This window comes from Periplaneta americana, chromosome 16, assembly GCF_040183065.1.
Source record: "Periplaneta americana isolate PAMFEO1 chromosome 16, P.americana_PAMFEO1_priV1, whole genome shotgun sequence".
Taxonomy (NCBI): Eukaryota; Metazoa; Arthropoda; class Insecta; order Blattodea; family Blattidae; genus Periplaneta; species Periplaneta americana.
The window spans coordinates 138091410-138163498 of NC_091132.1; the positions used below are offsets into that span (position 1 = coordinate 138091410).

Sequence of the window (72089 nt, forward strand, 5' to 3'; positions counted from 1 at the left end):
AAGTAAACAGAAATACTAAAACAATTGTCTTTAGAGACAATTAATATTAGGTACCCTCCACAAAACTGGCTTCATTTATACACTGACGGATCCAGAGAACAAGGTGCCGGTGCAGGTGTTACGTGCTGTCTCTTCTCACTTTATAGATCTCTTGGGTATCGAACAACAAGTTTTGATGGAGAAATCATTGCAATAAGTGAAAGTCTCAGGAATTTTCTATGTCACATCAATAAATTTAAAAATGCAGTTATATTGTCAGACTTCAAAGCAGCTATTCTATCAATAGTCTCTAAACACACACCTTCATCTCAAACAGCAGAAATAACTAAAATGCTCTCTCAATTAATATCACTCAATAAAAGAATTGTATTCCAATGGATATCCGAAAATGCGAGCTCTTATCTGTATTAAGGATTTACAAGCACATAGCAAAAAATATCTACAACACACACAGACAATTTTGCCAACTTTTCACATCAGAATGTCACTTCTTATATCTATTTAGATAAAGAACTCATTTCAGATTTTTCTGTTTAATTCAAGTAATTTAGAAACTATGCTTGTATTTTGTTCAATGAGAAATTTTGAGTACCTCCAACCTTCAATACCTTTCCAGCATGCTATTTTTACTATTCATCCAATCTGTAACAGTTTTTAATAGATCTATTACGACAAAGAAAACAGTCTAAGTTGTTTTACTTTTTAATGCACAGTATCCCAAATGAATTTTTAAGCATTTTAATGCACTATATTTTACATTACAAAGTACTTTATTATCACAGAATTACATAATAGATGCGTATTATTATCATAACATTATTAGAAATTAAGAATTAGGTTTCTGGATGTTTAACACACGTCGAAAAGTGAGATTCAACCTAACACCACTGCAGCTCTTTCTCGGTGGTAGTGAGTGAAACCACAGTTTGTTAGTGGGTGGATTCATTAATAAAAGACTTCCGTGCTCCAGTAGCAATTTCACTGCAATCAGAAAAAAATAACAAGGTTTAAAAATATACAAAAATTAATGTATTTAATTAAAGGCAAGAGTTTGAGCTATTTGCTAAAGTACCCATAACAAATAGTTGGATTAAGAAGAAGCAAGGTCTTAGTAATTCTGAAAGGAGTGATATGATCAAAATGACAGAAATGGTCGCTCAGTACACAGTCTTCCTGGACGCTCCTCCGGCACAGCCCACTGTCATCACTGCAGTGTGTATGAAATGTTGCCCCATGTGTTCGGCTTAGAGTGTAAACCTGCTAACTAAGAAAAAGGAAATTTTACAGGGGAAACAAAAAACTGAGTATAAATTAACTCTGAAACTTCACCACCTGTACTTTGAATTTGGTTCTAAAGTTTCAGAGTTAATTTATACTCAGTTTTTCGTTTCCCCTGTAAAATTTCCTTTTTGTTGGTTAGTAGGTTTACACTCTAAGTCGACGAAATAATTTTTTCTTTGATTTCTTTAGTATTAATGCAATAACCATTACTACATATTTTACACTTACAACGAGCACAGAAATATTGTGGACCCACTATTAGAACCATGATGAAAGATATGATCAAAGTTTTGACATAGTGTAATATAGTCAAAATCTTACATTTGATTATATATATTTGAGTAGCTTAATATCAAAGACGGATATCTGTCGTCTCCATAGTTTTGATCTAGAGGCAATTTTTTAATTCACAGTGTTCTTTGTAATATTTAACACAATTTATTTTATAAATGTAGTGTAAGAGTTTGCATATGAAGAGTTCGCGGGAAAAACGATGAATGTCACATTTCTGTTAAGGATTCGATAATGATCTAATTGAGTCTATAACTGCAAGATGTAGTGCTGTTTCTATAGAAAATGAAGGAAAGGATTACTGTATTCGTGGTGATAATTGTCCTTTTACCATTTTTCATAAGAACAACATTATATTTCGCAGTGATCCATTGAATTAGATAATGACATCAACCTTAAGAAAACTGTGACATTCATCGTTTTTCCCGCGAACTCTTCATATGGTTTCACTATAACTGGAAAGAGCATGAAAAATTGTATAAAAAATCACAGCTATCTAAATTTCGATTGAGGTCAGATGTCCGTCTTTGATATTAAGCTACTCATTTGATCAAAAATTGTATCATATTATGTGACAGAGAAATTTGATAGTGTAATATAGGCCGAAGAGGAAAGCAGAGAAAAAGAGAAGATTGGAGAATGCTGACTTTGAAGTGAAGTATCTGTTCTTGGGCAGAAAACTATGAATGAATGACAAGTAACAAGACGTGAATTGAGTGTGTTTGTACAAATACTTCAGTTCAAGTCACTTTTAAATTATTTTGTGTATCACAGTTCTTTAATCTCATGTGACAAAACATAATTTCAATATAATTCCATTGGATGTGCACACAACAAAAGCACGTTAACTACATGCAGAGTTGGAAAGAACACAGAATGTGTGTTAAAAAGATAAATTATTACCACAGTTAAACATCCTAGAACAATACGAAATATACAAACATACAATAACACACCCACAACATATACTTAATACACAATTACAGTTCAATACCCACACATTATTTGATATCATGATACATAGCATGATATCTTTGCCTGCTATATCGAATTATACATGATTCCACGCCCAACTACCTTGCCTCTCAGTTTACTCTCCTAGCTTCACATCATAATCGAAATACACGTTCACAGCACAATCTGTTGCTATCAATACCACGTCATCAGACATCTCTGTACTCAAGTTCTTTCTCAATAGCCATGGCCTGCTCATGGAATTCGCTGCCGCTCGAAATCAGGAGTAGTCTTAGTCCTCAGTTGTTTAAAATTAGGCTGTTTAGATATATGTATTTTAAATGCAAAGAATTAGTTTTTTAGATATAATTTTTATTTATTTATTATTATTATTATTATTATTTTACACAGTCATTACTTTATTTTTCCATTAACACTTATATCTAGATAATTGTCATTGTCTCAAAGTAACACGTGCTGTGCTGATCACACTAATTCCACTATTCCTTTAGTTGTGAGATTATATTCATATGTATTAATTCTTTTTTTTTTAAAGTTAATATTGTATACTAGATGTATTTTCCTGTTTGAGATTATGTATTCAGTCTCTTTTTTTTTATTATATATATATATATTTTTTTTATTATTGTTATTTTAAAGTTAATACTGATTGAGTATATGTATTCAATCTCTCTTTTTTACTTAATTATGTTTATTATTATTTTTAAGTTAATATTTGTATACTGGTATGTATTTTTTTTGTATGTGATTTGATCCTGGTTGAGTGGAAGAGAAGGCCTGATGGCCTTAACTCTGCCAGGGAAAATAAAACTATTATTATAGCACACAAACAACCACCCCCCACCATAGGAGCAACACACCCCCACCCCTACAACTTACGAATGCAAATGGCAGTATGCAAGATCAACAGGAACATCAGTAGTTTGTAGGACACTGAAGATGATGCAGAACCGGTGTCGAAAAGGGCCGTCTGTCTAAGGTACATAACCTTTATAAAAATTTTAACACTTTTAATGTGTCGTTAAACAATTTTAAGTTTTTTAAATTATTACCAGTTCCCTTCAACATTCTCAACAGAGATATGTCTTTAATTTTGTTGCATGAAGATTTTATTTTTCTTAAGAATTTCACTTGGCATTCATTTACTGAATCACATAAGGAAAAGTTATGGCAAATATAGTAATTCATTTAATGAACTATGAGATAAAAAAAATATTTTTTATATTATAAAATATCATAAAAGATGGGAATCTGTCTCAACCCAAAACGTCGCCAGATACCTAGAGAAAAATGCAGTTGCAATTTTTTAGACTGTTTATGGGCCATGACTGCTTGGCCAAGCATCTCCAGAGAATTGGAATATCTCCTTCACCAATCTGCTCCTTATGTGATCTTCAAGAGGAAATGGATCAAAATCATCTTCAGCACTGCCCAGCCACTATCAACTTGGAGTCCTTGAGTGAAAAATACTAGAGAGCGAGAGAATTAATGATTTCATTATCAGAAATTCAGCATTAGCCAACAACAACATATAATGAGTGTCAAAAAACAAAGAAACTGTGCTTCTATGAGGACATGGTGTTTTTTTTTCGTCACAATCGTAATTATTTAGGCTACACAGCTTGTTCTGGTTCATTAATTCATCACTTTCTTGATTCTCCCTAAACACCACGCTTCCATTAAGCTGAAGCTTTAATACTGACTTCTGAAAATAATGACGAGTTGTAAAAATGTTCTCATATCTTGCTATTTCTAAAAACTGCCCAATAATAAATACTGAACAAATGATATGAGTAAGAAGTGCAGTCAGTTTCCATTGTTGGAAGCAAAACAAACTAATGTGGCCTATTCTCAAGACTAATTGGGCGGACTTCTTCATGCTGATATACATAGCAGAGTTGTTAATATTATTTCCCTCCGGTCGCCACATCACCACCGAATGAATGAAACAGACTGAATCAAATTGCAATGAATGGGAGTGGCAAATATATTTGTAACAGAGAGATATTCCACTATTTACATTAACCATTCATTTATGGACCAACAAGAACAGGTTGCTCGAAGTGGTTCCTATACTCATTTGTAATAATCCGAAGTGGTCCCAAATAGCACATGGTAAACAACTCTGAAATATTCCAAGTGGTTCCCAACTTGTTTAATAAATGACATGTGCGATGTAAGTCTACCTTGACTAGTCTATTTTTAGACTACTTTTACTGTCATTCATTCATTCATTCATTCAAGAGTTCTGTTCAAGGGCAGGTCTTTCACTGCAAACCCAGCTTTCTCCAATCTTTCCTATTTTTCGTCTTCCTGTTTATCTCTGCAAATGATCCATTTACTGTCGTCAGATGAAATTCTAGACTACTTCACTGAATATCCTATGTAAAAAAAAAAACACATATACAATAATCAGATGAGTTTTTATGCTCGACCATGCCAAACTGTAGTAATTATACACCTGGTAGTAGCCCTTTAATGCACCTCATTAAAGTACACCTATTCATTATAATTTAGTTGTTCAGCCAATGAGAAATCACCATTGTACTGATTGTACCATTATAAAACCGCAAGTATCGATTATTCTCGGATATGCAATCGAAAGACAATTAGCAAAAAGTCACAGAGGCTGGAAATCCAATACTGTCGCAGAAGGTTATGTTCTGTTACTATAATAATTAGCGTTAATTGTAAATAATATTCAAATAAATTCAATTTGTCATCTCGTTTTTCAATTCTAAATCAATTTCCTGGTTATATCAAGCCTAATGTTCATGTTATTCTCTAGATTATATCAAGGTCAATGACATTCATGTTTCGGAAAAAATCAATACTTTCGCGTCTGCGCACATCTCACAATTCAGGTCAGTTCCGCTCCTCACTTACATAACCATAACATCAATACTTATGAATAATTTCAAGTTAGAAATATGGTCGAGCATAAAAAGTCGTATGAAACTTGCCTATAATGGTAATTAAGACGCTCGTATGAAAATTATGGCATAAACAAACATACTCGCGTCTTAATTACTGCCATTATAGGCTCGTTGCATAATGTACTATTTTATTATATTCTTGACAATTACGTAAAAAAAGATCGAAAATTTCCATCAACTATGTGGGTAGAGTTGAGCAGCAGCTAAAAAAAAAAAAAAAAAAAAAAAAAAAAAAAAATACAAACTGCTGTGAATCACTCCACAGTATTGAATTGAATTTAATGGAGGGGGGCACTATGACCCAGCACTGCGACCTGTTAAGATCTATTGCGTTAACCCTCTGGTGATGCATTCCCAAACCCACATTGGCTGACAAGGTTCTCTGTGTGCTCAGGCTTCGAGCAGGCAACCCTACTCGTCCCTAGGCCAGCAACCTCCATGCTTCATCAGCCAGCATTCGGGGAATGCTACAGAATAACGAAATAGAGAAATGGTGACAGAATGATGTAAATGCCTAATTTGGGGAAAAACGGGACAACTGCGACCTTGTCCGCCACAAGTGTCACTATGGATTTTTTCAATGAAAAAAGGGTTGCCTGTGTGACAGTCTGAAGGGCTGACCATTCAGCCACCACAGAGGGTTCACTCCACAGTAATTTCAATATCAACTTCCATGGCTCACATTCTAATGTGTCACTTCACAGAAGCATTAAAAAAAGGTACAGACAGGAACTTATGTCAAAATTAGAAGTTGCCCTAAATAGAAGACACAAAAATATCAGGTGAAACAACAGTTTGTACAAAAAGAAATGAATAAATTTACAAGTGGCACAATTTCGTGATTTACGTTCTTACGTCATATTTGCTACAAATTTCTGCCATCCTCGATAATGTGAGCTTGACCACAAGTGAATCTTCAGTCTGATACTGATGTCCATTATCGCAAGTCATTTTCTCCCTAGCTTCCTAGTGAAGAACTTCTAAGTTTCGAATATTTTGTTTATTTCCATTAAGCTTTCTATAATTTAGAATGTGTTCTTTATTTAAGATCATACCACTGTCATTACATAATGGGAAACTTCTGTCCTTTATCAAACTCATTTTTAACACATGTTCAGTTAGACAATCATGTTGTAAAATTAATCCGAACTGGGCTAATTCAACTTTTCTTTGTTTAGTCACTTTATGGCTTTGTACTTCTGCAGCTTTTCATATGGTTTACATTTCATGTGCTCCTTGTTCTTTATTTACTGACTTGTTTTCAATGAATTTGAGTTCTGATGGGAGTTCTAATTTGGAATCTGGTTTCATTTCAACATTTGAAGCCTATCTATCTGTGACTTCGCTATCTTCCATGCCTACATGTACAGGTATCTGCTGAAGAATTATGTCTGCATTTCTATTTTTTGCTGCTCTATATAATTTTCTTACATTCTGTACATCTGTAATGTCGTAATGTCTGTAGTTTTTTATTTTCTGTAGGGATGATTTTCAGAGAGTAACAATTTTCTAGTTTATCTCTGGTCTGTCTAGGACATTTTGTAGTGCAGATTTAATGGCTAAGATTTTCTCATCAAAGTTGTTCAAATCATGATCCACGAAAACACGAACATCACACTTACAATGAACAAATATCCATGTTACAGAAGGAGTTGAAAATCACTACCATGGCTTTCAATTAGTGTCTCGTTTCCCCAAAGATCCCTCTTCTGTAGGCAATAGCAGCATTGCAGCCTACTGATTTATTATTCCTGTTCAAGTTTATTTCAGCTAATTAAAAAAAATCATGTATTGTGTACAGAAAGTTACGGATCCTAATCTTTTAATTGCAATTTCTCAGGCCTAACTTCTCAAATTTGTAAATATGTTAGGCTATTTTCACTCTTTTCTGCATAATTTGCGATTCAGATTTCAGTCATACAAACTCATATTGTATAAGTGCTATTTCAAGGGTGTATACGTATTCTGTGAGAAGTTCTATTAGTTCTGTCATCCAATTTCCTGTTAAGTATTAAAGAATACATTTTTTTTTTTTTTTGGAGATGAATTTTTCCATATCTGTTTTCAGGGCTACTTTTCCAGTACATTATTTAATGTGCACTAATCCACTTTCTAATGGCCCTTCTTGCGTTACTGTTATCGTCTTTTCATTACATAAAGAATTAAGAAAGCTTTGCTACATCAATATATGGTACTGATGCTGTCCACTGGCTTATTATAAACAGCCACGTGCGCTTACAACAAAGAGCACGACAGTAGTGTATGTGTGGAGTAAAACGTGTGGTTGTAAGTTTCCTGCGTTGATGTGTTCGTCTTTAAACACTAAGCATAAAATTGCACAAGTCAGAAATTCTATTGCACAAAGATGTTTATGTAGCATTTATATAATATGTTAATAGAATCTGTCCTGAAATTAAAGGACAATGATAATACATTAAACCTTTAGTGTAATATTTTTAAGAAACTATTACTGCTGACTGGCACGTGATAATGATTTGGAACCCTTTCTGACGAGCTAAGAGAACTGTAATATTGCTTTTAACAAGAAGCTTTTGCCACAACACATACAACCAACATTTTCATCCATACAATTCATGAATTTCACGAGAATATGGTTATTAGTAGTGGTCTCCGAGATCTGTGACTGAAATATTCAGTTGTTATTCCTTTATTCAAAAAAGGGGATAGAACCTCACCCAGAAACTACAGGCCCATATATCTTCTACCAGTCTTTTCAAAGGTTTTCAAAAAAGTTATATATAAGAGTGTATAACATCATCTTGATAGGTACAACATTCTCATTCCAGAACAATTTGAATTCAGAAATAATAAATCAACTGAGCAAGCGACATTTAATTTAACTGATAAAATTCTGGAAGCAATTAATAAAAAATTACAAATAGGAAGGATATTCTGTGATCTCTCCAAAGCTTTCGATTGTATTAATTGTAAAATTCTACTACAAAAATTAGAATATTGTGACAGCGACGTGAGATTCGAACTCACGACAAGCGTCCCGCAAGAGAGAAGATCGCGCGGAGCACGGAGGGACGGCGCGCGGCGGAGAGAACAGAGGGTGTGTATTACGTCAACGCGACGAGAGTGCGCGCGCATCTGGTGCTGGTAGAGAGGAGAGGGCTCTGGATTTCTCTGGAGTGCAATCTCTGGAGACGTGTCGAACTTTCGAGGCTACATCGCTGTGATTATAAAAGAAGAAACGCCAGCGAACTCGAGCAGTTTTCAGTTATTCAGTCAGCGAGTAAGCCAGAGCAAGCAAGCCAGTCTTGTGTACCGGAGTTCGACTCGAGTGTGCGTCCGCAACTGTATCAGCATCCGAAGGCCTGAGTTCGAGTGCAGTGGACCGCATTTGGAGGGACCTGAGTTCGAGTGCAGTGGACCGCAATTGGAGGGACCTGAGTTCGAGTACAGTGGACTGTCTCTGAAGGTCTGTGGTTCGAGATACTGTGAACTCGAGTGACTGAGCTAGAAGAACTGTGAACTGAGAACTGATAGTTCTGATTTGTAAATAGTGCTTTCTAAATATTAGTTAAGATTAACAGTTCATTGTTGTTCATACTAGTCCAAGTAAATTGACATTGCCGTCAGTGGAGGCTATAACGAATACTGTGTTGAGTAAAAATCCTATTGTTGACGAGAGAATTTAAGGTGAATTGTAGAAAGGAATTATTGTTGTGACGAATAAATTACATTGTTGTTACAAAATAAAATTACAATATTATGGTATTAAAGGCATAACATACCAGTGGTTTGAGTCATATCTCCTAAACAGAAAACAAAAAGCTGAAATCAACGCAGTCAGCAATTTCTTTAAATCTACTTCAACATGGGGAAATGTTCATACAGGGGTCCTGCAAGGCTCTATATTAGAGCCTCTTCTTTTTCTAATTTTTATAAATGACCTTAGCTCCATAATAAAAGGAACAGATTATCCTAGACTATTTGCAGATGACACAAGTATCATAATTACAGACAACTACTTTGCCACATTCAAATATAAAACAGAAACAATTCTCCTTAAAATTTATGACTGGTTTACAACCAATAAACTAGCATTAAACATTAATAAAACTAACATAATTCAATTTAAAACCAATTCAAATTTAATCTCTGAAACATTAGACACAACTAACAACAATATACCCCTATTAGAAACATCAACAACAAAATTTCTTGGTTTGCATATTAATAATACCTACATTAAATTGAAAAAAATCATATTAAAGAAATAACCCCCAAACTTAGCTTAGCATGCTTCGCAATTAGGTCGTTACAACAATTTCTAAATAGCAGTATCTTAACAGGGGGAAAGGAAGCCCTAGTTGCCTTATAAGTGGTGCCTTCTTAGTATCATTTGTGAGGTTCAGACCTGTCTTCAAACAGTTGACTAAACAACAGTATCTTAAAGACAATATATTTTGCCTATTATGTCCTACAGAATAATATTTTGGGAAAATTCTGCAGATAGTAAAAACATATTCTTATTACAAAAAAAGAGCAATTAGAATACAGGGTTGTTTCCGATCTCTGATAACGAATTTGAATGACATCATGTGCATCAGGAATCACACCGACAGCTGAATTGCGGCGAGAGGTGACAGACCAGCAATGAGTGATTTCATAATCAGAGTGCACGGCGTATCACAGTAGCAATGCCCAAGAAAATCGAGCCTTTTTGGGACGGGTACATTAACAACTCTTTCCGATGCCAAGCACAGTTACGTGAAAATCATAGGAGCCTGCAGTCAGCAACTAGATTTCAAGCCGAGTGGATGTACTGTCGTGCAAGGAATTGCAGAATCAACATAGAGAGAGCAATGCTCTAAGCTAAAGTAAAAAGAGTCGTTGGGCAACAGGAACAGCAGTAGATGAAAGTAAAATGGGTGTGGATTTATATGTGCATAGATCAAGAATTGGAATGTTTAGCATAAGAAGAGTTAAAGAAGAGATAAGATGGGAGAGTGGGAAGAAGAAAGAACTAAAATGGGCGATTGGAGCAGCCATAGTGATGATATTAATAATGGGAGGAATTGAAGTGAATCCGGGGCCAAAGAGTGTGAAGAACGAAGAGTTGAGAGAGTTAATTAAAGAAGAAATGAAGTTAGGATTCATAAAAATTAATCAGGAAATAAAACTACAGCTACAGGATTTCAGTCAGACAATCACAAATTTGAAGACAAACATGGAGAATAACAACGAAAGAATTGAAGAGCTTCAACAGTTAAATAGCCAGTTGGAAAAGAAGATTAGTGATTTAGAAAATAGCCAGAGGAAGAAGAATTTGTTAATTTTCGGTATAAATGAGGACGAAATAGAGTATGGAGAGGAAACTTACACTGCAGTCCGGAGAGTATGTTGGGAGCTTTTCGAAGTAGATATAGATGGCTATATAGAAGAAGTTTATAGAGTGGGGAAGGGAAAATTTCGGCCAATTTTGCTGAAATTTCAAAATTTAAGGACAAAAGAAATGATTATGAACAGAGTGAAAAATGCGAGGGGAACAAAATTGCGCTTTGTAAATGATCTTAGTTACGAAGTAAGAAGAAGAAGAAAATTATTGTTACCATATCTGAAAACAGCGAGAAGTAAAGGACATTTTGCGATCATGATCAATGATAAATTGAAAATCAATGATAAAGTGTACGTTCTCGAATACTGTGAAAAGAATTGTGACAAACCAGAGTTCTGGACTGAAATCGAGCAAAGCCAGGTGAATCAAGGCGCAGTGAAAAGGAGGTTCAATGAACGTGAAAATATGCATATGTCAAGGCAGCACGCTAGGAAGAATGAAAAAATGCAAACGACACAAAACTTCAATATCAATGAAACGAGAGATGTACAATGTCGATATCTGACGCCTACTTCGAGTACGAAACAGCTGACCAGAATAAACCAAGGAGGAAAACAAAACGTGAGGCAGATACAAAATACTGCAGACGAAGGATTAGGGAAACAGCTGGAAGTGTCTGAGGTCAGGAGCATAGACAAGACTAATGGAGGAAATGCAAGAGAAGACATGACAAGAACGAGTGAAGGAATGAAGTGACTACCAGATATTAGTGATTGTGAGGACAGAATAGATAGGGCTTTGGAGAGGTTATTAGCAAAGAAGAAGAGTGCTAAAAAGTGAGTGCAAGAAAGTTAGGGGTGGCAAAAGTGTAAGAAAAGGAACAGAGAAAAAAGTGTTAAGTGTAAGAAGATAGTGTAAGAGTGTAATAAGCTAGACTATCAAACAATGAATACAAGAGAATTAAAGTGAAAAAAAAAAAAAAAAAAAAACATCTGAACAAATGTGAAGTGGAATGAGAGAGAAATTGCAAGTGTAATTAAGTGAATTAGATATTTGATGTTTTTCAATGTTATGGGTTGAGAGTAGTATAAGGGGTACTATAACTGTAGAAGTATTATAGAAATAAATATATGGAAAGAGGAATAAAATAGGAAATTTAGGAGTGAAGCGAAGAGAAAGGGATCAATATGTAAATAAACAGAGGGTAGGAAAAAAAAGTGATGTAAGTGTTGTAAAATAGAGTAAACGAAAAAGTCAGCAAGTAATGTAGGAGATAATAGCTGGAAAACAATGATTAAGAGTAGGTAGGATTTGAGAGTAGAGAAGAAAATAAATAAATAACGCAAATTATTAAGGAAAGAATATGCAATATTTAATAGGTGAGCGAGAAATGGAAGGGAGACAGTCTAGGTAGGAGGGAGAGAATAGAAGAGGATAGAGAGGGAAGGACATATAGCAATTCAGTCTTAACAGAACATTAGAAAGTAATCAAGAAATTCTCGGCAAAGAATACACTAATAGAAAAGAGTTGTATGTATTAAAGGGATGGTGGATCGAAAAACAAAAATGTGAAGGTCCACCATAACTGTGAATTGTAAAGTTGACTGACAAATAAATATCATATCATATCATATCATATCATATCATATCATATCATATCATAGGAGCCTGCAAAACACGTAGTTTCGTTATTTCCAAGAAAGGCATCTTGTGTGTACCTAATAAGACTGGCAAAGCTCGAATGGGATTAATTCCAGAGTGGAAAAAGCAAGCAAATCCACCCCCCTGTCACAAGTCACCACACCCCACGAGATGATACAAATTAATTCCATTCGAGCTTTACCAATCTTATTAAGTACACAGAAAATGCCTTTCTTGGAAATAACGAAACCTCGTTTATTGCAGGCTTCTTTTATTTTCACTTAACTGTATTTGGCACTGGAAAGGGTCGTAATGTACCCCTCCCAAAAAGGCTAGATTTTTTCCTTATGCTGTGAATCGCCGTGCACTCTGACTATGAGATCACTCACTACTGGTCTGTCACCTTACGCCACAGTTCAGCTGTTGTGTGACTCCTGAGACACATGACGTCATTCAAATTCGTTATCAGAGACTGGAAACAACCCTGTAGTTGGAGCAAAGGCTAGAGAATCGTGTTCAGTATTAAAAAAAAAAAAATTAGAGATTCTAATCCCAACAAATCAGTACATATACTCTTTAATAAATTTCCTCTTATGTAATAAAGAAAATTTTCCGACTAATTCAGCCATACATAGTATAAATACCCGCAGAAAGAATGATTTTCATAAACCATCATCAAATTTATCATGCTATCAAAGGGGAGTAAGTTACATGGCGATATAAAATTTTCAATAGTCTTCCTGAAGACATTAAGAATCATAACCAAAGCCCTGTATTATTTAAGGTAAAACTAAAAAATTACTTAATATCTCATACTTTCTATTCTGTAAATTAATTCTTGACATTTCACAGTACTGTGTAAATATTTTAAAACTATTAAATGGTAAACATATTGCATTCTATAATATGTTATTGTTATTAAGGTATTAATTCTGTACATATTTCATATTTGCATTTTTATATGTTAAACATAAGAATTGGACATATTCTTTATTCTATAAAGCAAATGTAAAAATATTATGCAATCTACCTACCTACTTACCTATCTAGCTAGCTAGCTATCTATCTACCTACCTATTTATCTATAAACTTGACTCCCTGTAACTTTTAATTACGGAGAACTTAAAATGGATAATAATATTTGTCTATTTCTTAAAGGGAGCTGTGATGAGTAATTTCACAAGTAGATGCCAAAAATGTTAGAAAAACAAAGACAGTTTCAAGATGATGATCTTGTTTACTTTGGTGAGAAAATGACATTCTTGTTGATTACATTTATTACATTTTTACAAGACCAGTTACTGCTCTGTTCAATTACCAATGCTCAGTTATGTGATGACGTGTTAACAGAAAATTTTCTGCGTAGTCACACAGCAAAGTTTCTTCATCCTGTACTATAATTATTAGCCTTTATGGTTGTAAAACATATTCAATTAATTTTATTGAAATATTATTTTTATCTAATTATGTATACTTTTTATCATATAATAACAAAGCAATCTGTGGTACAGAAGAGATATTAAAATAAGACCTTAGCACAATCTTTACTTTCTTATGGACGTCTAGAAAAAGAGATGAAGATATTAACATCTTGTTAAATAAAATGTGTAAGAATAACAGCAGCAGGATTTAAAATAAAATCAAGATACTTATTTACTTACTGGCTTTTAAGGAACCCGGAGGTTCATTGCAGCCCTCACATAAGCCTGCCATTGGTCCCTATCCTAGGTAAGATTAAGCCCGTATCTATCATCATATCCCACCTCCCTCAAATCCATTTTAATATTATCTTCCCATCTACGTCTCGGCCTCCCAACTAACACTCTATATGCATTTCTGGATTCGTCCATACATGCTACATGCCCTGCCCATCTCAAACGTCTGGATTTAATGTTCCTAATTATGTCAGGTGAAGAATACGTGCGTGCAGTTCTGTGTTGTGTAACCTCCATTCTCCTGTAACCTCATCCCTCTTAGCCCCAAATATTTTCCTAAGCACCTTATTCTCAAACACCCTTAACCCATGTTCCTCTCTCAAAGTGAGAGTCCAAGTTTCACAACTAGAAAGAACAACTGGTAATGTAACTGTTTTATAAATTCTAACTTTCAGACTTTTTGACAACAGACTGGATGATAAAAGCCTCTCAACTGAATAATAACAGGCATTTCCCATATTTAGTCTGTGTTTTATTTCCTCCCGAGTATCATTTATATTTGTTACTGTTGCTCCCAGGTATTTGAATTTTTCCACCTCTTCAAAAGTTAAATTTCCAATTTTTATATATCCATTTCGTACAATATTCTGGTCACGAGACATAATCATATAAAAGATATCATATCAAGATACTATGACAGAAAAAATGTTCAATCATGTTTCTCGTTATCAGCTAAATTGCAAACACCACCTTCAAAAAATGAGCTTCAGTACAGAATTCCTATAGTCATGCTGAATTATACTCCACAAGACAGAAGATCTATGAATCGTTCTTTGAATAGGTAAAATGGAAGTTCGTTGAGTTTGTAATAAGAACCAAGACATTATTACTTACAAGGCAAGAAGATTCAGTAATATGGTCATGGTACCTGGTGTAACTTCTCTCTTATTAGGTCCACGCTTTCTTGCATCACGATGCTTGAAAATAAAATCTCTTGCTTGACCGAGTGACAATGAAGCTATTGGAACCAAGGGATCAAGTTCTCTTTCATCATCTCGATGTTCTGCTATGTGATCCTTGCCATCACGATACCTAGAAAACAGATATCCTGTAAGAGCGAATTATTTTCTAATGGTTACAGTGAAGTATTGCATAACATAAGGTCCGTCCAAAAGGCCTATAGGTGAGAATAGCAGAGGAAGCAGGAAAAGAGTGAAGAGGAAAATAGCACGACAGCAACAAAGTGAACTTCGATATAATATTTTTACTATACTTTTTAAATTAATAGGTGTTTAGAAGACATATTTTCTATTAAAAATCTGTTTTCTGCAATAATCATGTAATGTACAATAGGGTATTCTTGTTTCAATCTGCAGAAATATTGATAAGAATCCTGATTTAACCTATGCCAGCATAGGGAAGGTCAGTTCCACTGTTGTGCAATTCCCGCACATGATATACGCAGAATCAAGAAAAAGGTTTTTTCAACAAAAAAGAAAGCTGAGCAAGATCGTTGCCTCTCTCTCTCATGATTCATATTTCACAATCTAAGAGGTGTCGTAGTAGGGTGAAGATCAAAAGAGTACCGACATCGATGGTAGTATCATACCAGGTACACTTCACTTTCAATATTCGAATTACGTATTCTTAAAGGTTATTAATCCCATATTGTTTATATTTATGGGGTTTCTTGAATTAAAAAATAATAATAATATTCGATGTTGTTGGCAGATGATTTTAAAAAATCCATAATAACTGTATGTCGAATATAAATAATGCATTACAAACACAATATTGACTCAGAGTTTAATTGAAACTAATTACTTTTATTTTAGATTCGTCATGGAAATGGAACAAATCCTGTTTGTGCAAAATTCTTTCAGAATGTTTTTCAAATTTCTCAAACTCACCTCAATATAATTGCAAAAGGAGTAAAATCTGAGGAAGGATGTACACAACACAGAGGTGGTAACCATACAGAAAAAAAATTTTAAGAGTGAGAGAAAAAATTTTAAGAGCGAAAGAAAAAGGCAATTAATTTTATTTCCAACTTGAAGGCTAAAGAGAGTCATTACTCTCGCAATAAAGTACAGCGCTTATACCTCCCTTCTGACTTCAGTATCAGAAAATTGCACCGCAAGTATTCCACAACAACTGAAAGCCAAGAAAAATTTCTCCTACAAAATTTAATATAGACTTTGGTACACCTGCGACTGACCAATGCAGTTTCTGCCTCCAGCTAAAACATAAAATTACGAATTAAAAAAATTACAAGGAAAAAATTAATTTTCTAACACAAGTTTAGAGCTAAAACCTTTCACGAAATTATGAAGGAAGAAAGGTGCAATACTGTTTCCTTTTGCTTTGATATGCAACAGGTTCAGGCTCTTCCAAAATTGACAATTGGAGAGTCATACCATTCAAGACAGATCGGTTGCTATTGTCTCTGCCTGACAGATATTCATAAGAAGGATCCCCATTTTCATTTATGGAATGAGAGTCAATCTGGAAGGGGAGCTGTTGAAGTAGCTTCAGTGTTGTGCAACTTTCTAAAAAAAATATGAGTTTCCAAGAAATATTTCAAATTTGAGGCTCTTTGCTGATGGCTGTGCTCGCCAAAACTGAAATATGCATGTAGTTCATGCAATGATTTTATTTTTATATCACAAAAAGCTCCAAAACCTTAAAGAAATGATATTCTATTTCCCTGTGAGGGGCCACTCCTACCTACCACCTGACAGGGTTTTCGGGATTGTAGAAAAACAGTTTCTGAAGAAAGAAGAGACACTGAAACCAGAACAGTACACTGAAATTTATAAGGCTGTTGGCTCTGTCCACTCTCTAAACAACAATTGGCAAATCAGAGATTATAAATCACTGCAAACATCTCTCAAAAAGTTAGATGGGTTCAGGGAGATGTAGCGTATCATGCTGAAGAAAGTAGTGAAAAATGAAAACCTTAATGTGATAATGAAAATGGAATCCACTTATCGCATAGATGATCCGTCCAAAAACTATATTTCAGTACTAAAGAAATGTAGAAGTCTCCTTGGTATTCCAAAACCAGAAGTGATCCCTCTGCAAAGTATAATTACGCAAGAAAAGAAAACTGATGCACTTATTTTAGAATGGCATTATCGACATGAGGCTCTGGTGTAATGGACGCATCTGACCTCAAGCCAAAATGTAGTATATTCGTGTCTGGCCATGATAGTCTTTTTTTAATCCCAATACATCTTATTGTATTGATGAGATATCTGAATTATCTATTTTCTGAACCACCAAAATATGTATTGTAATATGTATCTATTATGCTTTCGGCAAGAATATACTGTATAGTACTAGCTATTGTTTCATTATAGTTCACTTGAGATCAAGTCAGTTGCATTGAACTCTTATGGAGCTCAGTTAGGTATTTGTTAGAAATGTGCTAGCGTTTAGTTGCAAATGTGACAAGTGCATGACCTTTTTGTGTTCTGTATTATTATTTTAATGTAGGCCTACTTTTGTCCCACTTTAATGTTTAAGCTGTATTAAATTCGTTGTATGTAGTTTCTAATGGTTAAGCCACAATTACAATTAATAAACTTCAGAAAAAGTATTTGATTTATTGCAGAAAATACTGTATTTAAGACGGAGGTCATTACTTTGAACAATAAAATTCCTGTAACTTGTTTTTCAAATGACAATGAGTAGTGAAAGAATAATTTGTTTTCCTTTATTACAGTAAAAAGGTGAACTGTAAGTAACCTCATTAATTTCAAGGGATTATTCTTTGATATATCTAAAAAAGTTTAATATAATTTTGCTCGTTTTTGCTTGCTTTTCGAGATAAACACTGTATTATATGAAACATTAACATGGCGTGTTTCGGAAAAGCCATTGATTTAATTCCTAATATGCTAAGTCAATTTAAGAGAACAGTGTATTATGATAATAAATCACTGAAAAAATTTTAGTTTTGCCCTTTAAATGTGCAGAAATTTCATGTCTTTTCGTTCTGAAAAGGAATTTTGAAATGTTACATTTGTTTAGATCAAATTTCTGCACATTTAGAGGACAAAATTAAAATTATTTCAATCATGTATCATAACAGAATGTTCTCTTAAATGGACAGAGCATATTGGGAATTCAATCAATGGCTTTCCCAAAATAGGCTATAAAATGTTTCATACAAAACAATTTTTTTTTCTCGAAAAGGAAGCAAAAACGAGCAAAATTGTATTAAACTTTTTTGTTTGAAATATCTCAAAGAATAACTCTTCGAAATTAATGACATCACTTAAGGTTCATTCTGTATGTACATATTGTACGGTACAATAACTTCTGAATATTGCTTAATTCCTCCTCTAAGGAAGACAAAAAAGAAATTTCTTTCTTTTCTCATTTAACCATTTTGTTAAGATATTTTCTATTAAACAGAGTACTGGTATGCACAATTTATGTACACTACAAGTTAATTGATTAACATGCTCTTACTTGTCGTGAGTTATGGTTATGAATTTCTCAAACTATATTCCTTCTTTACCCTTCTAAACAATTATTGTCATTGTTACGTACATTACAAAATAACTAGAGCTGGCTTTTTAATGCTACATTAGTTTTAAGTTGCATACCTTAAGTTAAAAAAAGTGCTAAAGTTCAGATTTCCGACCTCATCCTCTGACAGAAACCATCTACAATGTTTACTAATTGTGTCACAGAGACACAAGTGGCTCAAAAAATATTTCATGCTATTATGTTGAAGTTTGAACCCTCAGACCCCTAGTTCCCTATTTCGAAATACTTATCTAGGACCTCTCTACAACCTCTTAAATTTCTTCGGTTGAATTCTGAAACATTCTGTATAACATTTTGCCGTAAGCAATCTATTTCATAGGCTTCTAGTACTAAAGCTTACCTATTAACAAGAACAAAGTTGAAGTCGTAACCAGTAAGTTCATTAAGTATTTTCCTTACATGAAGTAATGCAGGAGGCCAAGCCATTGCCGGTACTGTGTTGCCTGAGAACTTGTAGCTCAGTCCTGAATCTCCGAATGCAACCTGAACATCAAGATCAACACTTTTTGTAATTGATATAAGAAATGGAATTACATTTTTCAATAATCAAACAAGAATGGAGAACTCACAAAAATGGTAGTAGCCTATTCTACTTCACTCTCCGACTACAAAAATTGCAAATATAGTGAAGTGGTTTGTATGAAATATTATCTTAAAAAAACGGATTTAGGCCAGGGTTGCCAGATTTTAAATCTACGAAGGAGGGACATCCTTTTGCACCATATATAATACATTTTGTCTTAAAGAAAGAGTGATATGAATTTGGGCAGAGTTGACATTTTCATGACTATACAAAATAAATAAATAAAAAAAAAAATTAACCCTCAGCTAAAGAAAGTAATATGAATCTCAAAATTTCAATTTGAATAAAAGACATATAGATACAACTATCCAAGTACAAACAATATTTATCTGGCTGTAAGTTACATCACGTTTCTCTGGCATCTTTCTGAAGAGCTTGTGGCAATAACATTATGCCAAATTATTAACTTAATGACTTAATAATAGTTCTGTCTGGCATCATATGTGACAAAATATTTAAATTTCAATGTTTATTAATTGATAACAATGACAAAATTTATTTATACCTAAATTCATATTTAGTTTGTGCCTTAGCATATTACTGCTCCAAACCCATCATTTAACATTCAGTATACATTTTTAGAGCTTGTAACTGGACTTTAGCATTTTCAACAAGCTTCTGTCCATTCTCTGTGCCATGCATTTCTGATCAACGTCTTTTTTAAATGTTTAGAAATATATTCACTACCGGTACTGAATTCGCTGCTACAAACCTTACATTCGCCAAAATATTCGTTTCTTTCCAACGTGCAAACCTACATTGTTAAGAAAATTAACTGAAATTTAATCTAATTATTTAGGCCTAGAAGAAAATAGTTACTACGTAATGATAAAATTATTCAAGTGATGTTAATTCTCTAAAGGAGGGACTTTTTGCATCCTGCCTTGAATCGAAGCGGGACCCAGGACTTTTATATGAAAATCAGGACATGTCCCGCCAAATCGGGACATCTGGCAACCCTGATTTAGGCGTATGTTCGAGAGGAAAACATGTAAAATATAAAGTGACCCATTTAAAGCTGCAGTTGTTATAAGTCATCAAATAAGATTTCTGTGATTTTATACTCAAAACTTGCAAAATAATCGATTAAAAAAATAACTTATTTTTCTTTTAAAACGTATGGAAATTATCTATATTTCGTTTCTTACTTAGCAAGTCTCAATTTCGTACGGTACAGTAACTGTGGAGACATGAAGATGATACTTGATTTCCCTTAATCTTGCCATGTATGATAATATTATTGCACCAGTGATTCTCTCTTTTAGTTAATACAGGTTATGTATGGACTTCTTCTAAGTAAACAACTTTTTTATGTATCTTCACATGAAGAAATCCGTGTGTGAATGATAACACACAATCATGTATCAAACCACACCATACATTCACTTTCAGACCTAACATGTCGTCATGAATCTCACAAGATTGAAAATTCTGCAATTGTAATGATAAGGGCTTGGAAGTTGATGATCTAAAAATCACTGAAAAATGACCTATAAAATGACCCTAATTTCTGAAAATATGACATTGCAATTTAAAAACAAAAATGAAAATTCCATGAAAACACAATGAAAATCTGCATACTGTTATTTAACAGATAGTCAACAAATCTCAAATAACAATGTAATATGCTTGACATATTTATAATCAGTAATGTACAATATTAATTAATCAAACAATTTTACAATGTTCAATGCTTGATAATTGAATTACTCTTCATTTTATGGTACATTGGGGCGAACCTAGTGGCAGAAATTGTAGTGACACTCTGCAACCCAGCCATGCCCAGTTGTATAGGCCTATATTCCAGCTTATATCTTAATAGTGCAAGCAGTAATAAAATTACTACTTGACCATGACATGGTCTCATGAAACTATAGCTTACCTGTTGTCGAGGTATAGGATGCCATCTGCCATATACATACACTCTAGCTAAGTCACCACTAAAATACTTCACTTCAGATTCCAGATGACGTAGCAGACAAGTAGCAACAGACTGAGGAAGTAACACTGTATAGTCTAAGTCCAGATTTTCTGCAGTGATTTTTCTCCATTTCAGCTTATCTAGTTCCACTTTATTCAACTTTGTTTCTAGGGTCCTAAAATTAACACACTGGAATTAGTAAATCACGAAACATAATTATAATTTGAGTATTTAATCACTGCTTTAAAACATTAAAAATAAAAAGATGATAAGACGAATCCCTCTAATTGTGATGGAATGTGTAAGTGGTTAGTGGTTGTGTGGTTTAGGTAATTAACCATAATACGCCATTGAGTCATATGCCAGTTTTGTTCTCAACTTATATGTGTTTGCTGTCGAAGTTTTCCAAACGTGTGCGGTGTCTCCCCCCCTTCCCCGCTTTTAACGATGACTCTGTACACTGGATATGAATGACTTAAAATCCTTCACAAATTCCCTAAATAGTTCACGTGATGTTACAATGTTCATGAATTGCATCAATTTGTAGGGATTATTTAAATGACAGCTTTTATCAGTGGATTTTATAAGTAACATAAAATGTGACAATAATAATTTTATTATTTTGCAATATTACTTACTTAAAAATGGCTTTTAGAGAACCCGGAGGTTCACTGCCGCCCTCACATAAGCCTGCCATCAGTCCCTATACTAAGCAAGATTAATCCAGTCCCTACTATCATATCCCAACTCCCTCAAATCCATTTTAATATTATCCTCCCATCTAGTCTTGGCCTCCCCAAAGGTCTTTTTCCCTTCGACCTAACTAACACTCTATATGAATTTCTGGATTCACCTATACGTGCTACATGCCTTGACTATCTCTAACGTCTGCATTTAATGTTCCTAATTATGTCAGGTGAAGAATACAATACATGCAGTTCTGCATTGTGTAACTTTCTCCATTCTCTTGTAACTTCATCCCTCTTATCCCCAAATATTTTCCTAAGCACCTTATTCTCAAACATGCTTAACCTCTGTTCCTCTCTCAAAGTGAAAGTCGAAGTTTCACAAGCATACAGAACAACCGGTAATATGAATGACTGAATGAATGAATTGAGCCATTTTGTCCCTTAAAGGGCAAGGCCTCCTAAAAGAGGGGTAACTTATTGTTTCTCGCCTGATGAGCCATTCCAGGTAATATAACTGTTTTATAAATTCTAACTTACAGTTTTTTTGAGAGCAAACTGGATGACAAAAGCTTCTCAACCGAATAATAACAAGCATTTCCCATATTTATTCTGCATTTAATTTCCTCCTGAGTGTCATTTATATTTGTTACTGTTGCTTTAAGATATTTGAAATTTTTTCCACCTTTTCACCTTATTTTGCAATTTACATTTTTTTTTATTAAATCAATATATTAATTTGTTTATAAATTCAAATTTTACCTCTCACTAATTCATTCTGCTCCAATAACAATCTCACTGAAAATACAACTTGTTACGCCTGTGTATTTCATTGGTTTTAATGCTATTTATATCACAGCCCCAATCAAGGGATTAGGGGTTTCACTCTAAAACATTATTCAAACCTCCAACTCCTCACTTGTTTCATGGGTGATTAAGTCAGTAGAAATCAGACATAATATATAACATATAAAAAGAAAGGGAAATGCATAATAAAAGTGAACAGTAGGTCAAAATAAATAAGATATACAAAGTATAAAAAATAAGACAATACTAATATTGGTGGTGGTGGTGGTGGTGGTGGCAGTAGCAGCAGGAGCAGCAGCAGGAGCAGGAGCAGGAGCAGCAGCAGCAGCAGTAGTAGTAGTATAGGTCGTGCAAGAAACGATTACCGAAAAGCAATGGTGACGTTGCTATCTGTTTTGATGTGTGTATGTAGGCACACCAAGGGGACGGGAGGTGAGAGTCGATGGAAGTACTGTCTTTTCCAAGAAGATGAACAAATGAGGACATCACTGTGGAAATTAAGAACGTAGCAAGAGAAAAATTCAAAGCTAATTAAACGTGCAACATAGCCTATGTTTATGATTGAAATAATAATACCATGCGATATAAGACACGTATTCACATGCAATGGAACAAACTAAAGTCGTAATGTAACTATCACCACGCAAGACTGATTCTACCGATGTCATTTCTCTTCTGACTGTACTCTTGAATACCATTCAAGCTCTCTCGTGACCTTTTCTGTCACCTGCTCTTCCTTATCGCATTGTTTCATTCGCATTCCTTCTGTCGGTATTCCCTGTTTGCAAGACTTATAGTAATAAAATAGTGAAGTACAAAGCATACAATGAACACAGTATTTTTAGTTACACAGAGTAGGGAAAAATATGATTATATATATAGCTCAAGTTATCACATTATAGATATACCTTTATCGGGAAATATGAAAACAGAAAGATAAAATTAGTTAAATATCACTAGAATATGAAAAAAAGATGTGAATACGTGGAAACATGCAATACAACACTTGTCATAATAGTAAGTTAGTTTGCCAACTCGTCATAAAATAATTTTACAACTTGGATGTGAAAGATTTCAATGTTCGGCAGCCCTTGACTTCAGGCAGCAGGGAGTTTCAGTGAACAGAGGTAGCAACAGTGAAAGGTGAGGAATACAGAGATGATATGTGGAGTGGATTTCTAGCATGTTATCGCGTTGTGATCGAGTATTAATATTATGATAACAAGAGAGAGACTATGAAAATAAGTGAATAAAGAAGAGGGGGATGAAGTGTGCATAATTCGATATGAGAAAGAAAGCAAGTGCAGATTTCTCCTCTCATGTAACCTTAACCATGATAACTTCTCGAAAGAAGGTGAGATATTACAACAACAAACATAATTTAAAACTAGTAGAATCAGTGATCCAAATCATGCATTTGAAAATTTTTCTGCACACTTCGAAACTCTACCATAGCCATCTAAATGTTTCCTTAAACACGTATCAAAGTCACCCCTCGAGTTTAAAGTCACCCCAGTTGACCATAAAAGAAAAAAACGATCCAAAAGCTAATTATCTATAAGTACTGGTTTTGGTTTTTCATGAAATTAATGTTTTAAAATATTCTGATTATTATTCCTACTGTGGAAACACTTAGAAAAAGTAAGTGGAAAACAACAGTAGTCTAGATTTAACTTATTATATTTACGTACTTATGGATATCGGCCGATTGGAAGTGGTCAGCCATTGTGTGTTTGATATTTATAACAGGACAGGAACCGTTCGGCTCTGGTGCATATGCTGACATCTTATGCAGTGCTGGTGTGATCCTTACATGAATTTATTTTTGCGTGTACAGTCCAGATTAAATCAAGCAATTCTCTTCATGCTCTGGTTACACATCTTGCATATACGAACGTTAGGTTTTCATTAACCAAGTCCGCGCAAGATTCCGTCGCGAGCCGCACGCGTATAAATCGATGTTTGATGACGTCACATTAATTCGATTATTTTCATTTTGAGATTAGCTCAGGTTATGGAAGGAGCATGTACCAGTAGTTCTACATCTCGTGATGGTGGTTTGTGTGAGGTTGTATTTAGGGATGTCAGATATTTAGCAGAGTAATGTTAATGTTCAAGAGGGCATATCCCGATCGTGAATGCATGCATTTTTTTTTTCATGGATCCACGTCCTCATTAATGTGAGGTAAGTGATCGTAGTTTGTTATTTACTGAACTGTTTCGTCGTTGACTTAGGTTAGGTTAGACTATATTAATTTTAAAAGACATAATTTATATGACCCGATAAGCATAAATATTGCAAATGAATGTATCTATATTTGTTTACTTCCATCAAATTACTTATCTTTTATTATAAACCATCAAGACTATATTAGCTTAGGAATATTAAGTTGATCGTTATTATAAATTGAAATGTAACTTTGAAGTTATCTATATTTAAAGTGTTTTGTTTTTGGAAATTTTTTGTGTTTTGAATTTACTTGCGAATTTTGGGTGGGAAATCGCAATAAGCAGAACGTAGAAGCTCCGCCCACCACTCCTTCCACTTTTCCCCTACTAACTCGCCAGACATTCTACATTAGTAGTGTCAAGAGTTGTAAGCTCCAATACCGGTTGTGGAGCTAGATCCCAGCTTGAATTTGCTTATGTCTGTGGAAACACCGGAGCACGCAACCAGTCTAGTGGAGTGCGAGTGTTGTGTCGAATGCACATTTCATGTGGATGGGGATAACTTCCCCTACTGGCGTTCTCTTTATTGCGATTTATCCAATTTGGGAGTTTTTAGATTTTTTTTTTAAGTTATTTCAAATAAGTTATTAATGTTTTCCGCTCATTTTTCTTAGCATTTTCATGTTTGAGGCAAAAATCGGGTGTTTTTGGAATGTATTTTTCTCGAAAAGATAGAACCAGTTGATCTGCATATTTACCATACAAACTAATTGCAATTTCTTACGAAAGAGTAAAGTAAACCCACATTTTCACACATATGCCATTGAGTACAAAAGAGGCATATGTGAGGCAACGGTATATTACAGTTAATTACCATGATTTCAAATAATACTGTTCAGTTCTAATGCCTTCATCCCTTTGCGAGTAAGAATGATTAAGTAAAATGAAACAAGGATAAAAAGGTGGACGATACTACGATGGAAAGTTATGTCATGGAAGAGTGGGAGGACAACGTCTGATTTTAAGTTTATGGGTTAAATGAGGGGATAGCTAAGTAACATTAAGCCGAGGTATGTGACAAGGTTAGGTGAGGTGATTATTTGTAATATGAGGCCGAGGAATTGTATGACATCATACCTTTCCATCGTATCTTTAAAATTACCAATATTCGTAACTGGACAACATATGAGCCAAGAAGTTCATACTAAACTAGCGCTGAGATCGTTCCCTTTGTACTCAGCTTATATACCTTGCATGTACGAATCTCACAGGTTAGGTTTGGTTAGTTTAGGTTTTTGTTATGCCTTGCGTACATCGTCAACTGCATCTCCACAAAAATCCCTTATAAATTAGATTTTTTAAAATGTAACACCCGGAAAACTGATGATGTGCAGCATGATAAGATGATGAACCCGCTTGCATCCTACCGAAATAGACCGATGACTCCTACCTAACCTTCTCACTGACAGTAAGTTGTCACTAGGACTGTGGAAGATGAAACAAGGGATAACTCCAGAACACGGATTGCACCCTTCTGTTCGGTAATTTATATTTAAAGATTACAAAAATACATATTTAATTTTCAAATAATCACACGACACTTACCCCGAAACTGAACCTAACGTAGCATCCATTTATCTTTGCATAAATAAAACGCCCATTCCCAAACGAACCAAAACTTGCCGCATTACCGTCCGTTTTTTTAAAGAGCGTCAGTAAAGCGCTTCATGGCTTTGCTGCAGCTAGCCGTGCGTTTTTTTAAAGCGCTTCATGCCATTGCTGCAGCAAAATGAGGGTCGAAAAAAAACTTAAGTAGGTCAACTGACTGCAAAATGGTGGACAATTAATATTGGCTTCTATTTCTGCCGTAATAAATTTAACCCTAAAAGAACCGAACATGTTAAATAGTTTCGACTTCCATGATAATGACATGGAATTATTATTACTAGACGATTTTGACAATAATAAACGTTGCAAAAGACCAAAACACACATTCCGCCATGATGGATCGTGCTCGTAAAGCGAAGTTTTGATTTGCTGCACGCTTGCTACAGCGCTGCTGCAGCGACGATGAAGCAAATGTAATAAAAGAACGGTCTTGCTGCAGCGCTTTACGTCTTGCTTTAAAAAAAAAACCCACGGTTACTACTATAAAAACACCTGAGGAACGATGTACCCTTACCCTACAGAAAATTCTCTAACTGAAAGAAAAAGGAGGGAAGTTTTAAACAAAATTCCCTATGTTTAAAAGTGAAATTCCTACAAAGACGTTGTAGTTATATATCTAGACACACAATTGGCGCTGATGTCGTGTACAAATTTGAAACCTCTCGCGCAGGTTCGCGCGACGCCATGTCTGGGGAGTAGAAGCACTTTATCAAGCATCAACACATGGAGATTCACGTGTTCATTTGTGTTGTTTACTTTCAATAGTGTGTTGATTTGTGTTGTCTACTTTTAATAGTGCATTAAAGTTAAAGTTAACAGCAAGTTTAGTTTTTAGCCATTGATGAAGTGCATTAATAGTCATTTATAATAATAAAATTAGTGTATTTTAAAAATGCGTAATGTCTTCGAAGTGTGAATGTGTTCCTACAACTTAGAGATGCACTTTCCTAACGTGTAGATGTTATTAATTGAATTTAATTGGGTGACTAGTGCCATTCTTTATGGTGAATTCGTGTACAACGTTTAATTGTACGTATACATACAAGGAAGGATCTGGAAGCACTTTATCAACCGTTGCTTACGAGATTATACAAGCTGGCGCATAGAGCTTGAAAAACGAGTCTGAAGTGGTTCCCTCGTAATGCCAATTCCGCCGCTCGGAGCGCTGTTCTGCCCTATATATTCATAGCAGAACACGGGTACTGTGGTGAAATATGGCCATTTTTGTTAAAAAAAAATAATTTTTTTTCTTACATTAAAATATTCTCCATGTCCTTTTTAACAAGTGTGGTAAGTTTGGTGACCTTTGCGCAACTCGAACACCTGTTATTACAGCCATTTTTAAATGCCTGCATTGCTCAAGAGCCACACCCCCGTCCTTTAAAATCTCCTGCTCCCTCCTGGAGTAGGAACACAGTTTAGGGATGGAATTTTCTACGTTTTTCTTTGAACTTTGTGTTTCATTATCTACTGAGACACTGCAGTTGTTCAAATAGTTCCAAACTATTCCCTAGATGTCTCTGAATCCGACTTTCAATTTTTTTAGAACCTTTCATAAACTCTTTCTTGAAAACATGTTTTCATGGTGACCACAACAAATGCAGTAGGAAATATGAGTACAGAAAGCGACTCATTCCGTTTGTAAACATTGCCATGTGCTATTTACTGTCTGGAGGTTATATGTTTTGCAAAGTAATTTAGTTTAGTTCTCAATTCTAGAACTTTTATTTCCTAGTTTTTACATTTATACAGTTTAGTTATTTCGTATTGCGCATTATATTTTAGGTAGAATAGATATACTTTAGTTAGGGTATTTTTTTAGTGTAGACCATCATTAATAATGCCTAGGAAGAAGCTGCATACAATTAAAAGTGCAGGTGTTTCAAAACTGCAAAAAAAGAAGTTGGCTAAGGCAAGGATTCAGGCAAGATGGAAAAAAAGTGATGTGGTAAGTACAGCTGAATCTGTTCAAGAGGAACATCCAGTGTTAGATACTATGCCTACATCACAACCAGGTCCATTTGGTGACTGTGACGATACAAATGTAAGATTACGTTCCCTGGAAGACAATGTAGATAGTGTATGTTGTGAGCCAGACAATTCTCCAAGTTACGTTATAGTAAATCTGAAGTGTTTAGATGAACTTTTGCATAATATATCTTGTGACATGTGTGGGAACAAAACACTAGCTTTCCATACAAGAGATTTCCAAGGTTTTGCTTGCAGAATTTCCATGAAATGTACAACTTGTGATGGTGAGAAAAGTTCAGTATTGACATCGAATAGAGTGGTAAATAGTGAATCATCGACTAGGGCACCATTTGACATAAACAGGAGAGTAGTCCAGGCATTTACAAATATTGGGAGAGGGCATTCAGCAATTGAACAGTTTTCAGCAGTGCTAAATGTGAACAGTATATCACTGTCTTCTTACAATGAGCACTTAAAAATTATTACTGCAACAAACACTACAGTAGCCCAAAATTCAATGCATGCAATTAGGGAAGAGGTAAAAACTGTATATAGGGAGAAAAACATAACAGATGACAATAGAAATGAGCCAGTGGATATTGCTGTAAGCTTCGATGGCTCTTGGCACAAGAGGGGACACACATCCTTGTATGGTGTCGGTTTTATAATAGATATTCTCACTGGTTATGTTGTTGACTATGCTGTAATATCTAAATACTGCCATGCATGTCAACTAGCTACAAAAGATCTTGGTGTTGATTCCCCTGAGTTCAGTATATGGAAACTAGGTCATAAATCAGAGTGTCAACAAAATTATAGTGGATCGTCTGGTGGAATGGAGGCATTTGCTGCAGAGTTACTGTGGAAGAGATCTACAGATTATGGACTGAGATACACCACCCTGTTGTCAGATGGCGACAGCAAAACTTTCAACCATCTTCAAAATGTAAAGATTTATGGCCCTATTAAATTGGTGAAGGAGGAGTGTGTGAATCATGTGTCAAAACGACTAGGTACAGGGCTGAGACAAGTTGCCAAAGAATTTAAATTGGGAGGTAAAAAGCCAGGGAGTCTTACAAATGTTACAATTCAGAAACTCACCCGCTATTATGGAAATGCCATACGAGAAAACACTAATGATGTTACAGCAATGAGAACAGCAGTACTGGCCACTTTACACCACTGTTCCTCAACTGATGCGAATCCCTTCCACTCAAAATGCCCTGCTGGCCCTGAAAGTTGGTGCTTTTACAACAAAGCTGTGGCTATGGGAACACAACCCGGCACGCACCGACAACATATTCACACACCAATCTCTCCATTTGTCTTGGAGAAAATTATTCCTCTTTATCAGAAGCTGGCATCAACTGACATCCTGGAAAGGTGTATGAGGGGAAAAACACAGAATGCCAATGAATGTCTCCACAGCATGGTGTGGAACAAGTGCCCAAAGGAAAATTTCGTATCGAAAAGGAAAATTGACATAGCTGTAGCCATTGCAGTCAGTGAATTTAATCATGGATACAGCAAAACTATGACAAGAATTCTTCAGCAAGCTGGTGTTTCTCCTGGTCATCAAGGGATGAAGACTAGTATTGCTCGGGACAGGAGACGCGTCAGGAACAGAATCCTACGTTCGACTCAGAAGTTCCAGCACTACCGAAAACAGGTGAAGATGGCCAAAATAAGAGCAGAAGGAGCCCTTAAGCAGCAGGAAGGATGTAGTTATGCTTCAGGAGGATTCTAGCAAGGTCAGACTTCAAAACATAACCTTCTAGCTATTTCTGATGAGATAATCACTAACTAAACTTTCAACTTGGATTATCTGTAAATTTAATTTTTCTCATTTTTCAATATTGGGATTCATTTTATTCTTTATTGCCTTGGACTAGATGCATGAAATTTGGCACACACGATCAATATTATGTTATGCAATAACTCAAGTATTCATTTTGTTCTGTCTAACACCAGATCGGAGATATGATTATTTTAGTATTGTATGTAATTTTTAATTCGAATATTTGTACTGTAATGAAAGATAAAAATTTTTTCTGGCTAAAAAAAGTGATGTTAACGAACAATAATCAAGGAGTGCATAGACCCATGTTGTCTCTATATTTTGAGCACAAAAACATGTCATCACAATTTCAGATACACATGCAAAATAATTCCCAAGATTTTATATAATTTATATGAAAATATTTTTTTAACGGCACAATTCTTAACCAATCATTCTGAAAATTTAAACACATAAGTAAGTCTATGAGAGTTGTTTGTGGTAAAAAAATGGAACGAAAATATCCATAGGTTTCTGAGATATAAATTTCACCGCAGTATCCCCTTAAAAGACATTGACATTTGGGACATTTAAAGATCTCATCATTGCTTATTAAATGCTTCGTACAATATTTTATGGACAATAGACGTAATTTGCAAACTTCTACTCCTCAATTATATTACAATAAAAGGCTGTCATTCTTGATATTAAAACATATTACATATAAACTGAGGGACTGTCTGCTCTGTACTTCAGTTCATACACCAAACATTTCCGGAAATAAATTAACTTGACATCTTACATATACGCACTATAGCCTACCCTTTTCACCTAATATTATTAATATTGTTATTAAATAAGATATTGCAACTAATTAAGGTACTGCATTATCTTTAATTTCCTTGAATTCATAATTACGCATTTGCAAGAAGGCCTAACTTTTCCCTCTCTTTTTAAAAAAAATACGGACGTCACAATAACTGAGAAGTATAATTATTGCGCGATTTTTTCTTGCAGTGGTGAAAACATTTCTATAGGCCTACTGATTAATCTACTGAGCATAGTAATAGTAAACGCTGTAGTATTTTAGTGCGTGTACGCCTACTTAGCTCTTGTAAAACGAAATTTTCACTTTCACTTTCAACGGAACACTCACTTATATTCAGTTCTTGTATCTTGCAGTAAATTATCCATTTGTGATCATCTTTCCAATATAACCTCCCATTGAAGCGACCACTTAAAATCATGAGCTAGAATTTATTATTTTAAAAACATTTCCACGTACATACTGTTATAATTGTTATGAACCACAATACAAAAGACAACACTGTGAAATTGGATTAATTTACCAAGATCAACATCAATACCGGTAGTATAAAATCACATATAGGCCTAGGCTATATTATTTCATTACTTTATGGTATTAATTAGAATTAATTTTGAAGAATTTACAAATATGCTGAAATAATTTATGACACCTCTTATAGAAATGTAAAAATATGTATGTACATTTTGAAACAATGGGTATAGCACCACTTGAAAATGTTGAGCATTTTAACAGTAACTTGTAAATTGTTCCATCACGTTGTCTATAGTGTTCATTTATTGTAGCACTTTTAGAACGAACGTGGTTCACATACATAAGAAGAAATGACGATGGAATGAGTCGAACACATACAGTTTTCTTTAATTTTTAGCAAATGATGAAGTTGAATATATACTGTTACTTCATATCCTAACATAAGTAGAGTTGCCACCATAGATGTAACACCTGAAATGAATATAAAATAAATTAATGTATTGGTAATGATCAGGGAACGGATTTATATGGACTAAAAATATATGAAATATGTAAATATATATGTAGTTATTTTTACCAAAATATGGAATTAAATATGGATTTTTACCAAAATATGGAATTAAATATGGACTTAAAATTATAAAAAAATGACTATGTACGTTAAATATTGGTACATTTTAATCAAACTAAACAAAAAATATAATGGACGTACCTTATCTTCCAATGTAGTTTCAACAAAACACAATTTTTATTGTCTGTTACCATAACAATAGGTTACAAACATTTCTTTCAAGTGCTGAAAAGTGAATCTTCTTCTATTGTCTCTGAGGATAGATTTATACTGACTAAAAGAGCGTTCGACGTCACAAGAAGTAACTGGTACATAATTCAATTTCACAATGTCTGCTGGGGATAAGTCCAAGTTAATCTTCACTGTTGATTCACCACTCATCACAGCAACAACCTTTTGTAGTTCTTCATATCCAGGGTTTTTTGAAAGTACAGTGTCCACCTTAGCTCTTACTGCATCTGCAACTTTACCTCTACCACGATTCAGTTGTTCCACAGTACTATTTATAATTTCAAAACTTTCAGATAGTGAAAGGTGCCTATTTTGGAGACTTTTGAGCGTTTTTATGATGCATGAAAATGTATGCTGAATGTGAGCTAAGTCATTCTTCACACTTATGTCACAGGTAACTGTTTTCGCAGTATCAATTGAGACTGCATCTTCAGAGTCCAATGCAAGGAGAACATTGTTAATAGAGTCTATATGTTCGGCATAATATTCAACTGCTTCTAGCCATGTACCCCATCTAGTTAAAATTGGCTTTGGTGGCAATGGAATTTCAGGGTACATTTCTTTCAACACGTTAACTCTACTGGGAGCTTTGAGAAATACTTTTTTCACTGATGAAATCAACAAATCTACTTTAGGGAAATTGTCTCTGACCACTTCTGCCACACGATGAAATGCATGCGCCACACAAGTAAAATGAGTCAATTTAGGATATACAACAGATAATGCTTGTCCAGCTTTGACCATATAAGGGGCAGCATCGCTAATAAAGAATAACACATTATCGTACATAATACCCTTTGGCCACAGGATACCCATAGCTTCGTTGAACAGTTTAACTATAGTTTTGTTATTGCACTTTTCTAGAACATCACAATGTAAAAGAATTCGTTCAGAATATTGTTCACTTAACAAACCGATAACTACATTACCAACAAGTCTACCTTCTTTGTCGGGAGTCTCATCAATGGAAACCCAAATTGAACTATCTTTAATTTCATCTCTTATCTTCTGTATTGTCTCATCGTAGATGGATGGAGCATACGTCTTCCTAAGTGTTGACTCATCCGGGATTGTATGTTGAGTATATTTTTCAAGGAATTCCCTGAAGACCTTATTCTTTAGTTTGTAGAGAGGAATATCAGCAGAGATGAGAGAACGGCACAGGTCGATGTTAAACTCAGATCTTACATTCGATGTTGTTGGTTGTGTTAAAAACAATTGTCTCTGCTTGGAATTTAGTTGTTTGTTGGCCTGATGTTTACTAGTTGTAATGTGTTGTTGCACCAGGAACTTTTGTGTAGATGATACTGCACACTGACACAAATTACAAAATAATATTTTATTGTCAGTTGATAAACCATCTTCTTTAAATTCTGAAATGTAACTTGTTAGTTTTGATTTTAAATTGACTGAATGACGTACTTTTGGCATATTTACCGTCTTTATAGTATGATTTACAAAACTGAACCTATGTGTACTCTGACTGGCATTTAACTGTTGAGCTGCACAACTGAAGTCTGTTAAAAATTTTAAATTAAATTAATACAGTTTTGTAACTTACTTTCCCATTGTTGATAGGACTGCTAATTTTCAAATAACTCTGATGTTAAAGGGATTACTGAACATGTGTTTAAATCTCTATTGTTGAAATGTATTTTTAAAAGTTAATGGAATTTTGTTTTGTTTTATTGTTAAACCTAATATAATATGGACTGTTTTATATGAAATATGGAAAATATATGGAAATTAACGAAAATATGTACTAAACTCTAAAATATGGAAAAATATGGAAAATAAAAGTAGGATTTTTCAACCCTACACATTGTGAAACATAAAGATAATGCAAAATATAAATTATATTAGCTTTATAAGTAAATATGTATTTACATATAAATCCTTTCCCTGGTAATGATACAAGAATAAAAATAAATTAGGCTAGACATAACCACACAAAATTACAAACACATGCTAAAACAAAAAAAAAAAACTTTACGTATCCGTATATAATAAAACTAGATATTCCAGATATAATTTGTTTCACACGATAACTTTACGTATCCGTATATAATAAAACTAGATATTCCAGATATAATTTGTTTCACACGATAACCACCTCAGCCTATTTCGGCAGCAGCCATTATTAGTTACAGTTTGAGGTGCATTACCTAATCTCATAATAACCTTGTTAAGTTCTCTAACCTAATTCACTGATAATTACGTAACAATACACAGGTCTACAATACAGACAAATACACACTAATTACCTAATAAGTACAGCATGAAGATAATTCATTACTTTTGTCGGTATTTTCTAAAAGAGAAAGGGAAAACAGTAACAACATTATCTTCAATGTTTACATCACGTCGTTCACATTTTCATTAGGCCTATATCAGTAATGCTTGGTAAGTGAAACAATGCATGAAATTATTTTACATTTCGGGTCACATCATTCGAGAGTCGGAAAATGCAATTCGCCACTTTTAACATAGCATTGCTTGTTATATGAGAGAACTTTGACATTTACCTTAACCTATAAAGATACGACCTGTTGGTACCGAGTTCTTCACATAGCAAAACACAGACAATTTTCGAATATAACTTAGCTGAACAAACTTCAAATAACACTGTAATATGCTTGGCATATTTATAATATTCGTACTCAATCAGTAATGCACAATTAATCGAACTATTTTCACGATGCATAATGCTTTGTAATGGTACTATTCATCATTTCATAGGGCAGAGAGGCGAACCTAGCGGCAGAAATTGTCATGACTCACAGAGACCTACTCTCGATCGTGCTATGCGCCAGCTTGTGTAATCCCGTAAGCAACGTTATCAACACATGGAGATTCACGTGTTCATTTGTGTTTACTTTTAATAATGTGTTAATTTGTTTTTTTTTATAGTGCATTAAATTTAAAGTTAATAGGAAGTTCAGTTTTTTAGTCAGTGATGGAGTACATTAATAGTCGTTTCTAACAATTAGTGTATTTTAAAAATGCGTAATATCTTCGAAGTGTGAATGTCTTCCTACAAGTTAGAATACACGTTGCTTACACGTTGCTAACGTGTATGTTTGTTATTGTTTAATAAGTAAATTTGAGTGTGCCGTTCACTATGGTGAATTCGTGTGCAGCGTTTAATTGTACATACACGTACAAGAAAAGATCTAGAATTTCTCTGCACAAGTAAGTACAGTAATATAATTACCGTACAATTTATTTCTTGCTTGCTTAGCCTAGTTGGACATGTACCGACATAATAGATACAGACGAAGACGAATATCTAACACAAAAAAGCGTTGTTCTGAATATTAGGTTTTCAAAATACCACTAATAAACTTGTTTAAACTTATAACTTAGTGCTACTAATTACTAATTCAAAATTTGTTTGACAGAGTAATTAATGCCTGTAAGGTATATTTTATAGTCCTACTACTACTATGATAATAAGCTAATGAATGGTACTTACGCCAATATTTTCAAAATAAAACAATAGGCTTACATATTTTTTTTTACAGGTATGGAAGCAGAGATATTAATATTTGTAGACGTGTTAAATTGACCATAATGACCATATATACATAAAGATCAGATGTCACCATACACCTAAAAGTTCTAACATGAATTTACATAAATTTGTAAGAAATTTAAGGAAGTCCATCTTATTAATTAAGAATCAATAGGTAAGCTCTTATTCTGTACACTAGGCCTAAAATTCATATAGCCTATAAGTGTTCAAGTACCTATATTTGACGGAGTAATTCCTGCATGTAAAGTTTATTTTATATTACTATGATAATAAGCTAATGAATGGTATTTATATCTTAAAACTAGAACATTAGTGTACATGTTTTTATTTTACAGATGTATTATACTATACAACATGAAAGCAGATCAAATTGTTCGTGTCTCCTCTACATCAAAGGAAACATATGTGCATAGTAGGATATATATTGTTTTATGTAATGTACAATACATAGCTGGCAGTGTTTTACGAATAACAGGTAATAGACTACTAATACATAAATTTATTTTCACCTGAACTGGCTTACAATATGCATTTGTATTTTTTATTCGCTCTAAAAGATGTCAAATAACTACAACGTCTTTGATAATTATCAAATTGTTTCCGTCATCTTTCGTTTCACGTCATACTAACGGTAACTTGAATTATGTCCACAACGTAGTCGCTTTAAATCTCAACAGGATTTTGTTTCATTTGGTTACTCCGATTGGTTTATAAAATATAAAAAACATATTATTTTAAACTTTAAATATGGGATATGCGGATGTCTGCTAGCCGGCGCTCTCCCCAAACATGGCGGCGGGCGCAAGCTTCAATTTGTCCCGACTCTAAACTTCTGCGCAGCCTGGGCTGTAGGGGCTCGGCTACAAGACGCAATGCCGAACATAGACTTATTAAATAACCGCTAGACCGTTCACTGGCGCTAGTGTTATGCTCCCAAATTGAACAGCCAACGGGCGGCCATTTATTTGGTTGAGGTGAATAAATATGGTTCGTTCGTGTGCTGTTTTTAATTGCAGGAATGCACACGGATGTAAAGATAAAGAAGGAAGGAATGTTACATTTCACCGATTAGTTAATCTTTAATTTCTACGACGATTTTTGCTACGTATTATGTTACACTAGACAAACTATTGTACTTATACGACTGTTTATGCTTCAGGTTTCCTCTGAGTAAAGATTCCCTTAACCGAAAGTGGATAGGTGCAATCCGCAGAGAGAACTTCTACCCTACAATGAATCATGCTATGTGTTCAACTCATTTCGAAGATAGTTGTTACCTTTCAAGCTACGTTATTACCACAGTCTAGTATATACAGTCACGAAGCTCAATACTTAGGCCGTGTCTCAAAGCTACATTTTCAGCTGAAGTGAACTAGATTGTTCACTAAATAGCCGGATGTGACGTCAGAAGTCATGATCCAAAGCTACATAATGCATAGCAATCAAGTCCATAGTAGCTAGTAAACGAAAATGCTTGCTTGCTTGTTGACTTGTTCACTAAACAAACATGGATACCGCATCAGCAATTGGGGTTATTAAATCTGAAAATGCTTTGGAAGTGAAATAATGTAAATATAATGTAGAATAACGTTAACTTTGAACACTGGCATTTTTAGTATATTCTGTACAATGTTTTAAACATTATTGTAATATATTAAGTCCTCATCTTTCCCACATAATTCGTAATGAAACTGCATTAGGACACTGCCTTCTTAATTTAGTGCTGCACCGCGATGTCATGGTTTTTAGAAAAATAAACTATGAAGAAGGCCGTGTTTCAAGCATACATGTCCAAAGCTCCCTAGTGTGTAGTTTACAAGTCACCTAGTTGCTAGTCACTAGTGTGTAGTATGGACTTGAGCTTTGAGACACGGCCTTAGTAAATATGCATCCATAGATAGTTGCTAACCACTAGGATCGCTAATATCACCTCATTACATACAATTTGAAATAGTATCGGCACAGTCTATTGTTCCTAGCACCCTCACAACTCAAGCTTCGTGACTGTATATACTAGACTGTGTTATCATAAACATTGTTATTGTCCTTCATCCACTCTATATCCTTCATTTTCTTCAAACAGCTGTTGTTTCAGTGCATACATGAATAATTATATAAATTATAAAAAGTTAATTTTTTAGTATGACTGATTTAAAGTACCGGTAACTCTTGTCTTAGTTACGGATTAATGAAACAGTTTCCTATACTACTACTACTACTACTACTACTACTACTACTACTACTACTACTACTACTACTACTACTACTACTACCACCACCACCACCACCACCACCACCACCACCACTACTACTACTACTACTACTACTACTACTAATTTATTTATTATTAATATTTGTGTGCTGAACAACAGCCAGAGGCCAATTATAGTTCAGCACAATACACAAACAGAAGATACAAAGGTGCAAAAACAAAATAAATAATATCTTAAATAAACAAAAACATACATAAATAAAATTGAGAACAAGAACAGTAAATACTAATAATCAAAACGAAACTAGACCTTAAAAGGATCTAAATTGTGTCCATGCAAATTGGCATATTTTATGCATCTACAGACTGGAGAAAGTGCAGTTGCATCCTGCTCTCTGCGACCATAAGAACATCTCCGCAACACTTAACATTTTGTCGCATCTAGCTACTATCTAATATGGAATTCCACACAGATAACAACTCGACAACTACAACTGTTTTATAATTTTTTAAAACTTCTTTTGTAATAATTTTAACATTAACAATTTTAACATTTGAATTTGGCTTATACAGTCAGTTTTGTATAGTAATGTAATTATTGCCGTAAAACTAATGTCTTATACAGATTCATGTTATTTGATATTATTTGGGTTTATTTGTATTGTAATATATGTGTTCCTTTATCATGCATATGGGCAAAAATGGTTCTGATGATGGCTCAATAGAGCCGAAAACGTTAAATTCAAAATATATGTAACTAATTATTGTTAAACCAATAAATTTGTTAATAAGGATAAGCACAGACTGCATATGAAATAAAACTTTGATTGTTATTAATAATAAACTAGCTTTTCGGTCCCATCATGCCTTTTAAAAATGATTAATACCTTAAGGAACAGTAAATATCTTATCTAAAGTTATTTTATTATTGTCAGCTCAGCTGAGAGGGGGAGCTCTTCACAATTCTGTATGTTTATACTGTAATATAGCCAAGCCTTTAACGATAGCAAGGCTGGGTAAGGCAGTAAACTTTATGACAGTAAACAGATGGCAGGAGACAAAATATAGAAGAGAAAAATAATCAGTCAGGGTTTTAATTTCATGGAGTGGCTTGACTTTTATACAATATTAGTGACAGCAAAGATCGCGTAATATATAAGAAGTGTTTAAATCCATTTGACCTTCCTAATCACGCTTTTAAAAAGAAAAATACACTAAGACGAGTAAGTCGCGATTTATTGATAAAGCTCAATTTAAAGGAGTCTTTGAATGTGCGAATATGTGATTCTTTCTGTAAAAAAAATCTCTCAACTTCCAGATAGGTCAGGTGAAATTATATGTGAAGCCGGTAGTTCTTGTGATATTAATAAACATGAATCAAATGAAAGTGCGGACAGAGAAAGTGATTATTCCAGTTCTTCTTCTAGCAGTTGCATGGATAAAGCGCTAGAAATCAGTAATATTGAGTAATTAAACAAGAGTTTGATGTCAATAGAATCCCTTATCAAGAAAAGAAAACTACAACGAAAACGATACCCCCGTGGTCTTCGGATTGGTCGTCTTCCTTTTACTTTTAAATATAATATTCTCTTTGGCAGTCTTTCACTTTCCATTTTTTTAAGGTTCCCAAACCTTTCTAATGTCTTATATTCTAATTACTGAGGCATATTTGTACCAGTAATGATTGAAATCTCCTGAACTTCTGCATAGCTGAAAGCGCAATTACTTAGGATGTAAACAGTTACTGTACCTTTCCATCCAAATCTTCGAGGGTTGTAAGACGATTCTCCATCTCCACCTCCTTCTGCAACCTCAGCCAGTAGGGGGTGTTGAACATGTGGTCGTTGAAGATGTCACCACTGACCTCGTTGTGGGTGCTCAAGGTATTGCTGACACCTTCTGTCATCAGTTCGCCTGTACTTGTTTCATGTCGAGCTAAAAGGCAGTGTAATTCTGAATTGAAATCTTCGTAATACATTTATTGCTATTTATGAAAAGGATAAATAGGTACTGTCCGGCTGAATTATGTCGCATCCCAGTTTGCCACACTCGTTTCACCTGTTGTTTCTGTAAGGACTAGTGGCTGAGTAGTTAGACTCTTCTCTGCAAATATTTTCTGTTCTGAATTGAAAGTTTACGTAGTATCATATAACTGTTTAAAATATTTTAAAGAAAAAAGCCCCCTTAAGTAAGTTCATGTAATTTCCTCGTTTTGACGACAGTGTGACATAACCACTCGGATGGACTGTAGCAAGACAAAATATACGTAACCAAACTGTTAACAATAAGTGAATTATAAAAGTAAAGTCTGGAAAGAAATCAGAAGATGAAGCCTGTAATAACGGTTACTTCTAATATATGTACAGTATAACCTAAAAAATTAATTAATTAATTAAATAAATAAATAAATAGATAAATAAATAAATAAATTCAGGGAATTGAAATAAAGGAAGTTTAGAATTTTTTCAAAAAAATTAAATTAATTTATCCATATTATTTTAGTTACAGATGGCTCCTAAATATTGTGTGCTTGTGTGTACCAGCAATTACCAGAGTGCTTTAAGTAAGAATGATATGTTACAGTTCTCAAATTTCCAACTGAAAAGGATAAGTTATATGGCTAGAAGCTTCTCGTATGCCACGAAATGCTTCCACACCAACAAAGCATTCAGTTGTGTTGAAGTAAACGAATTAGAGATGGATCATTATTTAGAATACTATCACCATGGCATTAAAAACAATAACAATTCTAAGCAAGAAAGTAATAGGGTTATTTTTAAAGTAGATTTATTGAGAGATAGTTGTATTCAATGACTATATGAATGTAGAATAAAGGAACATCTTCAAAAAATAAAAATTTCAGATAGCATAGAAGAAGAGAGTTTTGGCCTAAAAAGTCTAGACAGAAGAGCAAAAGAGATACTGTATACTAAAATGGGATAAGAATATTAAAATTAACAATATTTGGGCAGGATCAAAACTCCCAGAAAGTTGGCAAAAGGCTATTATAATACCCATCTATAAGAAGGGAGACAAAAAACAATGTGGAACTTACAGAGGCATAAGCCTTCTCAATTCAGGTAATAAAATCTATACAATCATAATCAAAAATAAATTATCACATCTTTATGAAGACATGATCACTGAAGAACAAAATGGATTCCAGAAAGGAAGATCATGTTGTGAAAGCTTTTACTATGAGAAGTTTAATAGAAAAGCATAGAGAGTTTAATATCGAAACACATTTAGAATTTATTGATTTCGTAAAAAACAGAAGTTAACAGAAATAAACGTTTAGATATCTTATGCCATGATAATGTACCAAAGCCTATAATTTTTTTTCCATTCATAATTTATATCAACAAAATGAAATTGCCATAAGAACTGAACATGGAACTACTAGCTGGACTTCAATAAACCAAGGTGTTAGATAGGGGTAAGGTCCTTTCTCTCTTCTATTTATCATATAAATATGAAGCATATTTTTTACATTTGGAGGAAAAATCATCATTCCAGAATTCAAATTAATCGAAACATGCTTATCGATAGTCACATTACTACTTGCCGACGATCAGGTTGTCATCGCTAAAACAGAAGATGATCTATAAAAATCCGTTTATAATTTAGAAATGATGACTTCAGATTTCAATATGGAAATCTTAACAGAGAAAACAAAAATCATGGCATTTTTAGGACAAGAGCCAATTCCAAGTAAAATCATGATAAATAATAAACTAATTGAACGTGTCAGTTCATTTCACTATTTAGGTTATAATTTATCTTATATTACTGCCTCGATTACTAAGATTTTCAAATGCTGGAATTCTGTATGACTCCCAAGCTGCAATATCCGCAATCACCAACAACTCTAACCCTCCACCTTGTCATGATACACACGAATGCAGGAAAATAATTAGGAACCTTACTGAGCAAAACAAAAAAGTGGTACTGCAGTGGATACCATCCCATTGTGGTATCCCCGGGAATGAAATAGCCGATTCTCTTGCAAAAAAAAAAAAAAAAAAAAAAGGCACTAAAATCCTGCCCTATGTTTGTGAAGTACCCTACAGTCGAGCATCAACCATCATACGACAGAAGGTAAAGGAAACATAAAAAATCTCTGCAAGATAACACAAGCACCTCTGAATGGAAAGACAATGTAACTTCCGTACCAGATTGGCCAAGGAGAGAAGCAGTTACTGTCTAGAGTCGACCACTTTTTTTTTTTTTTTTTTTTTTTCGTATTTTTAACGCTACTTCACAGACAGTGCGATCTACTATTTCACTGAAAATGTTATGTTATAGCGCACAACTCAGGGATTATTTTCTGTTATTTTCATTTTACGAACTTCCACGGTCACTGACGAAAACAAATTTTAAACGCCGGTCGACTCAACCCTGTACTTGGTGTTAAGTCGACCACCATATTAAAAATACATGAAAATGAACGTTTCTCTCATTCCGGTCGATATCGACCTCCTTTTGGATCCTTTTATTATTATTTACTTTTCTGTCTTTTATTTTTTATTTATTTGGGATAGAAAAATGCGAACTTTAATAGGGGAGAGTTGGTCAAAACGGGATACTTAACACGGAATCTTGTATATTTCCTGTTGAAGTGATAGGAAACAATTCAATTTTTACTTATGAATCCACTATTCTATGTACTTTCATAATATATTTTGATTTTCACTTCTAATGATATAGTTAAATTGGGAAAACAGTTTTCTTGGAAAGTGCGCAAGTATCCCGTTTTGGCCGACTAGTTGGGTAAAACAGGATACTTATTTAAAATAAAGCAAATATTGTTAAGGAACTGAAAAATGTATGTGTTTTTATTAAAATGCATAATAAACACACCAAAAAATGTTTTGCATCACTTGTCAACCAGACCTTCAATAAAAGATAAAAAGAAGGAAATCTGAGGAATAAAAATGTATTCATTTTTAACAGTTGTTGACAAAATTATAGCAATGGTGGTAGATGGCCAAATGGAAATTGAGAATTGGCTGGAGTACCAAATCTCTATCCTAGCAACTTCAATAGAGTTAGTGCTTCCTCTTCCATTGACAATGCTTGGACTCTTCGTGGCATACTGTCTACCACCACATTTATCAACTGTTGATCCATTCTGTCCCATTCTTCAACAGCAACTCTGCATAGGTCTTCGAGATTGCGTGAGGGCTCAGGGCGCGCAAGAATGGCTCTCTTTGGTTGAACCCAGACATGCTCAATTGGATTCATGTCTGGAGAACATGTGGGCCAATCAAACCTGGCAATTCCTTCACTATTATGGAAGTCATTGATAACAGCCGCAGGATGGATTCTGGAATTATCGTCCATAAACATGAATCCCTTTCCGAAGTGCTGATTAAACGGTGCTCCTATGGCTTGAAGAATGTTGTGGAGCCCTCAGCATTCCTTGAATCGACACCAGTTGTGTCCGCGAACCCACATAATGCCACCCCAAAACAACACTGGCCCAATACCTTGCATTTTATTGTAGGGGTGTCTGAGTCGTGCAGCATTACCTGATTCTCTCCACACACGTTGTGGATGATTATCTGGTACAAGGCATATTCGGCATTCGTCCGTGAATAGAACTTTGTGCCAATTTTGTACAGTTCATTGGTGATGATTTCTTGCCCAGGTATAAGGTTGTCCACGGTGCCTAGGTGTAAGAGTTGGGCCTCGCCATGGACGTCTGGAGTGCAGTCTGCTATCATGTAATCGGTTTCATACAGTCTGATTGGATATGCGTCTCCCTATTGTAGTTTGAAAGTCATTGTTAATCATGCCAGCAGTATTCTCAGCGTTTCTCGTGGCAATAATTCGCAGATATCGGTCATCACATTCTGTCGTCGTTGTCTTCATCCTCTTCTTCCTAACTACTGTCATTGTTGGTTGTCATAGTGAGAACAAATTCAATTCAGAATTTAAAGTGAAATCCCACATATGCACTGCATGTTGGATAAAACGGGATACGGGATACTATCCCGTTTTGCCAAACCATAGGGTATCCTGTTTTGTCCGACTAGGAATTGTAAAGAAAAACATGGCGTCATAACAAAACGGTAAAAGCTAAAGCGGTTTTCTTTATAAAGAATTAAAGACTAATAATGTTTTATTTATATACGAGACTTACCACTTCAACTCTGCAAATTTAATCCCAGAATGTGCCAATTCAAATCAATCGAAACAATTTAGTTAAGCAGCTGATTTTAAACTTTTCTCTACACAACAAAAATTAACGTGTTCGTTCTGCATATGAGCACTGCATAATGTCCCCTTCTAGTCTAAGAACAAAGTCCTCTCATCATTCGGTTAGTTGCACCACTTTCCAACGAAATAAGTCGGGTATCCCGTTTTATCATACCATCCTGTTTTATCCAACTCTCCCCTACAGTTATTTTAATGTGCATACATTAAATAGGTTAAGGCTCATAAATTTAATAGGAAATATTTGATTAATTAGCAGACATAAAATTACGTCAAACTACACACAACATTATCACATTATTAATGTACTAATTAATAAAATAGCCCTGAAAAACACAGAAAATACAGTTTCAATCTCCTAATTAATATCATAACCCTGAAAATCAACACAAAATTTTACGAATTCCTTTTCCTCCATAGGAACAGAAGCACTTAGTTTTCTTTCTACCTGGACATAGTCAATAAGACTCACATCCTCCACCTCAGGATATTTGAACTGGAATCCACCCCAATTTCTAACAAAACGAAGTTCAAGTTCTTCTCCAGGAACCAGTTCCTCAATGCAACCGACATAAAATTTAATTGTCTTTTTAGTTGGGAACTTCATTAAAAGCTGATCCCCTGATTTAGGATCATCGAAATTGTCATTATCATTGTTATCTTCCTCTTAAACCCACTCATCTGACGAATCTTTAGTGGAATATCGTCCGTCTTCATCACTATCACTGGACTCCTGGTATCCTCTCTGTTTTCTTTTCTTGGTGGTTTTTCTTGGCTTCTGTTTTTCTGGTCTCCTTAGTTGAGACAGGATGAGAGATTTCTTCATTTGACTGAGATGTTCCGCCTTCAGTAGGCCTACTGATACAATATTTTTTCCTGGTTCAATTTCAATTTTCCTTTTCCTTTTCTTGGCAGCTAATTATTTTTCATATCTCATGCCCTGGAGCACTTTGAAGACCGCTTCTCCCACTAGTGCCGGTGTGGACTAAGATTCTGGAGACTCTGTCAAACCAGATTGTGGTAGTTTATTAAGGACTTTTTGTGGCTCGAATGGATAAATTCCACAGGCCTGCATGGTCGACTCTGTACTGGAATACAACTTCCACTTCTGACATCTCTCAATAATATGGAAAAATATTTTTTGTTGTAATATGTTGCTAAGCTTAAAATTCTGATTACAGAAATACAGTTATTTTGTATTGCATTGCAGTGAAACAAGGCTAAATTGTTAAAAGTTAGACAGAGTACTTTTTTGTTACTATTTTTGCTATTGGCAACAATGAATTTTACATAATGAAGTTCGCAAAATACGTTTGGCACTATCTTGCGAGATTGAAAGGGGAAGTGTTATCAATCAGCTGGAAGCAAGCAGTGGCGGCTAGTAGGCAATTCTATTGGAATAAACACGTGAAATTAGAAAGTATACACAGTGGTCGAATCTAGACCCCCAGGTCGACTCTAGACGGTTCCACGGTGCCAAATTCCAATTAGCAATTGGAGATGATTGCTTGGGTAAACATCTATGCCGCATTGGTTTATTCAAGAATCCTAACTGCCCACTCTGTAACCAGTACATCACAATGGACACAGATCATCTAATGGATTGTCCTCCACAACACTGGTAGAGAAGTATTGGGAACCAAGAGAGAAGATGATGATCCTCCATATATAAAATTTGTTACTCTTCCTTTAATGTTTTATATATATATATATATATATTCCATCATTCTTGCTGAGATGAACTATTTATGTATTCTTCTCACTCTTTGTTTGTTTATTTGTATACCTGTATTTGTTTACTTGTTTCACACTAAACTATGAATATTGCATGTTGCCATTAATTATCATTAAAGATTAACTCTACAGCCCTGCATAAAATAAATAAATAAATAAATAAATAAATAAATAAATAAATAAATAAATAAGTAGGTAAATAAGTAAAAAGTAAATGAGTAAGTAAGTAAATAAATAAGTAAATAAGTAAAAAGGAAAAAAGTAAATAAGTAAAAAAGTAAATAAGTAAAAAAGTAAAAAAGTAAATAAGTAAGTATAAAAGTAAAAAAGTAAATAAGTAAGTAAAAAAGTAAATAAGTAAAAACGTAAAAAAGTAAATAAGTAAAAAAGTAAATAAGTAAAATAGTAAATAAGTAAAAACGTAAAAAAGTAAATAAGTAAAAAAGTAAAAAAGTAAAAACGTAAATAGGTAAGTAAATAAGTAAGTAAATAAGTAACTAAATAAGTAAATAAATATGTAAATAAATAACTAAATAAGTAAATATATAAGTAAATAAATAATAAATAAGTAAATAAATAAATAAGTAAATAAGTAAATAATTAAAATAATAAATAAGTAAACAAGTAAATAAGTAAATAAATAAGTAAAAAAGTAAATAAGTACATAAGTAAAAAAGTAAAAAAGGAAATAAGTAAAAAAGTAAATAAGTAAAAACGTAAAAAAGTAAATAATTAAAAAAGTAAATAAGTAAAAAAGTAAAGAAGTAAATAAGTAACTAAATAAGTAAATAAATAAGTAACTAAATAAGTAAATAAGTAAAAAAGTAAATAAGCAAAAAAAGTAAATAAGTAAATAAGTAAAAAAGTAAAGAAGTAAATAAGTAAACAAGTAAATAAGTAAAAACGTAAAAAGTAAATAAGTAAAAAAGTAATAAGTAAATAAGTAAAAAAGTAAAGAAGTAAATAAGTAAAAACGTAAAAAAGTAATTAAGTAAAAAAGTAAATAAGTAAAAAAACAATAAAGTAAATAAGTAACTAAATAAGTAAATAATTAAATAAGTAAATAAATAAGTAAATAAGTAAGTAAATAAATAAATAATACTGATGAAAGTATAGCAAGCGATATATCTAAATTTATAAAAAATATTGGGAAAGAAGAAGGATGATGACTTCATTGTTAAATTTAGAGCACACACACACACACACACACACACGCGCACGCACACACACACAAATTGATTTTGCTTTCGTACAAGAACCGTACATTATCAACAATAAGAATGCAGCGATCCCTAAATTCTTCAAAGTATACTCCTCAGGAGAGGGAAGAAAGAGGTCATCTGTATTTTTAAATTCTAAAGGACGGACATGCTAGTCATAAATCACTTGTCAGATGAAGACTGCACGGTGATAGAAATAAAAAACGAATCCCAAAGATGTATGCTGTTTCTGCATATTTCGACATAGAAAAAGATATTAATGCAGACTTAAGAAAAATGGAAAATATAATTAATTACACCACAGGACACAAACTAATAATCACAATTGACTCAAATGCTAGGAGCACGACGTGGTGTGACAGCCTGTCTAACCAACGAGGGAAACGTCTAGAGCAGGCATGTCAGAAATCAGACACTGGAAGTGCAGTGTATGTGCACGGAATGCTGGTCTGTGCAGATTGCGTCATTCACGTGTTGCTCTTACCAGTTCTTAGCGGGAGGGATGTACAAGAATCTATTCTGCGCTTCTAGTGTTCAATTAAATTGACATTTGGACATTATAAACATACTTAGCAGAAGGAAAAAACACAATTATTGTCAGTCTCTATATTTGACAATAATTGTAACACAGTAAACAATAGACTTACTCAGTTACAATTCACAATGCAGTCGTTTGTAAAGAATCATTTATTTACACGATTTGTATACAGTATTTGAAGAAAATATAAATATGCAGTAATTTCGAAACAACAAAAAACGAACACAATATTTCATTTTACGTAGTAGGTACTGATTATTTCAAAGTAATACTCTTTCATTGTTCCTCAAGCATTATTGGGTCCATTGGTGCAAAAATGCTAAAAAAGAAAATATTTTACTCCCAATAATTACATGCAGTAGGACATTGTGAGGCTTTTACACTGGAATCATTTCCTTGCTTTATATTAATATAAATTCACATTATTATTAATAAATTGGATAAATTAAGCTTGAATTTAAATTTATATATACTTTATTTGGAAAACGTTGAGAGCAAGTATTAGCAAGTTGGGAGCGTTACTGAATTGAGCTAAAAGAGTAGTTCACAAGCTGTGAAGCGAGGACATTTTCTTTATGTCAGGTTTAAAGATTTATTAACGTAAGTATATTAAGATAATATAGTAACGTGAGATGGAAAATTCGCCATTATGTATTATTTTTCCAGAAAAATTTTCCGCCTTAGAAATAGTTGCTTTCTTCCTTCCCTTACAACCTCAAGATCCTCACATGTATTAAGCTTACTCACTATATTCTCATCACTTATCAGCTTATCAAATAAAAGTTGTAAGTCGTCTAACCATTGATGGCTGTGTTAGTACAGACTCCAAAACAACATTATTGTCATGTTTGTCTTGCCGTGAGAGTACTAATTAAGAAATAATATTTTGAGAACTTTACTAATATGATTTAAATTCTCACATCACTATTAGGTCCACATGATATGATGATGATTTTAAAATAATTACTATTGGCTGAGGAAAACATCATAACAGTTATGTTATATAATTCGTGATTTTTCTTCTTCGTTATATCTGTGGACGCCTCACTTTATTTTCCTTAACGCATTCACAATCACAGCTCAATGAGCACCCGTACTGATCTGTGTTACTGAAACAAAAGCTGATCTGCTACTATAGGTACTGTACAGCCCTGTCGCGTTCCCCTCCAAGCCGATTCGCTTTCTCCAGGTAGGGGAATAGGAACTGCACGTTGCACAGAGACCAGTGCACAACGTGCAGGGTTTTGACATGCCTGGTTTAGAGGAATTTATAATGGCAAATAACCTGTACATAAATAATGAAGATACGACAACCCCAACATTTGAAACAGATAGAGGCAGTAGTCGCATCGATTTCACTATATCAAATTGCCATATAGTGCAATTCATAACAGATTGGAGCTGTGGTTTGTTGGAAAGCTGTTCTGACCACGCGCTAATCTCTTTCAAGGTTGGAAGAGAGAAATAAACTAGCAAGCAGATATTCACTGCAAAACGATATATATATATATATATATATATATATATATAGTGAAGAATGAAAGATATGAAATATTTGAAAACGCCCTACTTGCTAATCTAGCCAAAAACATTAAATGTATAAATAATACAATAGACATGGAAGAGATAGATAAAGAGATCAGCAACAAGGTAAGCTTCTCACCCAGCCCCGAAGAAGAAACTAAACTCATTCATTCGTTCATAGAGACGGCATGCAATAAAGCATTCTACTTATTGTCGGAGAAGAAATCTTCAAGGAAAGGCAAAACAGTACCGTGGTGGACTGACCAACTAACAATATTAAGGAAAAAAGTCAATGCACTAAGGAGGAGATATCAGAGGACTACCAACTACACGCAACTCAGGCAAGAGAGAAGGATTGCATACACAGAGGGTAAGCGACAGTATAAAGCACAGCTCCAACATGAAAAATTCAGTTCGTGGAAAAAGTATTGCATTCTTCCGGAAGGGCAAACCCATGGAATGCGGCTTACAAATTGGCGAATGGAAGATTAAGGAACCAAACCAGCTTAACAACGCTTAAAAAATCAGACGGAACTTACACCAAAGATATAGAAGAAACAATCACACACATGCTTAATTATTTCACACCTGAAGACGACAAGGAGAGCGACAACGAACAGCACCAGCAGATTAGAAGGGAAATAAAGAGTCAATTACGAACACCGAACGACAAAGAATTTACACAAGAAGAAATATTAACAGTTATACAGAAATTTAATGCTGCAAAAGCACCAGGGGAAGATGGCATTACTAGTGACATCATATTGAGAGCCTTCACGAAGATCCCTAAAACATTAACTGCAATGTACAACTTATGCTTGAAACAAGGACATTTCCCAAAGCTCTGGAAAAGATCTGTAATAATTCCAATGAAGCCGGGAAAAGAAGAGAGTCAAGAAGCCACGAAGTTCAGACCTATAATTCTTCTCAACATTGAAGGAAAAATTTTAGAGAAACTAATAATAGACAGAATAAATCACCACATGTACTCAAATACCCTATTAAACTAAAACCAGTATGGATTCACTCCGCAGAAGAATACTGTGGACACTGCTATGGCCGTTGAAAACTTCATACAGAAGAATCTAAATCAAAAGAAGACAATCATTATAACGAGTCTAGATGTAAAGGGAGTTCGTAATGCCGCATGGTGGCCGGGGATACTCCACAATCTAAAAACACTGCAGTGCCCAAGGAATTTGTATAGCCTCGTTACATAGTCCTAACCACAGGCGACAATATAGAGGAAGCTGAAATGTATGCCAATACAGACGTGAAAAAAATTGGAGACTGGTCGGAACAAAATAAAATACAATTCAACGAAGTCAAGTCAAAAGTTCTGCTAGTAACTAGGAAGATTTGAGAACAAAACAGCCCTGTTAGTATTTACTTAAACAACAAAACACTGGAACATGTTCAGGAAATCAAGTATCTTGGGATAATATTTGACAGTAAATTACTCTTCAATAAACACATCCAATATGTCAGTGACAGATGCATTACACCAGACGTGGGCAATTAAAGAGATGCGCCGTACTACTCTGATTGCTGCAACACGCATCACCTGTTAACGTAATACTCAGCGGTGGATCGCGTGAAGTATTGAAACACGGAACGTTAAGTAATTACGCAGGACAAAAAGATACACAGTTTTCTACAAATGTTATTTTTATGAATAATGACAATGAAAGAAAACAAATTTTCCAAAACAAATACAAACTATTTTACAAAAAACTGAAACATAACTGTATTTCTAATTTAAACAATTACTGTAAAAACCTTATAAAATGATATAAAACGTACAATTCCACAATAGTTAAAAAGTAATGCCATAATCTGAACCTATTTGTTTTGAAAGGGCATCAGTCACTAATTTGCATTCTTTCAAAATAAAATTAAGAAACTAAGGAAAAATAGATTCTTAACAAAATATCAAGCAGATTACTAAGAAACAGAAAAACAACAATTAGGCTATTTTTTAAACTTCTTACTGTAGCTCTTTGTTGTTTTCGTCAATTTACGTCAATTGACTCATGCCCTTAAAAGAAAGGATTCGTTTATTCTTCTTCGTCACGTAAATCAGCAAGTGTTTCAAAATTGGGAGTTATGTCAGAAATTGCAATTGTGAGCTGATACAATAAATTTTCGTCTGAAATGCGTGATCTTGATTTGGATTTTACAATGGCCAACTGAGAAAAAAAAACTGTTCACAAATAAAGGTTGAGCCAAACATAAAAGCAATTTTCATAACAAAACTCCGAAGATGTGAATATTTTACTTTGCAAAGTTGTTTAAGCTTATATACATCTAAACCAGCCATATTTGTGCACTTGCACTTGGGGTTTCGCGGCCAGACGCGCTAACCGTTACTCCACAGGTGTGGACTACTATTATTATAAAAAAATAAAATAAAATAAATTGTTCCATTAAAACGAATCTTTTCATAATGTTGCTCAACGTGCTAGTAAAATTTTGTAGCATAATAAGCACCTAACGCTTTCCCTTTCTTCGCAACAAAAGAATTTATTTTCCCATTCTTTGTGGAAATAATATTTTTGGACTTTTTTACTTCAGGAGCTTCCTTAGAGAGCGACATTTTTTTTAGTGAAATCCACCGCTGACCGCCAGTACTTCAACCGGTCGGACAGGTACCCCAGCTAGGGGTGTGGAGGGAGGGAGATCACGTCCTTGCGTTCGACTCCGTTCGACATGTACTACTGATGCCCATGTCTGCATTACACTAATCAATGTACTCGCAAAATCTGCAAAACTTAACTGGGGACTGGGTCATCAAGCCCTTAAAACAATCTATAAAGGGGCTATACTCCCAATTCTACTGTATGGAGCGCTAGTGTGGCAAGATAGTATCTAGAAACACAACAATATTGCTAAATACAAACGAGTACAGAGACTCATGAACATCAAGATTTCCAAAGCCTACAGAACTATTTCTTATGAAGCTTCATGTATAGTAGCCGGACTCACACCAATAGACATAATAATACAGGAGAGAATGGAAATCTACAAGGCAATGCATAACGAGAGTGAAAGACTTTTACAAATTGAGACCGCCCCAGAACTAGAAAACTGAACGCACCCAGCGGAAAGAGTAAGCATTAATGAGGCGGAAGAAAATAAAGATTACCCTATAGAAATGTATACGGATGGAAGCAAGATTGATGGAAAAGTCGGTGCTGCTGCGGTCGTCTTTCAAAATGGAAATGTACTTCACAAACTGAAGTTCAAACTGCACAACGAATGTTCAAATAACCAAGCTGAACAAATAGTCATTTTGCAATCGCTTCACACACTCCAAGAAAATCCAGAAAATAGAATCACTGAAAGAATAGCAGTATTATACACTGACAGCCAAATAACCATAGACCTCTTAAAAAACAACCAGAACCGAAATGTAATAATAGACAAAAATACAAAGAGCTTGAAGACGATAGATGGACGATTCACATAAAATGGGTGAAGGCTCACATAAGGATCTGCGGAAATGAACTGGCAGACTAACTCTCTAAGGAAGCAGCTAAACAAGACAATTTACAAATTATATAGACGAAGATACCGAGAAAGGAAATAATATACCGCATAAAAGTAGGGAGCACAGAAAAGTGGCAACTGCAATGGAACCAGGCAACAAAAGGAGCAGAAACCAAGCAGTTCTTCCCAATCATCAATGACAGGTTAAAAACAAACATCAGGCCCACACCAAACTCCACTGCAATAGTCACAGGACACGGCAAAACAAGATCATATCTCCACCGCTTCAAGATAGTAAATTCTCCAATGTGCCCATGCAACAGAGGGAACCAGACGTGGATCACATCCTCTACGAATGCCAAGTGATATCGAGTGAAAGAGAGAAACTAGTGAATAGTGTTCTAAAACGGGAAAACTGGCCAGTATCGAAAAATAGGTTAATAAAGAACTATAGAAATAGTTTCATACAATTTGTAAATTCAATAGACTTTGAGAAACTGAATCATATATAGATAACGAAAGGACATGTGAGAAATATAGTAGCGTAAGTCACTGCTGAAGCATCGAGGAAGATGGTATATCGGCAAATTAAGATCGGATGGCAGATCTGCAAAGTGGAGAAGTACATAAAAATCATCAGGTGCTTCAAATGTTGTAAGTTTGGTCACACAGCCCAAGTGTGTAAAGGAGAACAAAAATGTCCCCTTTGTGCAGAAAATCATACATTAAAAGAATGCCAAGTCCGAGAGTCAGGATTCAAATGTATCAATTGTGTCAGCCACAACAAATTCGATCGAAGAGAGAATGTAAACGAAAATCATTCATCACTACATAAAGACTGCCCGTGCCTTCTTGCATTAATAAGGAAATATAAACAAAATACCGATTACTGAACATGGCAACTATGTCAACTCGATATCCTGCATGGTTACAACTTAAATGTATGCAAATTAATGTAAAACATTCAAGATTGACTACAGATAATCTTATGCAATTAGTAGCAGAAAACGACTTTAGACTGGACAACAAGTGCTCCAATAACCAGGCAGAGCAACTTGCCACAATCAAAGCCCTAGAAAAGATACAAGCAATAGAAATCATAGAAAAAGAAAAACGTACGTACCGCAATCTTATACACAGACAGCCGAATATCTCTAGAATCCATTAGAAACCCAATGAATCACAACACATTAATTGAAAATATTCGTAAACAGGTGAGGATCTTAGAACACGACAACTGGAGAATCCAATTCAGATGGACAAAGGTACATGTGGGTCACTATGGCAACAAGGTGACAGACCAACTGGCTAAGAAGGCGGAGAGTGACAAAGATCTTGAAGTGTGCTGCAATAAAATCCCTAAAAGCGAAATATCCAGCCAACTGAGAAATTCAAGTTAAGGGAAATGGGAAACAGAATGGCAATCGACATCAAATGGCAAGATGATAAAGTCTTTTTTTCCTTCTCTTTACGACAGATTGCGAGGAAAGTTTACATTAACACTGAATCTAACCACATTTCTAACAGGTCATGGAAGAACAAGATCGTAGTACCATAGATTTAAAATAAATTACAATCCCATGTGTATCTGCAACGAAAAGGAACAAAGTGTTGACCACTTACTATTTGAATTCACTATGTTAGACAAAGAGAGATATAATTTAAAAATACAAATAAGAATAGCTGGCGGAACGTGGGCACCACCTAAAATAGATTTACAGAAGAAACATAAGAAAAAAACAATTTATTCATTCAATGTGTTACACAATCATATTTGTAAAACACGAAGACATGTAAGTGCATTAATTATACTACGTCTAAAACATTATTCCTTGTGGATTATCGAAATTTATCCTTTCTTCAAGACAATATTACTGAGATTAATACAATATGTTACAACATCAAAATATTTTAACCACTAAGACACGTAAGTGCATGAAATAAAAAAACACACCCACCTACCCACCCACCAGCCCACCCGCCCGCCCTCAAACCCACCCGCCCACACGCCCACCCGCCCATTCGCCCACCCGCCCATCCACACGCACGCCCGCCTACCCGCCCGCCCGCCCACCCACCCATTCGCCCACCCACCCACCCACACAGACACCCACTCACCCACCCAACTCCACACACACTCAATCACCCATCCACCCACCCACATACCCACACCCACCCCCCACCCCTCAACCACCCAAACACACACACATACACACCCATCCACTCACCCACACACCCACCCACACACCCATCCACCTACCCACCCACCCAACCACCAACCCACCCAGGAACTCACCCACCCACCCACCCACCAATCCACCCACCCATACACCCACCCACCTGCCCACCAACCCACCCGCCCACCCACCCACCAACCCACCCGCCCACGCACCCACCCGCCCAATCACATTCGTTGATCTTCTTTTCTTCTCTCCGTTGCTTTCCCTCATGATGTGTCCTTCCCCAGTATCCCCCTCCCGGACATCCGAATGGGGGGATAGTTTACGTCCGGAATCTTTTACCAGGGAAAGACTCATCATGCATTATTTTCTCTATTTCTTATCGGGATGTAGAAAAATGCGGAAGCTTCCCATTGCTTTCCGCACACCACTCTCTCTTTCGCATCTTTAAAGATCCCAGGGGGCCCCAGCGTGGAGGTGAGGAGAGTGGATTTGACTAATCTGGCCCTCCAAACTTTACCGAAATTCACAGCAAGAGTTAAATATCAGTTCCATCAGGGTTTTTTGACCCGGTAAGAGACCGGGAAATCCCAATTAGCGTTATAAATAAATAAATGAATAAATAAAAAACATAAATAAATAAATAAATAAATAAATATATATATAAATAAATAAATAATAAGTAAATATTTTAGTAAAGAAATAAATAAGTAAATAAATAAATAAATAAATAAATAAATAAATAAATAAATAAACAAATTAATTAATTTATAAGTTAATAAATAAATAAATAACAAATTAAATAAATAATTAATTAAATAAATAAATGAAAATAGATAAATAAATATAAAGAAATAAATAAATCATTTAATAAATAAGAGAATTAATTAATTAATAAATGCATTAATAAATTAACAAAGAAATCAATGAATTAATAAATTAATTTATAATTTAATAAAGAAGTAAATAAATAAATAAATAAAAAAATAAATAAGTAAAAAAATAACAAAAATTAATAAATGCATAAATATATAAATATAATAATAAATAAATTAATTAATAAATTAAAACATTTATATACAGTAAAACCTGTTCAAGACGGAAGTGACATGGTCCTTATTTTTTTTTCCGTTGTGGATAGGTTTCCGTGTTATTCTGGTGTGACATTAAAATAGAATATTTTGTCATTCGTATACATGAAAAACAAAAAGGCCTGCCGCAAACTGCAAGAAGTATAAAATATTCCATTTAAGACTCATCACATTAAATCAACTTTCTGTCGCTCATTACGTTGGTGAATCATCTTGATTAAAATCTCATTTTCTGTATAAATATTATCATAACTCACTCATTAGTCATTAAACATTACCAAAGTTTATTAATCTCATTCTATTTAATATCTAACACTATACTCTAATACTGTACTGCATATCACTGCACATTATTAATTAATTGAACTAGGATCCATCTACTAGAAGCCTTGAATTCTGGCTTATTTAATTTCTTTCCCAGTTCAATAGATCCAGAAATTGGCTTGTTCTTTGAAAGGTCATGAAGAACCCACTCCCACAACAGTTAATTTATTTCCACATAAACAGTTCCTTTCTGGTTCCTTTTGTGTCACCAATATTGGCCGCGCGCCACTCACTCATTATGATCTTTATTTTTTAAAGTGTCACACCTGAGTTTTCCACAACTCTACTTCTATATTATTTCACATAGACTATGTTTATAATTTTCCTTTATCTCGATAACTTTTACTTCATCACTTAATGTTAATGCCACATTTTATGCAACTTTTTTTTACCTGGAAATCACTACGCTTGCGCTCTGTTTAGCTACGGCAGTATACGGGTGTGAAGCATTGAAAATCTTTGAACGGACTCGTCTGCCTAGTCAACAGGGTAATAAAATTTATGACCGACAGGCCAACACACCCTCGTACTCTCTAGAATTTTGCAAAGAAAACTTGTTTTTATCTTAGTGACCTACATATTTCGTATAGCTATTCCTTGAAATTACACGCTGTTTCAAAATATAGTTATAAAATATAGTGTGTCCAAAATATTGTTCCCGTTTTGAACAGTATCAGACAGTTTCCGCTTCCGCGTTGGACAGTTTCCGTTTTATTCAGGAAAAATTACACGTAATACATACAAATTTCACCGGGACCAATAAATTGTTCCGAAATAGACAGGATTCCGGATTATTCAGGTTCCGATTTGAACAGGTTTCACTGTATAAATAAATAAATAAATAAATATTAAATAAATAAATATATCAATAAATTTATTAATAAATAAATAAAGAAATAAAGAAATTAATATATAGATAAATAAATAAATTAGTAAATAAGTTAATTAAAAAATTAAAAAATAAGAAAGTATATAAATAAGTAAATAAATAAATATATATAAACAAATAAATTAATTCATAAATAAATAAATTAATAAATTAATGTATAATTAAATAAATAAGTAAGTAAATAGATAAAATAAATAAATAAATAAAATGTATAAATAAATAAATAAATAAATAAATAAATAAATAAATAAATAAATAAATAAATAAATTTATTTTTATTGATTTATTTACCTAATAATTTATTTATTTTTTATTTATTTATTTACTTACTTATTTCTTCACTAACATATTTATTTAATATTAATAAATAAATTAATTAATTCATAAGTTAATAAATAAATAAAGAAATAAGTAAATAAATAAATAAATGAAAAATACATAAATAAATAAATAAATTAATAAATTTATAAATTAATAAATAGATAAATAAATACATGAATATAAAAATAAATAAATATATAAATTAAATAAATAAATCAATATGTAATTAAGTAAATAAATAAATTACGTAAATAAAATAATAAATAAATAAATAAGTAAATAAATGAATATATAAATATATAAATAAATTAATTAATAAATTAATAAATAAATAACTAATAAACAAATAAAAAATGAGTAAATAAATAAATAAAAAATTTAATAAAAATATGTATAAATATATAAATGAATAAATAAGTTAGTAAATAAATAAATATGTAACATAAACATAGCATGTAGTATTGCAAATCTTGTATGCAACGGAACATGCTGTTTTAGCACAATAAAGGAAAAATAAATAAATAAATAAATAAATAAATAAATAAATAAATAATAAATTAATTAATTAATTAGTTAAAATTAAAGAAAGAAATAAATAAATAATTAAATGAGTAAATAAAAATTATAAATAAATAACAAAGTAAATACATAAATAAGTAAATAAATGAAAATAAATAAATATATAGAAATAGATAAATAAATAAATTAATTAATTAATTTATAAATTAGTAAGTAAGTAAATAATTAAATAAGTAAATAAATAAGAAAAGAATAAATAATAAATAAATTAATTAATTAATTTATAAATGGATTAATTAATAAATTAATACATCTATACATAAATTAATTAATGAATAAATATTAAATAAATATATCAATAAATAAATTGTTTAATTAATTAATATATAGATAAATAAATAAATAAATAAATAAATTAGTAAATAAGTTAATTAATAAATTAATAAATAAGTAAGTATATAGAAGATGGCCTTGAAGTGGCATACAACAGGAAACCTAAGACCACAATTGTAACGGAAATAGAAGAAGAAGTGTTCAACAAATGGGAGAACGACTGGAAAAACTCACTTAAAGGAGCTATATGTAAGAAGTTCTTCCCGTCTGTACGTCAGAGGATGAAACAAACTATTACGCTGATAACAGAAGTAACCGCCATGATCTCAGGCCATGGAAAAACCAAGGCATACCTGCACCGTTTCGGGATCAAAGACGACTCAACGTGTTCATGCCTTCAAGATGCACAAACAGTAGATCACCTAATATACTCGTGTGTCAAATTGAATAAACAAAGGGATATTCTGAAGCAGGGAATATATAGAAATCAAGATAGATGGCCAGTGTCACATGAGAAACTATTGTTAAAACACTATAAGGGATTCAGAAACTTTGTTCAATCAATAGATTTCACATCACTGTAAATATTGTAAATAGTTAAAAATCTACTCTACTTAAAATTAGTATTAGTATTAGTATTAGTATTAGTATTAGTATTCAGTAGTAGTAGTAGTTAGATATTATGTTAAAATAATTATAAGCAATTCACCACCTTTATTAAGTCAATAGACTTCACGGCAGTGTATTATATTGCAAATAGTGAAAGCACTACTCCAGTTAAAATAGTATTAGTATTAATAATTTAAAATAATACATAAACTGTATTCAGTCAGCTGACTTTACATCCTTGTAAATATTGTAAATAGTTTACTATTAGTTTTTGTTTTAAGTTCCGACAGAATGTAAAAACAGTGTAGCAACAAATGTGTGTAGTATTCCATTACTGCAATAGAGCATATTGAATAAAAAGGAGACAAATTTTTTTATAAAAAAGGAAGTATATAAATAAATAAATAAACGAAAAAAATAAAGAAATCATTAATTACATAAATAAACATATATATAAACATATAAATAAATAAATAAATAAATAAATAAATAAATAAATAAATAAATAAGTATATAAAAATAAATTGATTAATTCATAAATAAATTAATAAATTAATGTATAAGTAAGTAAATAAAAGGATGAAATTAATAAATTAATAAATTAATTAAATGTATAAGTAAATAAATAAATAAATAAATTTGTAAAGAAATAAATAAATAATTAAAGATATGAATTAATAAATAAATGAATAAATAAATTAATAAATGTATAAATAAATAAATAAATAAATTAATTAATTAATAAATAAATTAATTATATATCAATATATATAAATTAATTATTAAATAAGAAATTAGTGAATAAGTATTAAATTATTAAGTAAGTAAATAAACAAAAAATGAATAAATAATTAAACAAATACATAAGTAAATAAATAAATAAATAAATAAATACTTAACTAAGTAAATAAATAATTTCATTAATTTTAAATGACTTAATAAATTAATAATTACATTAATAAATTAATAAATAGATAAATAAATAAATAAATTAATTAATTAATGGGTTAATAAAGGAAAAATTAATAAATTAATAAATAGGTAAATAAATAAATGAACTAATTAATCAATAAATTCATAAATAAGTAAATAAATAAATAAATAAGGAAATAAGAAAATAAAGACATGAACAAATAAATAAATAAATAAATAAATAAATAAATAAATAAATAAATAAATTAATTAATTAATTAACAATTTAATATAGAGATAAAAAATAAATTAATACATAAATAAATTAAAAAAAATAAATAAGGAGGTGAATAAATAAATAATTATAAATAAATAAATATATAAATAAATGTATAAATAAATAAATAAATAAATAAAGTAAATAAATAAATATGTAAATAAATAAAAAGAGTAAGTTATTTAAAAAAATAATAAATAAATAAATAAATTAATGAATAAATTAAAGAATAAATTAATATATATAAATATATAATTATATCAATATATAAATAAATAAATTAATTAATTATGAAAAATTGGTAAATAAAAAAATAATTAAATAAATAAAAAAAATTAATAAATATATAATTTAACAATTTAATATAAATGTAAATGAAGAAATATATAAATAATTTAATAAGTTAATAAATAAATAAATAATAAATAAATGAATAAAAAATTAATCAAATAAATAATTAATTAAAATTAAATAAATAAATAAATATATAAATATAGCTATAAATAATTAAAAAATTAATTACTACTACTACTACGATGGCATCACAGCCCAAAGTCGAGCCTTAGCCTCCTCAATATTCTTCCTCCAACTGTCCCTGTCCTGTGCTAATCTCCTCCAGGCAGTTGTTCCGAGATAGTCCTGAGAATCGATCGTTACCGCATCTATCCATCTATTTTTGGGTCTTCCAATTGGTCTTTTGCCATGTATTTTCCCTTCTAAGATCTTCTTTGGTATTCTGTTCCCTTCCATCCGATAGACATGTCCGGCCCATTCAAGCCTCCTTAATTTGATGAAAGTAACAACATCAAAACTTTTATATAATTTATATAGCTCGTTATTGTAACGTATTCTCCACTGCATATTTTCTTGCACCGGTCCAAAAATTCTTCTGAATATTTTGCGTTCAAATATACCTAGTTTAGCTTCTGTCTCCTTAGATAATGTCCAAGTTTCGCTTGCATAACAGAGAATACTTCTAATAATTGTTTTGTATATTTTAAGTTTTGTTTCCTTGTGCACACAGATTTCAATATTGCGCTTAATGCAAAATAGGCCTTATTGGCTGCAGTGATTCGACTCTGTACTTCAATTAATTCGTTATTGTTACTTGTCATTACTGTTCCAAGATATTTAAACTTCTCAGTTTCTTCAAACATGTTTATCGTCAGATTGGGAGGGTTGTAGATATTCTGTTTATTTCTTATTTGTGTCATCCGTTTGGTTTTACTTGCATTAATCTGCAACCCGATTTTAGCGGCTCCTTGTTCCAGGTCTTTATACACTTCTTCTATTGCTGTCAACGACCGTCCCATAACATCCAAGTCATCTGCGTATCCTACTATTTGAACACTTTTGTAAAATAAAGTGCTGTTAGGATCTATACCTGTCTGTGTTATCACCCAATGTAAAGCAAGATTGAAGAGCATTGGTGCTAGAGCATCCCCTTGTTTCACCCCATTATCAATATTAAATTGTTCTGTTGAACCACCATATATCATTAATTAATAAATAAGTAAATAAATAAGTAAACAAATAAATGAAAATGAATCAATAAATATATATAATTGAATAAAAATAAATAAACAAATAAATCAATTAATTAATTCATAAATAAAGAAATTAACAAATGAATATATAAGTCACTAAATAAATAGATCAAATAAATAAATAAAGAAATAAATTAAATTAATACTTATATATAATAAATAAGCAAGTGAATATGTAAATAGTAAATAAATAATTAAAGAATAAATTAATAAATATATATATATAAATAAATTAATAAATTAATAAATATATAAATGTATAAATAAATTTATCAAAAAATTAATAAATCAATTAATAAATTAATAAATATATAAGTAAATTAATTAATTAAATAATTAAAATATTAGTAAATAATTATATATATATAAATAAATAAAAAATAGTAAATAAATAAATTAATAAATAAATTCATTAATAAATTAATAAGTAAGTAAATAAAGAAATAGAAAATAAGTAAATAAATAAATATAAAAATAAATAAATCAATCAATATAAAAAACTAATTAATTAATTAATTAATTGATTAATTAATTAATATACAAATAAATAAGTAAAAAAACAAATAAATAAGTAAGTAAATAAATATATAAGTAAAAAAAAGGTAAAGGTATCCCCGTAACATGCCATGAAGACACTTGGGGGGCATGGAGGTAAGTAAATAAATAAAAATAAATTAATTAATTAAATGATAAATGAATGAATAAATAAATTAATATATAAATGAATAAATTAATTAATTATTGAATAAATAAGTAAATAAATGAATAAATGAATAAATTAATTAATGAATTACAAAATTAATAAATGGAAATAAAGAAATAAATAATTAAATTAATAAATTAATAAATTAATCAAGATCATATCTCCACCGTTTGAAGATAGTAAATTCTCCAGTGTGCCCCTGCAACAGAGGAAACTAGACAGTGGATCACATCCTCTACGAATGCCAAGTGATATCGAGTGAAAGAGAGAAACTAGTGAATAGTGTTCTAAAACGGGAAAACTGGCCAGTATCGAAAAATTGGTTAATAAAGAACTATAGAAATAGTTTCATACAATTTGTAAATTAAATAGACTTTGAGAAACTGAATCATATATATAGATAACGAAAGGACATGTTAGGCTAGGCGAAATTTTTAATAATGATTGTTAAATGTTTAGCTAGGTATGTAGTGTTACACACGAGTAACGGAGCATGCCGATTATGTATACTAAATTAAAAAAAAACACACACACAGTTGAGTCATTTGTAGAAAACGCTCTGGAAGTATTATTAAGTATTACTGAGAAAAGTGGAAATTTAAGAAAGATTTGAAGACTGATATTCATCAAGCAGTGGGAGATCTTTTGTTGCGCTTAAGTGAGAGCTGGAAAAGAAAAAAGAGAAAATAAGTGACCTGGAAGAAGAAGTTAAGAAACATACAGGAGTGGTGTGGAAGTGCAGTATGCAACCGCTTGTAGCCATTTTACCTTTTGACGGAGCGTGGAGCTACTGAGTGTGAGTACTATGCAAATGAATTCTCAGTCTACTGGCAGAATGGAGGACTTACCGCGTACGTTGCGGATTGATTCTCAGAATGGTCCCAGCGAGAAGAAATACAAAATAATTATCTCATCGAAACAGAATGAGACGACCGATGCAATGAAAATATTACTCAAACGCAATATAAATCCAACGAAATTGAAGGTTGGAATAAGCAACCGAAAAACACTAAGAAATGGAAAGCTATTGGTAGAATCAGAAAAAAGAGGATATTGATGTATTAAGCAAAAAATAGCACAGTGCAACTAACACCTGGAAGTGAATACCCCTAAACTGAGCAACCCAAATATAGTTGTGTGTAATATTCCACACGATGTTCCTGTTGAAAATTTTACGGAAATAATAATAGCACAAAATGAAGATCTCCACTTAGACGAAGCAGCAATAACACCAAAATTCGTTTACAAAAATAAGAAACAGGTGAGAAATATAGCAGCGGAAGTCATTGCTGAAGCATGGAGGAAGATGATATATCGGCAAATTAAGATCGGATGGCAGACCTGCAAAGTGGAGAAGTACATAAAAATCATCAGGTGCTTCAAATGTTGTAAGTTTGGTCACACAGCCCAAGTGTGTAAAGGAGAACAAAAATGTCCCCTTTGTGCAGAAAATCATACTTTATAAGAATGCCAAGTCCGAGAGTCAGGATGCAAATGTATCAATTGTGTCAGCCACAACAAATTCGATCGAAGAGAGAATGTAAACGTAAATCACTCATCATTACAGACTGGAGAATCCAATTCAGATGGACAAAGGCATATGTGGATCATCATGGCAACGAGGTGAAAGACCAACTGGCTAAGAAGGCGGCGAGTGACAAAGATCTTGAAGTGTGCTGCAATAAAATCCCTAAAAGCGAAATATCCAGCCAACTGAGAAATTCAAGTTACGGGAAATGGGAAACAGAATGGCAGTCGACATCAAATGGCAAAATGACAAAGCCTTTTTTTCCTTCTCTTCACGACAGATTGCGAGGAAAGTTTACATTAACACTGAATCTAACCACATTTCTAACCGGTCATGGAAGAACAAGGTCGTACTGCCCTAGATTTAGAATAAATGACGATCCCATGTGTATCTGCCACGAAAAGGAACAAATGGTTGACCACTTACTATTTGAATGCACCATGTTAGACAAAGAGAGATATAATTTAAAAATACAAATAAGAATAGCTGGCGGAACGTGGGCACCACCTAAAATAGATTTACTGAAGAAACATAAAAAAAACAATTCAAATCAACTTTACAGGGAGTTATACCTGAAATCTTGATTTGCATAATACACGTCACTGTTCGTTAACAGAAAGCCAGAATTTAAGTCACACGGAGTTAGTGTGCACTCGAAGTTGGTTGCTTGACGGTTGTCAGCCCACTTTGAGGTCTGTGGATATAGAGGGAAAAATTGGATCGGTGTCGGTTAGAGTTCCCGAGTAGCTCAGTGGTAGAGCGTTGGTACGTTAAACCAGAGGTCCCGGGTTCGATACCCGGCTCCGGAACAATTTTTCCCTCAAAATTATTCAAATCAACTTTACAGGGAGTTATACCTGAAATCTTGATTTGCATAAAAAAAACAATTGATTCATTCAATGTGTTACACAATCATATTTGTAAAACACGAAGACATGTAAGTGCATTAATTATACTACGTCTGAAACATTATTCCTTGTGGATTATCAAAATTTATCCTTTCTTCAAGACAATATTACTGAGATTAATACAATATGTTACAACATCAAAATTTTTAAACACTAAGACAAATAAGTGCATGAAATAAAAAAAAACACACCTACCTACCCACCCACCAGCCCACCCGCCCGCCCATCCACCCACCCGCCCACACGCCCACCCGCCCAATCGCCCACCCGCCCATCCACACGCACGCCAGCCTACCCGCCCGCCCACCCAAACATTCACCCACCTACCCACCCATCCGCACAGACACACACTCACCCACCCAACTTCACACACACTCAATCACCAATCCACCCACCCACATACCCACACCCACCCACATACCCTCATCCACCCACCAACCCACAACTACCCAAACACACACACATACACACCCATCCACTCACCCACACACCCACCCACCAACCCACCCACCCACACACCCATCCACCCACCCACTATCCCACCCAGTCACGCACCCACCAATCTACCAAATCACCCACCCACCCACCAACCCACCAGCACACCCACCCACCAACCCACCCGCCCACGCACCCACCCGCCCAATCACATTCGTTGATCTTCTTTTCTTCTCTCCGTTGCTTTCCCTCATGATGTGTCCTTCCCCTGTATCCCCCTCCCGGACATCCGAATGGGGGGATAGTTTACGTCCGGAATCTTTTACCGGAAAAAGACTCATCATGCATTATTTTCTCTATTTCTTATCGGGATGTAGAAAAATGCGGAAGCTTCCCATTGCTTTGCACACATCACTCTCTCTTTCGCATCTTTAAAGATCCCAGGGGGCCCCAGCGTGGAGGTGAGGAGTGTGGATTTGACTAATCAGGCCCTGCAAACTTCACCGAAATTCACAGCAAGAGTTAAATATCAGTTCCATCAGGGTTTTTGACCCGGTAAGAGACCGGGAAATCCCAATTATCCTTTGCCCCCCTTACTAAGTCTAAAGCGTCATAAATAAATAAATGAATGAATAAATAGAATAATTAAATAAATAAATATATAAATAAATAAATAATAAATAAATATGTTAGTAAAGAAATAAATAAGTAAATAAATAAAATAAATAAATTAATTAATTAATAAGTTAATAAATAAATAACAAGGTAAATAAATAAATAAGTAAATAAATATATGAAAATAAATAAATAAATATAAAGAAATAAATGAATCATTTAATTAGAAAGGAAATTAGTTAATTAATTAATTTATTTATTTATTTATAATTTAATAAAGCCGTAAATAAATAAATAAATCAATAACAAAAAATTAATAAATATATAAATATATTAATAAGCAAATAAATTAATAAAATAATATATATAAGTAAATAAATAAATAAATAAATATTAAATAAATAAATATATCAATAAAGTTATTAATAAATAAATAAAGAAATTAATATATAGATAAATAAATAAATAAACTAGTAAATAAGTTAATTAATAAATTAAAAAATAAGAAAGTATATAAGTAAATAATTATATATAAATAAATAAAAATTAATTCATAAATAAATAAATTAATTCATAAATTAATGTATAATTAAACAAATGAGTAAGTAAATAATTAAAATGAGTAAATAAATTAAATGTTTAAATAAATAAATAAATAAATTTTTAAAGAAGTAAATAAATAATTACATATATAAATATGTGAAAGAATTAATAAATTAATAATTTCATAAATATATAAATAAAATAATTAATAAATCGGTAAATGAATTCATGACATATATCAATATATAAATAAATAAATGGAAAAATTAAGAAATTAGTAAATAAATAAATAAATGTGTTAGTAAACAAATAAATTAGTGAATAAATAATTAAAAAAAATGAATTTATATTTTATTGATTTATTTACCTACTAATTTATTTATTTTTTATTTATTTATTAAATTACTTATTTCTTTCCACTAACTTATTTATTTAATATTAATAAATTAAAAAATAAATTCATTCATAAGTTAATAAATTAATTAATTAGTAAATAAATAAATGAAAATATACATAACAAAATTAATTAATAAATAAATTAATAAATTTATAAATTAATAAATAGATAATTAAAAAATTAATATAAAAATTAATAAATTATTTAATGAATAAATAAATAATTAATTAAATAAAATTAAATAAATTAATTTATTAATAAATAAATAAATATATAAATTAAGTGAATAAATAAATATGTAATTAAGTAAATAAATAAATTACGTAAATAAAATAATATATAAATAAATAATAAGTAAATAAATGTATATATATATATATCAATTAATTAATAAATTAGTAAATTAGTAAATAAATAAATAATAATTAAATAAAAAATAACTAAATAAAAAAAATTTAATAAAAAAATATATATGTAAATGAATAAATAAGTTAGTAAATAAATAAATAAATAAATAAAAATAACTAAAGTAATTAATTAAAATTAAATAAATAAGTATATAAATAAATAATTAAATTAATAGATAAAATATAAATAAATAAATAACAATGTAAATATATAATTAAGTTAATTAATAAATGAAAATAAAAAATATATTGATAAAGATAAATAAATAAATTAATTTATTTATCAATTAATTTATAAATTAATAAGTAAGTAAATAATTAAATAAGTAATTAAAGAAAGGAATAAATATATAATTAAATAAATAAATAAATAAATTTATAAATTAATTAATTAATAAATTAATAAATGAATAATTATATAAATAAATCAATAAAGAAATGAAAAAATAGATAAATCATTAATTACATAATTAAACATATGTATAAACATATAAATGAATGAATATATAAATTAATTAACTAATTCATAAATAAATTAATAAAGTAATGTATAAGTAAGTAAACAAATGGATGAAATTAATAATTAAATAAATAAATAAATTAATTAAATGTATAAGTAAATAAATAAGTAAATAAATAAATTTGTAAAGAAATAAATAAATACTTAAAGACATAAATTAATAAATAAGTGGATAAATAAATTAATGAATGTATAAATGTATAAATAAATAAATAAATTATATATATATATATATATATATATATATATATATATATATAAATTCATCAATTAATTAACAAATTAGTGAATAAGTATTAAATTATTAAGTAAATAAATAAAGAAAATGAATAAATAAATATATAAATACATAAAAAAATGTAAATAAATATTTAAATAAGTAACTAATAATTTCATTAATTAATAAATGTCTTAATAAATTAATAATTATATTAATAAATTAATTAACAGCGAAATAAATACATTAATCAATTAATAAATTAATAAATGGTTTAAAAAAGAAAAAATTAATAAATTAATAAATAGGTAAATAAATAAATTAACTAATTAATTAATAAATTGATAAGTAAGTAAGTAAATAAATGAGAAAATAAAAAAATAATGATTTGAATAAATACATAAATAAGTATATAAATTATTAATTAATAAATTAATATAGAGATAAAGAAATAGATTAATATATAAATAAATTAATAAATAAATAAGGTGAATAAATAAATAATTATAAATAAATAAATATATAAATAAATAAATAATAAAATAAATAAATAAATAGGTAAATAAATAAAAAAAAAGTTATTTAAAAATACTAAATAAATAAATAAATTAATTAATAAATTAATGAATAAATTAATAAAAATATGCATAATTATATGAATATATAAATAAATAAATTAATTATTAAAGTTGATAAATAAGTAAATAAATAAAAAATTAATAAATATATAACTTAATAATTAAATATATATATATATATATATATATATATAAATGAAGAAATATATAAATAAATTAATAAGTTAACAAATAAATAAGTAAATAAATAATAAATAAATAAATAAATCATAAATAAAAGAATAAAAACTAAATCAATTAAATAGTTAATTAAAATTAACTAAATGAATAAATATATAAATATAGGTATAAATAATTAAAAAGTAAATAAATAATTAAATGAGTAAATAAATAGGTGAACAAATAAATGAAAAAAAATATATATATAAAGAAATAAATGAAGATATAATTGAATAAAAAAATAAACAAATAAATCAATTAATGAATTCATAATTAAAGAAATCAATAAATTAACATATGTCAGTAAATAAATAGATAAAATAAATAAATAAAGAAATAAATTAAATGAATAATTATATATAATAAATAAGTGAATATGTAAATAGTAAATAAATAATTAAAGGAATAAATTAATAAATAAATGTGTTAAATAAATTAATAAATTAATAAATATTTAAATAAATTTATCAAAAAAGTAATAAATCAAGTAATAAATTAATAAATAAATAAAATAATTAAAATATTAGTAAATAAATAAATATATAAATAAGGAAATAAAAAATTAGTAAATAAATAAATAAATAAATAAGTAAATAATTGAGAAAATAAAAAAAAGAAATTAAGTAAATAAATATATATATAAATAAATTAATTAATCAATATACTTACTTACTTACTTACAAATGGCTTTTAAGGAACCCGAAGGTTCATTGCCGCCCTCACATAAGCCCGCCAGCGGTCCCTATCCTGTGCAAGATTAATCCAGTCTCTATCATCATACCCCACCTCCCTCAGATCCATTTTAATATTATCCTCCCATCTACGTCTCGGCCTCCCTAAAGGTAATTAATCAATATAAACAAATTAATTAATTAATATATCAATAAAGAAGTAAATAAAAAACCAAATAAATAAGTAAATAAATATATGAGTAAGTAAATAAATAAAAATAAATAAATTAATTAAATGATAAATAAATGAATGAATAAATAAATAAATATATAAATAAATAAATTATTGAATAAAGAAGTAAAAAAATGAATAAAATGAAAAATTAATTAATGAATTATAAAATTAATAAATGAAAATAAAGTAATAAATAATTAAAGTAATAAATAAATAAATTATTTAATTAATCAAGATCATATCTCCACCGTTTGAAGATAGTGAATTCTCCAATGTGCCCCTGCAGCAGAGGAAACTAGACAGTGGATCACATCCTCTACGAATGCCAAGTGATATCGAGTGAAAGAGAGAAACTAGTGAATAGTGTTCTAAAACGGGAAAACTGGCCAGTATCGAAAAATTGGTTAATAAAGAACTATAGAAATAGTTTCATACAATTTGTAAATTAAATAGACTTTGAGAAACTGAATCATATATATAGATAACGAAAGGACATGTTAGGCTAGGCGAAATATTTAATAATGATTGTTAAATGTTTAGCTAGGTATGTAGTGTTACACACGAGTAACGGAGCATGCCGATTATGTACAATAAATTAAAAAAAAACACACACACACAGTTGAGTCATTTGTAGAAAACGCTCTGGAAGTATTATTAAGTATTACTGAGAAAAGTGGAAATTTAAGAAAGATTTGAAGACTGATATTCATCAACCAGTGGGAGATCTTTTGTTGCGCTTAAGTGAGAGCTGGAAAAGAAAAAAGAGAAAATAAGTGACCTGGAAGAAGAAGTTAAGAAACATACAGGAGTGGTGTGGAAGTGCAGTATGCAACCGCTTGTAGCCATTTTACCTTTTGACGGAGCGTGGAGCTACTGAGTGTGAGTACTATGCAAATGAATTCTCAGTCTACTGGCAGAATGGAGGACTTACCGCGTACGTTGCGGATTGATTCTCAGAATGGTCCCAGCGAGAAGAAATACAAAATAATTATCTCATCGAAACAGAATGAGACGACCGATGCAATGAAAATATTACTCAAACGCAATATAAATCCAACGAAATTGAAGGTTGGAATAAGCAACCGAAAAACACTAAGAAATGGAAAGCTATTGGTAGAATCAGAAAAAAGAGGATATTGATGTATTAAGCAAAAAATAGCACAGTGCAACTAACACCTGGAAGTGAATACCCCTAAACTGAGCAACCCAAATATAGTTGTGTGTAATATTCCACACGATGTTCCTGTTGAAAATTTTACGGAAATAATAATAGCACAAAATGAAGATCTCCACTTAGACGAAGCAGCAATAACACCAAAATTCGTTTACAAAAATAAGAAACAGGTGAGAAATATAGCAGCGGAAGTCATTGCTGAAGCATGGAGGAAGATGGTATATCGGCAAATTAAGATCGGATGGCAGACCTGCAAAGTGGAGAAGTACATAAAAATCATCAGGTGCTTCAAATGTTGTAAGTTTGGTCACACAGCCTCTTTGTGCAGAAAATAATACATTAAAAGAATGCCAAGTCCGAGAGTCAGGATTCAAATATATCAATTGTGTCAGCCACAACAAATTCGATCCAAGTGAGAATGTAAACGAAAATCACGCATCACTACATAAAGACTGCCCGTGCCTTCTTGCATTAATAAGGAAATATAAACAAAATACCGATCACTGAACATGGCAACTATGTCAACTCGATATCCTGCATGGTTACAACTTAAATGTATGCAAATTGATGTAAAACATTCAAGATTGACTACAGATAATCTTATGCAATTAGTAGCAGAAAACGACTTTAGACTCGACAACAAGTGCTCTAATAACCAAGCAGAGCAACTTGCCACAATCAAAACCCTAGAAAAGATACAAGCAATAAAAGTCATAGAAAAAGAAAAAAGTACGTACCGCAATCTTATACACAGCCGAATATCTCTAGAATCCATTAGAAACCCAATGAATCACAACACATTAATTGAAAATATTCGTAAACAGGTGAGGATCTTAGAACACGACAACTGGAGAATCCAATTCAGATGGACAAAGGCACATGTGGATCACTATGGCAACGAGGTGACAGACCAACTGGCTTAGAAGGCGGCGAGTGACAAAGATCTTGAAGTGTGCTGCAATAAAATCCCTAAAAGCGAAATAACTAGCCAACTGAGAAATTCAAGTTACGGGAAATGGGAAACAGAATGGCATTCGACATCAAATGGCAAAATGACAAAATCTTTTTTTCCTTCTCTTTACGACAGATTGCGAGGAAAGTTTACATTAACACTGAATCTAACCACATTTCTAAC

General features: G+C 32.2%; 1 protein-coding gene and 1 long non-coding RNA gene across 7 annotated transcripts; one reads left to right on the forward strand and one right to left on the reverse strand.

Annotated features, from left to right (window-relative positions):
* Positions 1-724: 724 nt before the first annotated feature.
* Positions 725-35050, reverse strand: LOC138691259 (DNA oxidative demethylase ALKBH2-like). Of its 4 annotated transcripts, none has more exons than XM_069813085.1 (5): positions 34857-35050; positions 21113-21326; positions 18988-19130; positions 15016-15179; positions 725-981 (listed from the first exon to the last, which is right to left on the reverse strand). In XM_069813085.1, the coding sequence occupies exons 1-5, from the start codon at positions 35033-35035 to the stop codon at positions 827-829; spliced, it is 855 nt and encodes a 284-aa protein (XP_069669186.1). In that variant the 5' UTR covers positions 35036-35050; the 3' UTR covers positions 725-826. The 4 variants fall into 4 exon arrangements, with proteins under 4 accessions (XP_069669186.1, XP_069669187.1, XP_069669189.1 ...); XM_069813086.1 differs by having other exon boundaries at positions 14982-15179; XM_069813088.1 differs by lacking the exon at positions 34857-35050 and adding an exon at positions 26419-26835.
* LOC138691260 (uncharacterized) lies at positions 24671-38928 on the forward strand. 3 transcript variants are annotated; one of them, XR_011329785.1, is made up of 3 exons: positions 24671-24829; positions 35856-36020; positions 36202-38928. It is a non-coding gene; the product is annotated as an uncharacterized lncRNA (long non-coding RNA). The 3 variants fall into 3 exon arrangements; XR_011329784.1 differs by lacking the exon at positions 24671-24829 and adding an exon at positions 30060-30203; XR_011329783.1 differs by lacking the exon at positions 24671-24829 and adding an exon at positions 35174-35523.
* Positions 38929-72089: the final 33161 nt, after the last annotated feature.

Excerpts from the sequence above, each read along its gene's own strand:
- LOC138691259 (XM_069813085.1), bottom strand. The coding sequence starts at position 35,035 with ATGCATCGTGAAAATAGTTCGATTAATTGTGCATTACTGATTGAGTAC. Across the intron at positions 19,131-21,112 it reads ATCCTATACCTCGACAACAG|GTTGCATTCGGAGATTCAGG; the intron begins GTAAGCTATAGT and ends CTTGATGTTCAG. Across the intron at positions 15,180-18,987 it reads AACTTTGTTCTTGTTAATAG|GTATCGTGATGGCAAGGATC; the intron begins GTAAGCTTTAGT and ends TCTGTTTTCTAG.